We start from the raw sequence: 72,089 nt of genomic DNA, 5'->3' as shown, positions 1-72,089 counted from the left end.
AAAGGGCTGGAAATAGAAGGCAGATAATATTTCTATGCCCAAAACAATAATCTTAGAAAAGATTAAGTGTGCCTAAAATAAATGCAATAGAAAACATGAGGAGAAACTGACTTGAAAGAAATGAACAGTTCTTACATCATGAAAGTTCCCAAATGTAAAAGGAGGACACAGGTTTGAAACTCTGGTATTCAAATACATATGTTTGGATGTGCCCTGAACCCTGTCAAACAAAGCTGGGTGCCTTTACTTTGACATAACCTGTTCTTGTCTGCTTCTAGGAGGAGACTGTAGCAGCGTTCTATGTAGTCATTCTGCAGGTCCTGGTGGGTAGGGAAGTAGTTGGTGGTGGGGGGGCATGTCAGAGCACTGAGAGACTTCTATTCCACTCCAACAGTGCAACAGAAGTCTGACACTCACTACAGGGGGAGCAGACAGTGTCAGAACTTCCTTGTAAACTGGGTTGGGAGGAGTATGTGTGATCACCATGGCAATTTTAGGATAAGAAGGCAAGAGACAGGAAAAGAATGGGAAAAACTGTTCATGGTAAAAAGTGATAAAATTGCCAGGATAGGGAGGGAAAAAAGGAAAATGGTGATGGAGGGAGAAAGAGAAAGAAACAGTGCACAAGCTTCTCCAATCCCATCATGCAAGTAGGATTCACAGCTGATATTTTCATTTTCTGCTGATCATGAACTATAGTCACAATGCCAGTTAGGTTACTGTAGGGCAGGAAGGATTACATGTCCAAGCAAATCAACATTCTGAAAACAGATGAGAGGCTCAGGCCAGAGTCTCTCAAGGGGACTGCAAAGTGGTTGGGTGGGGAAAAAGCTTAGTCTGATTTGAGAGCAAAACAGCACATAGTACCAGAAATAAGAAATACTTTCAGAACTTCAGGACTAAGTAACAGATCTAAAGAGGCAAGAGGAAAATCCGAGGATGGAAAATTATGAGATTGGAGCATTAAGAGACAGAGTTTGACAAAAGAAATGAAAAGTGATCACCAGAGTAGGAGCAACCACATGGGTCTGACTGGAATTGTCTGCTCTTCAGTTAAATAGCATTTCTGAATCTTGGAGATTGCTAACATTTAGAACCAGATAATTCTTGGTGGTGGAGGGCTGTTCTGGACATTGTACAATATTGAGCATCATCACTGTATTCTCTTCACTAGGTGCCAGTGCCTCCCTCTAGTGGCAAAAACCAGAAATGTCTGCAGGTACTGCCATGAAGTCCCCAGAGAGCAAAATTTTACCTAATAAGAATCAGGGGGAGATAGGGAGGGCAGCAGAATACAACTGACACTAGGATTGCTGTATGTATACACATGGATGTATAACCAATGTGATCCTGAAATGTGTACACGTGGAAAAATGAGAATTCATACCTTATTTGAAACAAATGTATGATATATCAAGATCATTGTACTGTCTTGAGCAACTAACAACAACAACAAAAAGAATCACTGAAAGTTATAAAGCAGTGCTATGGTTTGGATGCAATTTTTCCTTCAAGGGTTTGTGTGTTGGGGGTTGGTCCTCAGTGTAGGGAGAGAAGTGTGGAACCTTTAAGAGGTTCCTAATGGGAAGTGATTAGAAAGGATTAGGGTAATTCAGGTGGGACTCTGAGATAGTTCTTGATTAGCTCTTGGTAGTTCTGGCCCCTCCCCATGCTCTGGTTCCTGTCTCTTCACATGATCATCCCTCTCACAGGTTATTTCATTGTTATGCCACCCACTACCATATGATGTATCCAGAGGGCATTCATCAGAGCATTCATCATGCAGCTTGAAATTTCAGCCTTTCAAACTGTGAACGAAATAAACAGCTTTGTTTTAATTGATTTTTAAAAATATATGACAGCGGAATGCATTACGATTCATATTACACATATAGAGCATATTTTTCATATCTCTGGTTGTATATAAAGTATGTTCACACCAATTCGTGTCTTCATACATATACTTTGGATAATGATGTTCATCACATTCCACCATAATTACTAAATAAACATCTTCATAAAGTTATTCCACCTCAGGTACTTCATTTTAATAATGAAAAACAGGCTAATTCAGGCTGCTGTCTATTTAGGCAAGGATTATTTTAACCTTTAAGTATAGATTGCTTTAAATGAAGATTATTTTTAAATCTCTGTAAGAGAAGCAATATGGAACACCATGCCTTTTCCTCTGAGTCCTGAGTGAGGCATGCATACATCTTATATTTGTATAGTGAATACAGCTCACAACCTGGTGTTACCCCTGTTGCCTCATTTGCCCTCATATCACCCTCACAGGGATGAGGAACACCTGTATGTTCTAAGTCACAGTAACCTATCCCAAGAAACACTGGGTTAAGATCACCTTCATGGTCTACACAGGTCTTGTTAACTCATTAATACTTTTGGGAATTCAAAACATAGCACAGAATAGCTAAACTTATTTTTGCTTCCTGGTTGACCCAAGGAAAGAACAAAAAGACCTGACCAAAGCCATAGCAGGGAAGCTAGAAACAGAAGTCCACTATATCTTCATGCCCTTGTAGGTAATGCTGGCCCTCATTAGCCTCCTGAATATTATAAAAATCTGGAGAAATTCTTTTTGCTGGGCATACCCAAGATATTGAGAACTCAAATGTCTGGTCCCAAAATCCCATGATGAGAAAGCCTTCTTTAATTATTTTCTGTCCTGGGAGGAAGAAAACATGGTATCTTGTCTAAACCCAGTACATTCCAGTTCTGAAAAAGAAGGCCTCTGAGGAGCTCTTAGTTCAGAAAAACTAAATAGGTAATAAGACCTAGTGCTGAAATTATAGAAAAACAGGGTCATCTATTCACAGATAGCTCTACCTTCTGGAGAATAATCAATTTGCCTACTACTGCTTACTTTGGAAAATATATTCCAGGTATATGAAAGGAAAGAAGAAATACACTTACTGCCATTCATATACACTATTACTTGAAATCATTATTCAAATCAAGATATGTAATGTGTCTACAGAGCCATTAAAAATCACTAACCATGACCTAAAGAAACAGTGAAAGGATTAAGTTAATCATAAATGGGGACAAAGAGACTCAGTGATGTATCCATTGGTCACAGAAAGTGAAACAAAGTTGATCAGGTGGCAGGATTTTTTTCTATTTTGTGATTGTAGATATTTTAGATGTTCTCTTACTTTGCAGGTATTAAAGAGATAAAAATGGTCAAAATGAGTGTGAACTAGTCAAATATTTTCAACTATAAGTGAGTAATAGATTCCAGGAAAAGCCTATTATTTCTTTCCATTTTTTTTCAGAGATATCATAAGGCATTTAAGGGTTCATACCAACTCTAGACTGGCATGAGAGCCTCTATGGAAATCTCTTCCCATAGGGCTTCCTCTTGCTTCCTTATCCTTTGAGTATCTCATACACCATAGCATCCCCCTCCTACTAGTCAGTTACCCCCTCTTATTTGGATCTGAGGAGGTAGAAAAACTGTCTTCTACAACTTATTCTGAGTCCTAGGATTCATACCTATGGAAAGACCAAAACAAACAAACAAATATACAAAAAAAAAAAAAAAAAAACAAACCCAAAAAACCAGCTTGTCTGAATGAAGGTCATTCTGCAAAAGAGTTCTGACAGGTATGGATGAAAAAACTCCAATTCAAACTAAAAAGATAAATTGGAACCAGTGCCAATTCTAGGCTGAGTATTTCAAATGGCATAAAAGAATCAATCAAAGACAAAATGAACAATTTAAAACTTAGGAATGAATCACAACTTTACTTTGAGGTTATCAATACCGTTATTTCCACAATGAGTCTTTTGGCAAAGTAATCTGCTACTTATTTTAAGAAAATAGACAAATTTCAAAGTTATTTCAACTAATTAGAGCAATCTTTAGCAAATTTAAAATGACCTATTTAAATTTAGTCCACTCATAATTCATCTTTATCTATCAGAATTATTCTTCCCCAAATCATGACTTTCTAGAATATGACATAAGACATCAAAACTCACCATTTTAACAGAATAACAATGACTCTACCTGTAAATGAAAAGAGAAACATTCTTTGAAATGCAACTTACTCACAAAAAGGTAACAGAATTAATTTTGAAATACACACAATAGTACTTTAAATGTCATTCACAAAATATACATATTTACTAGAAAATTATGCCATAAAAAGAACTGCAATGATTCTCAGCAAAATGTCAACAGTGGCTATCTCCAGGAATGAAGCTGGAGAGGGTAGCAAGTAAAAGAAAACTTTGCTTCCACTTCTAATTACACCTGTCATTTGAATCTTTTACATCAATTACAAATATTCACAAATGTCTGTGAAATCTTTGAAAAAACAAGCTATGACTTGGGAGAAAGCAGTTGTAAATCACATTATCTGGCAAAGGACTTGTATCCAGAATATACAAAGAACCCTCAAAACTCAAGATCAAGAAAACTAACAACCCAATGAGTTAAAGGACAAAAGATTTGAACAGACACTTCATCAAACAGATGAAGGTGAATGAGCACATAAAAAGATGCTCAATATCACTAGTCATTAGAGAAACAGCAAATTAAAAGTACAGTGAGATACTTCTACACACCTAAATGAATGATTAAATGACTGATCATAGCAAGTGCTGACAAAGATGTGGAGCAACTGAAATTCTTATGTATTGCTGGTAGGAATGCTAAATGATATATCACTTTAGAAAACTGTTTTTAACATTTAACATTTGGCCTACCATTCCCACTTTTAGGAGTTTACACAAAAGAAATGAAAACTCATGCTCATACAAAAAGTTTGTTGATAAAAAAGTATGTCCATGTTTAAAGCAGCTTTATTCATAGTTGCCAAAATCTGAATACAAATGATCTGGTGAAGGGATAATCTGCAGTAGAGTCACACAATGGAATACTACTGGGTAATAAAAAGTAATGAACCATTGATACACGCACAATTTGGATGAATCTCAAATGTATCAGCTGAGTGAAAGCCAGACTCAAAGGGCTACACACTGTATGATTCCATGTATATGACATGCTGGAAAATATAAAATGAGAGGGACAGAGAGCAGATCTGTAGTTGTTAGGGGATCAGAGAAGGAGTAGATACAAAGAGGCACCAGAAGAGTATTCTGAGTGGTGATGGAGATATTCTGCATTTTGATGTATATTTTTTGTCAGTATATGATTTTATTTAAACTGTCAAACTCATAGAACCATATACTCAGAGTGAAATTAAAATACATAAATTTCTCTAAATTTAAAAAGGTGATATTGCTTGGCCAAAAAAAAAAATTAGACTTTAATTTTTTGGAACTACTTACAGCAGATTTTAAAAAATTACTATGAAAGGTTAAATACTCCTAATCCAAAAATTCAAAATCTGAAATGCTGGGATCCAAAACATTTGGAACTTTGACATCACAGTCAAAAAATTTTGGATTTGGGACCATTTTGGATTTTCAGATTAGGGATGCTCAATTAGTAAGGTTTAGCAAATATTCCAAAATCTGAAACTCTGAAATGTGAAATATTTTTTTTGGTCCTGACCATTTCAGATAAGGGATATTCAATCTATGCCATTGAAGATATATTTACTGTCAGACAAATACAGTATATCATTTCATCAAACACATATCATGGAATCAATAATAAAATATATATTAAATATTTTCTACAGATTAAGAAAATGAAAGCACCTAGTAAAGTAGTACACATCTGTACTGTCAGCTATTCAGGAAGCTGAGGAAGGAGGTTCATTCAAGAACAGACCAGGCAATTTAGTGAGACTTTTTGTCCCCAAATGATCTTTTTTTTTTAAAGGGCCAGGCAAGTCTTTTAGTGGCAGAGCACTTGCCTAGCATGCATAAAGCCCTGAGCTTAATCCTTAGTACTACAGTAAAAAGAAAAAAAACAATTCAGAAAAAGAAAATTAGGTTCAGAGAAGTGAAGTAACTTACCGAAAGTCACACAGTAAGTAGGTGTGACCTGCAGTTTACTCAACTGTACAGATATTCTATTTCATTATTACCATCTGAAACACCAGGCTTTAGCTGCTGAATGTTATAGTGTCTGGCTGAACACATGTAATCCCAGTGACTCAGGAGGCTATGGCAGGAGGATTGCAAGTTCAAGGCCAGTCTCACCAGCACAGTAAGACCCTGTGTCAAAATAAAAAAAATTTAAAAAAGGATGAGAATGTAGTTCAGTGGCAGAGCACTTCTGGGTTCAATCCTCAGTACCACAAAAAAAAAAAAAAAAAAAAAGCTATTTGTTTTTTGTCAAGAGCCAAAAGCCACACAACATCTATTTCCATATAAACATAAAGCATGACTAAACTAAAACAAAGAAGTTTGGCATGGTGGCACACACCTGAAATTCCAGAGACTCAGGAAGCTGAGGCAGAAGGATTCCAAGTTCCAAGCCAGCTTTGGCAACTTAGCAAGACCCTGTCTCAAAAATAAAATAAAAAGAACTGAGGATACAGCTCAGAGGTAGAGTGCTCCCGAGTTCAAGTCCCAGTATCTGCCCCCTATATGTAAAAATAAATAAATAAAAATATAAATAAATAAATAAATAAAGCAGCAGCAGCAATGACGTAGATTTTCTTGTTTGACCTAAGAAATAGTATGGAGGCAATTATAAAATTGGCATTCCCAAAATTCTGGGTAATAAGAAGACTATTAAATAATCAATTGCCAGGTTTGGTTGGTGAATTTGACCATTAGACTATTTCTTTTTTTAAAAAAAATATTTTTCAGTTGTTGATGGACTTTTATTTTGTTCATTTATTTATATGCTGTGCTGAGAATCAAACCCAGTGCCTTACACATGCTCTACCACTGAGCCACAACCCCTGCTCCTAGACCACTTCTTTTTTAAACTTAAGAAAATACAACCACGCTACTTGCATAAGGCAACTGAAATTGTTATACTAATAAATAGTTTAAATGGGTCAGGGGCTGTAGCTTGGTGGAAGAATGCTTGCCTAGCATGTGTGAGGTCCTAGTCAATTCCCAGCACTGTAAATAAATAGAGTTCAATCTATCAGAGCAGCTTTGGCTCCCAGGTCAAAATCTAACTTGTAAAATTAAAAACAATAAAGAGTGAAAAAAAAAAGTTGACCCATGCTATGTTTAATACACACACACACACACACACACACACACACACATACTTAAAAAGGAATTTTTAGAAAAACATATTTTAAGGGCTTCTTGGAAGCTTTACAATTTTCTTGCAGCCTAAGCCCAAGATAATGCTTCTCAAGTTGGCTCTGCTTGTACAGGAAGAACCCCAACAACCTGAGATGTCTTTAAGACATGGTTCAGACACCTCTGCTCCAATTTGACTTTTGAGAATGAAGCCTCACTCTCAAAGTTCAAAGCCAAACAGTTGATGCCGAGAAAAGCCATTTCAGTTCTCTTTTGACATGTGTTCAGAGTTGAGAAGTGTGAACATGTTCTATGAATGTGAACCTCAAGGTCAAAAAGGACAGTCAGTACAGGAACTCTGGTACTGGTTCCAGGCCCAGATCTAGAAGCCAGTGATTGGAGCAAGTCATTTCTATTCTCTGGGATTTAGGGATGGCACTTACTCATAGAAAACATGACTTGGCCTAGATGAATGACTCAGAGGCTCAGTGTGTTATAATCTAATTTTTTTCACTCTTTTAAAAATTTGGTCTTTTTAGATATACATGACACTAGAGTGTTTTGACATATTATATATACATGGAGTATAATGGATTCTAATTAGGATCTTATGACTATATATATTATAGAGTTTCACTGGTTGTGTATTCATGTATGTACAAAGGAAAGTTAGGTCCAATTCATTCTACTGTCTTTCCTATTCCTATCCCCCTTCCTTTCCCTTCATTCCCCTTTGTCTAATCCAATAAATTTCTATTCTTCTCTCATCTCTTCTCCCTTATTGTGTGTTAGCATCCACATATCAGAACATTTGGCCTTTGTTTTTTTGGGGATTGGCTTATTTCATTTAGCATAATAGTCTCTAGTTCCATCCATTTACCAGAAAATACCATAATTTCATCATTCTTTATGGCTAATATTCCATTGTGTATATATACCACATTTTCTTCATCCATTCATCTGTTGAAGGACACCCCCATGTTGGATCCATGGTTTAGCTATTGAAGATTGAGCTGCTATAAACACTGATGTGGCGGTGTCACTGCAGTATGTCGATTTTTAAGTCCTTTGGATATATACCAAGGAGTGGGATAACTGGGTCAAATGGTGGTTCCATCCTAAGTTTTCTGTGTAATCTCTGTACTGCTTTCCATAGGGGTTGCACCAATGTGCAGTGCCACCAGCAATGCAGGAGTGTACCTTTTCCCCCACATCCTTGCCAACACCTGTTGTTCCTTGTATCCTTGATAATTGTCATTCTGACTGGAGTGGGATAGAATCTCAGTGTAGTTTTAATTTTCATTTCTCTAATTGCTAGAGATGTTGAACATTTTTTCATATTTGTTAATTGATTGTATTTCTTCTTCTGTAAAGTACCTGTTTAGTTCCTTTGCCCATTTATTGACTGGGTTATTTGTTTTTGGTGTTAAGTTTCCTATGTTCTTTATATATCCTGGAGATTAATGCTCTGAGGTGCAGGTGGCAAAGATTTTTCTCCCATTCTGTAGGCTCTCTCTTCACATTCTTGATTGTTTCCTTTGTTGTGAAGAAGCTTTTAGTTTGTTACCATCCCATTTATTGATTCTTAATTTTACTTCTTTGCATTAAGAAGTCTTGTTGAGGAAGTTAGTTTTGAAGCCAACATGATGGGGAGCTGGGCCTACATTTTCTTCTAGTAAGTGCAGGGTCTAATGTCTAGGTCCTTTATCCACTTTGAGTTTTATGCAGGGTGAGAGATAGGGATTAAATTTCATTCTGCTACATATGCATTTCCAGCTTTCCCAGCACCATTTGTTGAAGAGATTATTTTTTTCTACAATGTACATCTACTTTTTACTTTAGCTCTTAGGCCAAAGATTGTTGCCCACACCAAATATGCAAAACAAAATACCAAGATGCCAATTCTGAATCCCAACAATATATAGAAAGAAAGCACACCATCATTTATCTTCTTTTCCAAAATTATCCACCTCTAATGAAGGAAATGACCCTAATCAACAAGTCTCCTAACACATTATTTATTTAAAGAAACAAAAGAATAAAAAGCTGCAGGTGTAGCTCAGTGGCAGATATGTGCTTAGCATGTTCAAGGCTGAGTTCAAATCCTAGTGCCAAAAAAACAAAAAGAGAAAAGAATAAAATCTATCTGCCCAGTTAGGAGCATATGCCTGTAATCTCAGCTGAGGCAGGAGGATTGCAAGTTTGAGCTCGACCTCAGTACCTTAGCAAAACTCTATCTTAGAATAAAAAATGAACAGGACTGGGGAGTATAGCTCAGGTTTAGAACACTCCTGGGTCCAATCATGGGTAGTGCAAAAAAAAAAAAAAAAAAAAAAAAAACCAACAACAATGGCAGGAAGGGAAAAGACAGAGGGAGGGAGGAAGGGAAAAGACAGAGGGAGGGAGGGAGGGGGTAAGCACGAGTGTGTGCATGTGAGAGAGAGAGAGAGAGAGAGAGAGAGAGAGAGAGAGAGAGAGAGAGATAGAAAGGGGGGGAGAGAGAAATAAATTGAAAAACAGAGAGAGAAAAATAAATTAAAAAACAGAGAGAGAGAGAGAGAGAGAGAGAGAAATAAATAAATAAATAAATAAATAAATAGAAAACCCCATAAAACTGAAATGCCTAATCCTACCCACCACAACTGCCTGGTCTCTGTTATAGGTAAGTGAAGCTGGGAGCGGTGGTGCATGCCTGTAATCCCAGCAGCTCAGGAGGCTGAGACAGAAGGACTGCAAGTTCAAAGCTAGCCTCAGTAGCAGTGAGGCACTAAGTAATTCAGTGAGACCTTGTCTGTAAATAAAAAATACAAAAAAGGGCTGGGGATGTGGCTCAGTGGTTGAATGCCCCTGAGTTTAATCCCTGATACAAAAAAAAAAAAAAAAAAAGTAAGCGAAGAGCATGGCTCTGAGGTACCCACAGACAATGTTCAAAGGGAAATTCTACAGAGCCAGGAGGGCGATCCAGAGAGACATGACTCATGAATCATGTCTAAATACAGGAGAAAATCTGAGCACCTTGGGATGGTTAAAACTGTCAAGCCTTGGAAGGTGAAGGTAGGGTCACACACGAGGTTTTCCCATGTCTTTTGTGGTTTCTTCTTTTTTAAATGAGTGAAACATTAACTGGTTTTGTGCTCAGACTCCACCTCATCCTCAAACAAGGACTCTATATGACAATTTTGTCCTAAATGAACCCAACCACTTTTGATCCTCATAATAACTGTGGGGTAGAGAGCTGAGAGAGAATCTCTGTGCCCATTACATAGATGAAGAACCTAAGGCTCCCTGTATTGTTAATGGTAGAGTGCTTATCTAACATGCTTGAGGCCTTGGATTTGATCTCCAGCAGAGGAAAGCAAAGCAAAATTAAAAACAAAAACAAAAAGAAGCAGAGGCTCAGGTAATGCTGAAGGCTAAACTCCAAAGGCCAATGGGGAGCAGAGGTAGGACCCAGATTCATGTTGCTTTCATCACAGCATACTCTCCCATCTAACATATCCCAATTTAGCAGAGATCAAACCATACTGCATCACTGGAACCATTCATGGCCTAACTCCCTTCCAGAAGGCTTTCCTTTCATGGCTTATACACTACATGGGAGCTGCTACAAGTAGAATTCCAAAGGAATGAGGAGCCAGAGTTCCCTGATGTCAGGAAAGTTGATGTCTTTAGTTGTTTTTGTTTCTTCTCAGGCCATAGCACAGTGCCTAGAGTTCAATAAACCTTCTGAGAGGGGTAACCATTTAGTGAGTTTGAAGAGGCAAAACATATTCCATGAAGATTGAGGATGGCTTGTAAAGAAAGTCACTTGAAAACCAAATGTGTTAGAAAAAGAGTCCCAAGTCCTTGAAGAAACAAATTCAGTTTAATTGCTCAACAAGGTTATAAGAGAAGAAAAACATCAGAAGAAAAATTACATCATGCGTCAGTTAGAGAAAGCTTACCTAAGAAGGCTTTTAGCATTCATTCAACTATAACTATCTACTTTACCATGTATCTCCTAATTATCTACTGTGTGTCAGAACTGTTTTAAGCTCTGGAGATATAGCCACTTGCAAAACAAAAATCTCTGCCCTCAGGAAACTTGCAATAAGAATGCAAAGGTAAAAAATACAGAATATCAGATGATGCTATGGGGAAAATATTAGGTTAGGGAGGATGCATGGAGAGTGCTGAGGAAGAATGTGCAATTCAGCCAAGACTTGAAAGCATGAGAGAGCAAACGGGAGGTGTCAATTATCATCCAATCCAGGACACCACTGAGATTGAAAGGGGACACTAATAATAATACAGGTCAACAAGTTCAAACCAGGACTGTTCTAAGCAAACTCAGACACATGGACCTTAGCCATAAGGTTCTCTGGAGTAAGAGCATAGTAAGGAGGAGAGCACGAGAAAGGACCAGAGATTCAGAGCGTGTCTGATCTCTTTAGAGAGCCACTAAAGCAAAGTGGGAGTGGAAAGCATAGGATGAGTTCTAGGACTAATCTGGGGAAATGTGACTCCAGGGCTCTGTCAGCTACTATAATGCTTTAGCTGTTATTCCAAGTGAGTTGGAGAGTACTTGGAAAATTTTGTGTTAGATAAGGTTCATGATCTGACTTCTATTTTAGAATGGTCACTCTGAATTGTCATGTTGAAAATAAACTACAAAAAAGGGAAGGGGGAAGTTTAGATCAGTTAGCACTCTACTGCATCCAAGTAAAAGTTGGTGGGATAGGGTTGGATTGGTGGTGGTAAGGTTCTGGATACAGTCTGATAGATCTAATATTAACTGGTTATTGCACATGGCAATGAAAATTAGGATGATTGTACCTAAATGCTTTCTTTAACATAATTGATCAGCTATATTAGGGTCAAAGATGAGAAAGAATTCAATTCCACATGGCCAGAGCCCACCCCCTAATGAAGACCCCTTGGCACTTTTGAAAACATGCTATGGGTCATGAGGGAACTAGACCAAGGTAAGGGTGACCCCACTTAATTACATCATCCTGACTAGAAAAACAATGAAAGGGAGCTCACAACTTCCATAACAAGTTAAACATTCTAGAACACAAAAATATATAATCAAATACTCTAATATCAAGCAATTCTGTGGATTGTTCAAGTGCTTCTCAGATAATGACAGCTCAGTTTTAGAAGTATACGTTTATTTGCAATAAATGTGCTAAACACTATGGGAAGAAGATAAGCAAAGATAAGCTCTTTCAGTTTATTGGGGAACACAGAGGGATCATGATGTCTCAACTTGTACAACTGGGAGCACATAGACTTAGTGGATGTTTTTCAGGTAGAATCAGGGGCTGAAGACAGGGAAGAAGCATATTCTATACAAAGGGACTATACTATGCAAAGAAATATGAGGACATATTCTTTTGAGAAGTCTTAAGCAATTGATAGAATATAAAATATGCTCATATAGTAAAACAATAATAGCGCCTGTTTGTTGAACACACACCATGTGTTCCTGGCACTGTCATAAGCAGTTATGTGGATTTCCACTTAAATATTTATGAGTCTCCTCCTCATACTGAAGAAACTGAAAATACAGAGGTTAAGTAACTAACACGAGAGTCACTGCTCATTAGAGGTAGAGTTGGGCCTCCTGTCCTAAGATTTTAGGGCGTGCACTTGTTCCGCATTCAATGCTATGTGGAAATGGAGTTAGTGAAGATACAAATATAGGCAAAAGCAAGGTGACGTCTAGCATTATAAGCCATGAAGAATCATGGAAGTGGTGGAGATATAGCTTGGTGGTAGAGAACTTGACTAGCATGAGGGCCTGGGTCCAATCCTCAGCACCAACAAAACAAACTAAGAAATAACAACAATAAAATAACACTGAGTAGGAAAGAGAAGCTAATCAAATCTGCATTTAGAAATACCTTATTGGTAACAGTATGGAAGATGAATCAGAAGGGACAAGAACTTAGAAGGAAGATTCACTTAGAAGACTACTGCAATAATCTGGGCCAGAAACCGAAGGATCTGAACAAAAGCAGTGAGAATGGAGGTGAGGAGGCAACATCAGAAGAGGGAACAGAGGAGGAAGAATAGATTGGAGGATGGCTAGATCTGAGTTCTGTTGGTAACATATTAAGGATGATATTGGGGGCCGCCCTGCACAGCTAAGCACACCTCTTGATCCTTGAATAATAAGGGTATTGAACTGGCATCGCACACTGTGCAAAGCAAGTGGGCCTTACCTTTGCTCAGCAAGGAAGTGCCTCAGCTCTGGGCTTGGGCGTCATCCAATGGGATTGTGCTAATCCCCTGTTTCTTGTAATATTACCCCTTGCCTTATTTGGGTGGAATATTCTATTGAATATCTTTTCCCCAACAAATAGAGGAAATTTGATGAAACAAGTCTGGCAACATGTTAATAGATGTTCAGGGAAATCCTCTCTCTAATTGAGCATATTTAAACATTTCCTTAATTAAAGTTTTAATAATAATGTATTTTTATTAAAACATACATTTCCCTAGGGTAGAAAATCTCAAGAAGCAATCAGAGGAAAGAGCAAAAGAGAAGTACAATGAGGAGGTGAACCCTCAGAATCAAAGAGCTACTCTACCAACAGGGCTGCCCTTCTGGAATCAGAACTGTTTCTTCCAAGAAGGATTTTCTGTTAATTCAGAGCTTTAACAAAGCCTAAAAGTACATTCCAAGTGCTCACTTACATATTTGCTGTTTCAAAAGTAAATATTTGAGCACCAGCATATGTGTAGCCAAGTACAAGGGATAGAGAACCAATTAAGATGCAGTGTGGGTAACTGGACATGGTGAGGCACACCTGTAGACCACAATAAGGAGGAGGCTGAGGCAGGAAGATAACTTGAGTCTAGGGCTTGAGATAGGCTCGGGGAACATAGCAAGATCCCCATATTGAAAAGTAAAAATTAAGACTGAGACCTGTAAGTTGCCCTCCTTGGCCAACTTGGTAAGACACTGTCTCAAAACATAATAAAAAAATGTTGTGGATATAACTCAGGGGTGAATCACTTGCCCAGCAGGCACGAAGTCCTGGGTTTGATTCCTCAGTGCTACCAAACCAACCAACCAAACAAACAAAAATTAAAAAAAGCAAAACCCCCCAAACAGGAGGAAAGAACCTGGAAAATGGACTCATTATTTGGTGAACTGAGGAACCAAAACACAAACCAAAAAAAAAAAAAAAAAAAAAGCTAAATTTCTATTATACACATTAATTTTAAAAATATAAAGAACTAAGCACAAAAGCCCAGATTACCAAGTATTTGAAGAAAATTATCTATAATTTGGGGTAGAATGAACATGTTGGTATATCTAACTCTATCACAGTAGAAATTACTGCATGACCAGAACATCACAGAACAAATTTAATAAGCAGAAATTAAATAAAAGAAAGATCGTGAGCTTTTGCAATAACAAACTGAAAAGAAATTTTGGGTCTGAGGATCTATATTAGTGCCATCCCAGTTAGAGAAAATTATGAAATTTGTAAACTGCTTCTCTTAGAAAAAGCCTAAGAACTCTCTCTCTATTTTAAGATATTACTTTATGGCAAACAAAATGTCTGGGGCAAAACCCAAGAAAATAGGATTCTTAATTTTCTACATGGCATGGCTTCCATTTGGCTAATCTTAATTTAAAACATTTTTAAGGTTCAGCTCATAAAGATCCTTATTGGACCTCAGGTTTTGTAAACAATTCTTATATGCACCCCTAAGTAAATCAGGTGAAAACAAGCAGGTGGCAAAGGGCTGATCCCAGGATGAGCTGGGCAGCCTGAACACTTACTTGAACATCATAGGCATCATAATTTACTTGGATGGGAAAGGTGTTCTCAGATTCTTTTGGAGTTTCAAGAGCTGAAATACACAAATAGTACAAACTGTCACCCAAATACATTTCATATAGATGCTTACGATCATCATCTACCCCGAAAAAATGGGATAATAATCCATTCATCAGTTTGTTAAACCTTCCACAGCTGGTTCAAAGGGAACTAGGTGTCTCAAGTGTTTGGTGAACATTCTTTTTTTTTTTTTTTTTTTAAAAAAAAAGAGTGAGAGAAAGAGAGAGAATTTTTTAATATTTATTTTTTGGTTCTCGGCAGACACAACATCTTTGTTTGTATGTGGTGCTGAGGATCGAACCCGGGCCACACGCATGCCAGGCTTGAGCCACACCCCCAGCCCTGGTGAACATTCTTAATCAACTTCACATAATTTTGTTGTCGTGAGTTAGCTGGATCTTTCTAAAAATGATAAAAGATCTCAAAAAAATACATTTATCATGGCCATTTTTTACTTTATCAGAGGCAGACTATAAAATTAAATGGATATTTAATAATTTTCTCCTTTGCCATAGTTCATCTCACCATGTACAGTATGCATACGGCTGCTCCCTAGGGTAGGGATCATGTCTTAACCCTCTCTATAACTGATGGGAAGGCAGGAGATAACAGCTGATGCTCATTTTCCAGTGTCAGGCCCTGCGAGGTCCTTTACATCCCACCTCACATCTTATTTATTCTCACCATCCCATCCAATGGAGGCATGAACACTATTTCATAGAAAAGGATATTCGATGCTATAGAGAACAAGGAACTTGCCCAAAGTCACACAGTTCACAGCTGGCAAAGGCAAAACCCATGCTCAGATTTTCAGATTCTTATGTCAACCTACTGCTAGATTTTTTTTCTACTATGAATTAAGCCCCACCTGACTTGGACCCTGTATGCTTCCCCCTTCACCATGGTACCACCACTTGTCTACTTACACCCAGAGCTGAGAATTCAATAGATCGTCCAGTTTGCCTAAATGAAGTACAATGATAGAAGAAAAAGCTGCTAGACTTTTTTTTTAACCCTTTCAGTACTGGTAATTGAACCCAAGCCCTGTCTCATATATTTATATATGATAAAAAATTGTAAAGCTCCTCTACTGCCCTCCCCCCCCCCGCCCTCCCTCCCCCCTCCTGTACTGGGGTTTGAACCCAGGGCCTCACACATGGCAGATAAATGCTCTATCATTTGGGTCCTTTTTGAAATTTTATTTTGAGACCAGTCTTGCTAAATTGTCAAGGCTGGCCTCGAACTTGCAATTCACCTGCCTTAACTTCCCGAGTAGCTGGGATTACAGGTGTGCATCACCACACTCAGACAAAAATTGTAAAGTTTTTATAGGAATTTCTTAAATCATATTTATAACCCTGTGGGGGCGATGAGTATAACTCAGAACCATAAGAATTATATGGATCTGTGCCATTCTGTGAAAGTTCTATGGGTTAGTGGCATCTACTTTCTTTCCTGCCTGTTTTATTTGTGGGGTGAAACTATTTTGGTTATGTGAAAACCATGTAAAGAAATAAACATGGTCATTAAGTTAAACCTTAAGACACAGTTACAATCCTAAGCATGGATCTGCACTCCTGTGATGGTTGTTTTAGGCTTCACTGATCTGCCAAATTCTAACTTCTTCTGCAATTACTACAAAACAATTATTACATTGTTAGTTGTTCTGTTCTTTTTTTTTTTTTTTCCCTAGAAGTTGTTTCATGTGCTAGTTCTAAATCCTAAGTAGATCAGAATCTCTTCCTGGTAGCAGGAATTAAATCTACTTACCTGACTGCCATGATGCTGGGCCTAAGGGAGGTTCTTCTCACTTACTGATTAATCAGCACTTAGTAAACTAGAATAACCCAAGCAAGAAAGGAAAAAGGTTAGTACTCAAGAAAAGATGACAGAAATCATTAACTTCCAATTCCTCTGAAAATAATCTTAATATAGTCATGTCAGGCACACAAGAAAACTGGAGACTAACTTTGCCCTAAGTATGTTGAATAAATGAATGAATGAATGCTACCCAAACTTTTCTATTTTTCTGGCACCTCTCATATTCTTTTATCTATCATTAACCTGTAGGTAAGATTTGGAATTATGACTAATATCCCTCTCCACATTTCATCAAATCTCTGACCATAAGCAAAAATAAAAACATTAAAAGGTGCAATCTTAGTGGCATAGTAAGTATACAAGAACTTGAGAATGCCACCTGCTGTCAGACTTAAAGGTCAACCAACCATTGGAATTGGCCTGTCCCAGTGGTATCAAGGAAAGTACCAAGTGCAGGCTGCTACTCTCCTTAGACACTAACTGTACAAGATATGAGTGATAAAGTAATATCAGAAGAATGGGTTTCTATTAAATGAAACTAGTAGGTAAGAAACAGCTATTTTTGAGGGTATCATGATTTCAAACGACTGAAACTAATAGCTGCAGCTTTGTCACGGACACCATGTTCAACCCCAGGCAAGCCACTACCCCTCTCTGGAACACAGTTTTCTCCATTGTACAGTGTGACAGAGTGGTCTATACAATCTCCAAGATAGGTCCTGGTTATATTCTCTCATATCCCATACATCCACTATTATAATTCTTATATATCTGATATTAATTTGTCAGTGATTTTCATCATCAGTCAATAAATACTTCTAGGAATACTAAGGTCTTACTGAACACAATTTTTTATGCTTACTAAGGTCTTTGGCCTTACTCTAGTGAGAACATGTTGCCCAATTCTGAAGAGGCTTTGCTGACAGGAGGAGAACAATGGCTCCTGGGGACAGCTGCCATCTTTATCCCTTTGTTCCCATAACCAAAGGACTTGGGCAAGCAGTGCTCACAATGAAATGTAAAAAGCAGGCCTAGGGGTCCCCTAGTTGTTAGATTCAGAAGGCTGCCACACATGGTTCAATCCTGCATAATTAACTAGCACCAGAGGAACCAATTTAGAATGAAAAATAAATAATTCGGAAAACTTCAAAATTTTAGAAAACTGTAAAATTCTAATTCATATATAATTTTATGTATTCAGTAGTTACTTTTACCTTATTTCCTAAACTAAACTAAAAAACCATAAAATATAATGTATAATTGAACAGTAGCTATATTTTAATTGAGAAATGAATCTGAATGGCTAAGTTACAGAAACTGGTGGTGTAGCTAAGTGGCAGACTGCTTGCCTAGCCTGCAAAAAGCCCTGTGTTTGAACCCCAAACTGTAAACAAATAAAGTATATAAAACCCAACGATGTGAGCACATCATCCTTACAGAGCTAGCCAACCAACTAATCCATGCTCATTCGTAGTTCCTCATTGATAAGTAATTACAGCTGACCAGCAGCAACTACTACAGTGATGGCAACACAGCCTATAATAAAGATAATGGATACATTATGAGGCTAAAATCGACATTTATGATGAGTTTTCAAGCTGGTCTCCAGTTAACGTTTGCAACTAAATAGAAGCCAAAACGGAAGAGCTTTAGAAGGTAAGTCAAATGGTATGGTCCTCATCAGTCTCAGCATAAGACAGACAAAGGGTAGAATGCTCTGGAAGCTGAAAAAAAAGCAACTACTTGTTATTAGGGGCAGTACAGGAAGGACTCACAGAAGAGGTATGTTGGAGGTGGGTTTCAGAGGAAAAACAGACATTTGCAAAGGAAAGGCAGGTAGAAAGGCCATGTAGATAGAAAGACTCAGATGAAAATGAGATGTGGGTATCTGCTATGTTAAAAAAAGAAAAAAAAAAAAAAAAGAGGAGGGCAAATTGTAGGACAGGAGGCCACAGATGTCAAGTGCTTTAGTCTTTGTCAAGCCAGCATGAGGAGTCAGAGAAAAAGGCAACAGAATTTGGTTTTCACAAAAATGACCAACATCGAACTAAGGCATTTGTTGGCAGACAGTTGTGCCCAGAACTCTGGGGTTCCTTGGTGCTATATCAGGGCCTAATCTGTGAGAGCAGAGAGGACACTAATACTTTCTTGTTTTTAGATATTGGGATTTCAAGTAAGACTTTGGCAGAAGAATTGAGAGAAGCCATCCTGAGCTGGAATCAGCAAAGAGCACTGAGACAGTGTCCCACGTAGACAAGAGGCATGGGAACTTTTCTACAAATGAAGGGAGCCAAAAAAGGGAGGTAGGTCTATTAGGTCTGTGGGAGTTGGGAATAGGACTTGGGAATAGTGATGGAAATAAGGCCTTCAAGATGTTTTTATTTTTTCACCATAGACTGAAAATTACGGCAAGTGCTGTACATTTAGAGAAACTTCCAAGTATATATCAAAACTTTCTCTTCACTCCACCCCCCCTCCCAGTTCTGGGGCTCAGATGCAAGGGCATTGCATATGTTAGGCAAGTGCTCTACCACTGAGCCACATCTCCAGCCCACATTCTCTGGACAAAAAGTTTAGTGACATAAAAAGAACTTGACAGATTAAAGAGAAAAAAGCAAGGAAACTATTCAAATCATTATCATCTGCTGTTAATCAAGATCACATAAACCCATGATTTACTTAGTGAGAAATATTATAGTCATCACCCAGGAAAGGATTCTAAGGAGTGCTCTGTGATGTAGCTGAGAAAAGGCTAGCACAGAGATAAGCTAGAAAACAAGTAGGACATGGAATGGCTCCAACTTTTCTGTTTTCAAACTATTCTCCAACTGGCTTTTAGGAAGCAAATCAAAAAATCTAATTACTTTAAATAAAAGGATACGTTAATATTAATCCTTTTTTAAATAAATATTTCCATAGACTGACTCATTCTTGGAGTGTTTCCCATAGTTGGCCTCTGTTGTAATTAAAAGTCATCCATGAGGGTTTATTTATGTGTTATGATGAACAATAATTGGATTTGACCAGAAAATGTATATAAGTATACTGGAGAATATTATCATTGGAATGAATGATTTCTATTGAGATGAAAGATCAGGATGGAACTTGGGCTGAGTCAAAACACTGCCAAAATATAGTCACCCCATTGTGGTTCTGTCAGCTTAGCGGCATTATAAAATCACCTACCCTCTGTGCCTGAGTTTCCTCAGTAGTGAAATACAGGTGATACTGGACCTTTTTTAGAATTATTGAAAAGATGAGTTTCCAAATGCAAACCTTTAGTATGGTTCCTGCAGTATGTGGTAAGCATGCACTTATTGTTAACCACCATCATCACTAGGACTGTTAACATCATTCCAGTTTGACATAGTAGTACATATGCTCGAAAGCAACTATTTATGACCTTGAGTACATGTGCTGAACAGAGTGTTTCTGACCTTGACTACACACTGACTAAAGTGCTCAAGGTGGAATTAGAATCTAGCTCTGGCTCACTTCTAATCTAGACTTTTCCCACTATTCTGCCTGAATTCTTATGGTTGTTCCTCTAGTTTAGAGATCATAATAAAAAGTATACTGTAAAGGATAAATTAACTTTTATTGCTGATTTTATCAGCCTGACTATAAATGGATTTCCTAAATAAAGTGGATGAGAAACTTTAAAATATGAGGAGAAACTTTTTTTATAGCTACAAGATATATTATTCGACATTAAATGCCTACTACCACCTCTATAACAAACTGGAATCTCTGCTGAAAACTGTGGAACACCAGTTTGGTGCTCTAGGTATAAATTGAAGGCACATGCTTTCAGCACAGTTAAATGAAAAGAATCAACTTATGTGGGCTTGTGATGGCACTTACTGGATCCTGGTTAGGCCATTCTATTTGAAAAAGTTTACAGAGAACTCCTAATTTGGAATTTGAAGTATTCTTTTGGATAATTAAATGAGTGAGTCTATGAAAATAAAGATTTTTTTCCTGCAGGGGTAAGATATAGAAAACAGGTATTTTCTCTTTCGCATCCACTATGAACTAGAGCCCTCTCTATGAACACAGTACTTAAAAAGGACTAATGACTTCATGTACTGTAACAGAGCACCTTAAAAAACATTTTCTTACTTGGTATCCATAATAACTACATGCAGTTGGTACAAAGGATGTCACTGAAGTTCAAAAAAATGAAATTTCTTTTCCAGTATCAAAGTTAGACAATGATAGTCTTTCACATCTCACATACTTTCAAATACTTTTTTTTCTCTTCCTTTTCTGTTATCTGGAGATAAAACTGCAAAGGAGAACAGAGAAACATTTTTATATAGGGAAACTGTCACACTGAGGATGAGGCTCAGGGATTTGATGGTTGAAAGCTAGAAAGCATGGTGGGAATATTGGTCATCCTTTATTAGGAGGTGGCAAAAACCCCTAGTCAGCTATCCCCAACACCCCGCCTTCCCCAATCCATTTCCATAGGTCATTTTTTATATCCAGGCCAAACAAAGAAAGCACAGGTTACATAAGTGGGCATATGCTCGCAAGCAACTGTTTATGACCTTGAGTACATGTGCTGAACAGAGTGTTTCTGACCTTGACTACACACTGACCAAAACAGCACGAATTCATGGCATTGATTATACACTAAAAACATAACACATCCTTCCAGAAGCCCCAGATAAGGAGCCTAACTATAGCCATTTTGGGCCTGCCTCCACAAAAACCCATTAGATTTGCTGTATAGTTGGGTAATATCTTTTAAGACTTGCTTATGCCATGTAGTAATTTAATTTTAAAAAGTCAGTGACTAGGACACAAGAGAGCAGCCACCCCAAGCTCAGGAGTAAAAGTCCCTTGCAATTTCCAACTGCTGAAAGAACTCAAAGAAGGGCAAAAAGGAGTAGGAGATGGCACAGTTAACTGGGGTCTAGATGATGAAGATATGATACAAGATGGACAGGGATGATAATTGGGCCTCCAAGAACAATTTATGAAAACTGAATATGCAGACTTAAAATAAAATGTGGACCTAAATACCCAGAAGCACTCTCCTTTGTAAGATTTGTAACAAAAATTAATATGAATGGAGTTAATAGTTCTAATGGAGTGGTGGACCTAAGAGCCACATCAATGCTAGCAAAATGGCAGAATTCAAATGGCATCAAATTTGTTTTGCAAGAGTTGCAGTGCTTAATGATGTTTAAAGAAAATATGAAACTCTCTCAGCCACTAGGACAGTGGTTACAGCAATTAATCAAAAAGAAAAAATTAATCATAAATCACAAGTCCCACCCCATTGGATTTAAGCTGTCATTTTCCAATGTAGTAACTTTTCTAGATACATCTTATAGACTTCAAACTACTGGAAAGGAAGCTCCCATTCAAAGGCAATTTATCTTAAGATACTGTAAATGACACTAATTTTTTTGTCCATTTGAAATATATAAGTTATGTTATAACAAATTGTTTTGTCAAGTGTAACCACTATTCATATAGTTGAACTTCTGGGATCAAGAAAATCTATTTAAATTGATTCCCATCATGACAGGTGGGGCACATTTAACTCAACTGTGAAGTCATAATCACCTTGCTGCTGATTACTTGGTCTGGAGGCTCCACCCTTCTGGGGACAGCCCTCTCCTGGGAGGCTTGCTACAGTAAAGTTTTCATATCACAAACCTGGGGACTACTGTTGACAGTGGGGAGTGCTTTGCCTGCACCCTGGTTTCTTTTTTAAGTCTTAAATGATGTTCCATCCAAGCCATCATCCTGCCCCACTCTCCTTCACTCTCATCCTTGGCCAAAGCACATTGTAACCCTCTGCCTCCTCAGAAATTGGCCTCCAATGAGTAATTCATGGCTTTCCCTATCTCTCCCCTCCCCCACCTTTATTGAGGGTGCTGATTTTTCCCTCCTCCTCAACTCCTTTGTCGCACTGTCACCACCCAACACTTTCAACTACCCTTCCTTGCTTTGGCCAGATGCCATCAGGTAAGGATGGAAAGTCTCTGAGCTCCCTCCTTTAGTTTTGAAAACATGTTAATTCACTGAGAAATAAGTATTGGGTCCTGGGCCCTGTCCCCCTCAACTGATGCATCTTTGGTTCACATTTTTATAAGGTGAACAGGGCAGTTACCAGAGTTACACAGACCTTCTAGCACTCATAGCCCCTACTGCTTAGACCTGAAGAAAGGCCACATAAAGACACTTGTAAGCACACAGGGTTCTTTTGGATTATTTCCTTTTCCTGTAATGACTTTGCTTTTAGACGGTAAAGAAGGTATGAACAGGGCTCTTGTTGGGTCGCCCTGCCATCCATGTGGGTCTAGTGTGGAATCTAACAACTGGAACCAGAGAAACCTGGACCTGACACAAACCCTGCTTTTGGTGCTCAGCAAGGACTGAGGAGGAACCCATGGTACATATAAAGCAGATCCCAAATTGGTGGGGCTAGCCTCGTGGCACATCACTGTATCTTCATACTTCCTTTTCAGGACCACTAAATGCTGAAATGTGGATCATACAAAATAAAGCCAATTCATGGTGTTAGAAAAAAAAAAGTCAGTGACTAGAATCTCCCAGTGCATAGTTGATTAATATATCCTATATCCACCTCAGAGATCCAGTGCCATATCATTTGGCACCTCTATCATTTGGCACTTCTGACTCCTGAGTTCTGCCTCAGCAGGACCTCATCAGAGTATGCCATTGCAAACAACCTCATGGCCAGTAAGCCTGAAAAGCATTTTAATGAAGACTTTGACCTGAAAGACAGGGACTGAAAGGCCAAAGGAGCTGACAATTAGTATACAAAAGTAAGAGCAATTCTGACGGTATTTTCAATCCAGGAATTGTCTCAGAAGTTGTGTGATTTATGTTGCTAGCTTTGGCCATTCCTCTGCTCCTTCCCTTTAAAAATAATTTTTAAATTACCTTATCTGATGAAAGTTGACAGTAGATTCCTCTCTGATTAGTCCTTTTCCAAGAGTACAGAATTCTTCCTGTTGGGCATCTGTGATCCCAGTTATTGGGAGGCTGAGGCACGAGGATCATAAGTTTGAGGCCATGTGGGGCAACATAGTGAGACTGTATCAAAATAAAAAAATAAAAAGGGCTAGGAATGTAGCTCAGTGGTAAAGTGCCCCGGGGCTTGAGCCCCACTAACATACACATACACACACACTAAAAAAAAAAAAAAAAAAAAAAATTTTTAACCCCAAACAAATCTTGACCAAGTGAATGAAATTATTTCCACGAGCTATCAATTTCTTCATACTTGGCACCAATTAAGGCTGTTGCAGGCCATTTTTCCCATTACCAGATTTCAGGAAGATATGAATTCCTTATGGTTCCAGTCCTTAGTAGTTCTGAATTAAGAGACAACAGGGAAAAGTGTAGAATAATGAGGCTGGTGTTAACCTGCTGTATGGTAGTAATCTGTTCTTCCCATGTGGTGGAGATGGCTTCAAGTCTTTTCTTCATTGAATCCTATAGGTTAAAGTTATACTTCAGATGTGTGAAGTTTCCCACCTCCCTGGTGGAGCAGGTCATTCCCATCATTGACCTCCTGACTTGAACTAAAGAGAGTGAGAGATTTGTCAAGCTGTAATTTCCATCTGACTTTTCTGTCAAAATAGGTACCATTAAATAAAACTAAGGAGCACTTGTAAGTTCTACTCAGTTTTGTGGGTAACAGAATGTGCTTCCCAGAATTGGAGCACATTAGGTACAACAAATTAGGTATACATACAACAAACATATGGAGGAGTTTGAATTTTTCTCTGGTTTGATCTGATATAAAGAAATGCCATGGTTCAAGGTTCATTTTGTATATCAAAAGGAGGAGTCTTCAACCATCCGTTCTATTATCGATGGTGCTGACAGATGTAAAAAGGCATCAAAATGTGACACGTTCATTGTTTTAATGTCAAACTGTGACTTAAGTGAAACTTCAGATACTACCATATTTTTCCTAAAATATTATGTATAAGTAAGGAGAGGAATTTTTGGTTTTCATTTTGTAGTCTTCTGTATTTTTTTAATGACTATGCATTAATCTTTTCCCCTAAAATATCAAGGTACAAAGAAAAAAGTACTTTTTGTTATCGTTCCTCAAAATCTCTTACATAATAGCAAATCTTGATTATTACCATTTTGATCCTTTCTTTTTTTTTTAATTTAAGAATAATTTTAAGCTGGCATAGTGGTTTGCACCTATAGTCTCAGCTACTCTAGAGGCTTATGTTTATGTTGTATTCCTGCAGTCCAGGTGCTTCTGATCAGTGTGGGCAACATAGTGATACACAGACTCAAACACAAAACAAACAAAAGAGCTGCTTTTTGGGGGTGTAGGGGGCACCAGGAATTGAACTCAGGGGCACTCAGCCACTGAGCCACATTCCCAGCCCTCTTTTGTATTTTATTTTGAGAGAGGAACTCACTGAGTTGCTTAGTGCCTTGCTTTTGCTGATGCTGGCTTTGAACTCATGATCCTCCTGCATCAGCCTCCAGAGCTGCTGAGATAACTAGGATTACAGGTATATGTCACCACACATGGCTTTTTTTTTTTTTTTTTTTTTTTTTTTTGAGTTGAACTAGAAATTTATTATGATTAATCCAGACACTAGATGGTTGCCTTTTGGGCTTTAGTCTCCCAAGTCACAAACTTTGAGGCTGAATCTGTTTGAAATTACTGAATCTTATTGCATTGAAGATAATGGCAGAAATGTGCATTTCCAAGATGGAGATTATGAGGTAATGCAATCTGTCATGCACCAGAGCCTTTCAGAGTCCAGCAGGAGTCATGTGCTTTTGTCAGGATAACTGGCAAGGCTTCAGAAATGTTACCCTCTGGTTTGAACTTCAGAACTTATCCTAAATATCAAGTTTGGCATATTCGTGGTATTTACATAGATCATTTTGTATTTAATGTATCCAGTCTTTTACAAAAGTTCATTATGTGAGACATCATCAAAGCATACATAACTCCAGTCAGCATTATTCATAAGATGTCTCAAGACAAACTTTCATTTTCCTGTTATGTTCAACCATGTAGCTAATAATTATGTAGTTTTCAGGGTATGCTTTATAATTTTTTAGTACTGAAGCAGTAATTTCAGGGTAATTTATACTACCATATTTTTCCTGAAATATTATGTATGGGTAAGTAGTCTTAGATGAAGGTGGTGATGGGATTTTAATCCCAATTTCTTTCCCAAGGATGCATTGGTGTGGTAGTTGCTAAGTATGTGGTGGAAATGGTTGTTGATTCTGTATACAAATTCTTTCACTCAAATATTGCATTCCATCCCCCATTTAAGGGGATGATGCATCTCTAGCAAAAAGTACAGCTAAGCACAGAATAGACCTGGGTTAAGAATAGAGGCCTTTTGGCATCTTATGTGGGGGTACCTTCAGACGTCACCCGAGTGTGACAATCCAAGGCTTAACATTCTCCTCTCTCATCATCAGCTCCTTCTGTCCTCTTCTTTCTATGGCTTTCTGCTCTACTACATGGATTGAGTCTGCTTTCCATACTCTCATGTGTCCTGGGCTCCTGGCTATCCTTTTGTCTGGCCACTGCTTTCTTCTTTCTTTCCATAGTTTACTCAGTAGGTATTTGCAGAATACTGGGAATTCTTTGGTGAAGTAGCCCCTGCCCCTATCCTCATGGGGGCTGCTAAGCTTTGAGAATAGTACCCATTTTCCAGCATCTAAACTTACTCAGGCTTTTGGTTTTCTGGTTTTATCCTCAAGTCTGAGAACCTGAGTAATGTGAATCCCCTCCTTCGTTTTCTTGTGCCACCATCACAGACCGATTTATAGGCCCATTTAATTTTCTAAGCTGCTGGGCTAACAGTCAGACTCCAGAGCAGGCATGTTCCCCCTTGGGAAGCTCCTAAAAGATCCAGGCCCTAGACTTCTCTGTCAAATGGTCTCCCATTTTGTGATACTTTGAAACTACAGTTGGTGATTAATAGATTAAGCTGATGAAGTCCATACAAAACCTACTAATATAAAAGCAAAGCAAAAGAATATAAATAAGTTTGATCCATTATATACATATAGAATACATATTCATATACATTTTAATATGGAATATTAAAATTGGTTTTCCAAAACTGACAATAGAGACCACAAAACTAAGTCAAATTATTTTTTAAGAAATTGGTAATCCTCAGGGCTAGGGATATAGCTCAGTAGGTAGAGTGCTTGCCTTACATGCACAAGGCCTGGGTTCAATCCCCAGCAACACCAAAAAAAAAAAAAAAAAAAGAAATTAGTAATATTATTCAGATCATATTTTCTGATAACAGAGTTGTTAGAGTTTGAATTCAATTATAAATGATTCCTACGATAAATGCATACCTTTGAACATTAAAATTCCTTTTAAATATCTGCAGAGTCAAAGTAGAAGTCAAAATTTAAAAGATGGGAATTGTTAACAAGATTTTTTTCTTTTTTGGTACCAGGGATTGAACTCAGGAGTGCTTAGCCACTAAGCCACAACCCCAGTCCTTTTTTATATTTTATTTAGAGTCAGGGTCTCACTAAGTGGCTTTAGGGCCTCTCTAAATTGCTGAGACTGGCTTTGAACTCATCTCCTCCTGCCTCAGCCTTCAGAGCTGCTGGGATTACAGGCATGTGCCATCCTTCCCAACTGTTAAAGAAGTCTTGAACCTAATACATACGGCTCTGTTTTCTGATACATTCAATACCTTGCTTAATGGTAATAGTGTTATTTCACATATGAATTTAGAATTCTCCTTCACAGTGCTTTAAAAATTTAGATCAGATTTAAATACACATATACCTACATTGTAAACAGGTGGGAAATAATTACCAAGCATAAAATAGAACATAGGGGTTGACTTTAGTTTTAACTGAGAGTTTCCTCAAAAGCACAGAACAATGAACATTTTAATGGCTCAATGTTATGAGACTACAAACAAAATACTTAGATCAAATAGTTGCAGTATTCCTCATTGCTTATTTCACATAAATGAAGGTTTTTAAAAAAGAAAAAGAGCCAAGCATGGTGGCACATGCCTGTAATCCCAGCGGCTTGGGAGGCTGAGACAGGAGGATTGTGAGTTCAAAGCCAGCCTCAGCAATGGTGAGTCACTAAGCAACTCAGTGAGACCCTGTCTCTAAATACAAAAAAAGGTCTGGGGATGTGGCTCAGTAGTCGAGTGCCCCTGAGTTCAATCCCTGGTACCAAAAAAAGAAAAAAGGAAAAAAAAAGTCAAGTGATGAACTTCAGTGAGACCCAAGATAAGCATTTCAATTTCAAAACAAAACTGAAATACTAATAATCACTTTATTAAGTACAAAAGTATTTCAATACAAGTAAAAAGTCCAGTTCACCAGCAGGGAAAACTAACAGCATTTCCAAACCTGAGGTTAAATTTGTGTAAATATGTACAGTACCACATGGTGAAATGCACTTCTTGGTTGAGCCCTCTATATCCAAGGCTGACAAGGGGTTCCTGCTGAATTCTCTTAGATTCCCAATCTAAAAAGCTACCATAAGTTTTAGGCCATGGGCTGGAAAGACTGAAGTCTGTAAAAATGTTTGAGCAGGATGGAGTTCTTTTTCTGATGGGCAAACTAGTAACATTTCCAGCCTATCCCTGAGCTTTCCATGCTAAGGGTGCACATGGTTATAACAAGCTTACCTGATGTGCCTTTGATTTCACTGGGGACAGCATGCAGAGCTGGATACAGAGGAGAAGTGATGGGACTAAGTTCCCCACAGTGGATGCTGCTTTGCAACCAGGGCATTCTAAGTCAACTCTGTATAACAAAAAACATATATGTGATTCTTAATCCACTGTGACCAGATGGCTTTAAATCAGGGAATGTCTATTTGCTAAGCCTTCCTCTTATTCCTATTTCAAGCATTAGTGGTTAGTTCTTTCCTATGTGGTTCTTACAGGCACTTATAGGGTTACCATGTTTTCTTTCTTTCACACATACCATATTTACACTGAACCTTGGAACTTCAGGTCTTTTAACAAGTACAGCCAGACCAAAAGAAGAAACATTGAGAAGCAGACTCAGTAGCCAATTATTTGCATTATGATGTTAGGAAAAAAAAAATTCACTGCTAGTAGATGATTTTTTTTCTAAATCATTTAGCATTTATCAAATGTCCAGACCAAAGATCATTTCCAAGTAGGAAAGTTCTAATTCTAACTTCTCTATTGGCCCATATGCAACACAACATATTCTGTTCCTAAAAATTTGTGGCAGGATTTGCTTCCCTGGCTATCTATGATGCTGCTACTAAATGGGCTTACAGATGCAAAATACCTCAAAATAGCCTTTGTTAACTAATTTACCTGCCCTAATTTTCAAGTCTTGAATTCCAAGTTTCTAAATTTTGAAAGTAATTGGATTGAAAATTGTCTTATTCTATTTCATCCATTTTCTTGCATTTCAGAAGGGAACTGTAAAAATTAAAACTGCCAAAACAGAAATTCTGAGGGCTGGAATTAGGGGATAGAAATCTACTTAAGTAAAAAGCAGCTTAAAAATCATGTTGTTAGGTATAAAATATCCATTGGGATAGCTAGCTATCCATTTGATGCTTAATAACATCTCCTGCTCTTTATCTTTCTATCTCTCCCTGCTCTTCGCATGTATTATCAGTTCTCCAACTGGTAGGCTCATTTTCTACATTTAGGAAACAGGACAAATGAAACTCACTTAAAAAGAATTACTTGAGGCCTAAACACGGTTACTTTCAAAAAATGCTCAACAAAATGCTAGGTATATCATAAGCACAATAAAAATAGGCACTGTTACTATGGTCAAGACAGAGAGCATGGCACAGTGGTCAAGAGTTCAGGGTTTGGGGTCAGCCAACCTGGGCTTCCATGTACATTTATAACCTGTGTAACCTTACACAAGTCACCAACCTCTCTATTTCTTTTTCCTTGTCTTGTAAAAAGAGATAAAAATACCCATGGCATGAGATTATCTAGAACCATGTTTCTTGAACTAGTAAAGGACTAGTTTTTATCATTTCTGTCTCTGACCACTACCTAGCTCTACTATGCATGACTATGAAGTAGTTCCCTTCACCTACAAAGCATCAGGTCACCAATACCTAGAGCTGGTCTCCACTTGCTTGGTGTTGCAACATCATCACACTGTAAAGTTTTGAGACCACCTTCCAAGTAGCACAATTCCACAGCACTGGTCTCAACAATGGCAATTTTCAATCAGAGGACACTGACAATAGGTGAAAACATTTTGATTCACTCAACTGAGAGTGCTGTTAAACCTCCTACAGTACTCAGGGTAGCCTCCCTCTGCCTAAGAATCATTTGATCATATATCTCAGTAATATACAGACTGAGAAACCCTTTTCTAAATGGTTAAAGAGGATAACTTGTGGAAACTACTTAGCAGAGTGCTAGATACACAGTAATTGGTCAATACACAAAGGATAGAAGGATATCCAGTTGATGTAGAGTCAAAACAATCAAAAAATGATACTTTGTGGCCTCTTTGTACATACAAAGGCCTGTAACAGAGGAAAGGGTGGACTTCGGCAGGACAAGAGGCATATTCACGGTGAAGTCTGCCAAGCTTTAAACTTCAGGGCTCCTTCCATAGTCATGCACACTTCTATGTACGGATGTGACTTAAGAGTCTTTAAAAGGTTTCACAGCCCACAAAACCCAGGTTCTAGTACTGGCCCCACTACTTTCAGTGTAACCCTGGGTTTAAAAAAAGAAAAAAAATCACCTCTCTGAGCTTCATTTTATTTCTCTGTAACAGGGCTGAAACGCTACTGTTCCTCATTAGTTACTGTGAGGCAAAAATAAATTCATACATACAAAGTGCTTAGCAATAATAGATGGTATACAGGACATGCTCAATAACTCTCAGTTACCATTATTACTATAAGTACTGGCTTCTTGAGGAAAAAAAAAAAAAAGAGGGGATGAGGTACATGAAGCACCTTGTTGCCTAGCCTAAGCCCATGCCACTACACAGGAGAGGATCAAGGCTGGGATGCAGGTTGTCTGATTCCAGTTCACTTAGGCACAACCAACATTCAAGGAGGGCAAATTGACTACCCTGCCTTTGTGCTGAGCAGTAAAATTTAGGCCTTCCGAGAGGGGGTCGCGGGGCTCCCAGAAAGGCCCCTCACTCAGTCTCACGTTCCCTCATTCAGTCTCCCGGTCCACCGGCGCACGCCAGGATGCCGCGCTGGTGCAGGCTTGACCCCACCTTCGATCCTGCTCACCCAGGTTCCGTCGGCAGCACTACAAACCGCAGGTTCCGCTCAACCAGGCTTGGTGCCTCCGCCGGCCGCACCAGAAGGCTCCACAGGCCCAGGTACTGCCACAGTCATTCAGAACACAGACTCCTCCCAGTTCGCTCACGTAAAGCTCCTGGCTCGCTAAGGGTAAGGGGCCACTTCCCTCGCAAACTCCGCCCAGCTGCACCTGCGCGCGCCACTATCAGCCGCATCCACCCACTGGGCTTCGGTCGTTGCTGGGGTAACCGTCCGCCCCACCAAAATTCCGGCCTGGGCAAAGGTTGCTCCAGGATTAATGTTCCTTTCAGGCTAACTTTCTGCTTTCATCAACCTGCCGTCCCTGGCAGTGTTCCACCGCCATTACTGATTCCCTGTGACCAACATGGCCCCATCCTTTAATCCTTTGTGCTCTAGGATCTTTGTGGATTAGACAGGAGGTGTCTCCCAAAGGCTCACGTGTGAGAGAATGCAAGAAAGTTTAGAGGTGAAATAATTGGGTTATGAGAGCCTTAATCCAATTGGTGAATTAATCCAGTGCATTAACTGGGTAGTAACTGGAGGCAGGTGGGGTGTGGCTGGAGGAGGAAGGTCATTGGAAGTATATCTTTAGGGTTTATATTTTGTCCCTGGTAAGGGAGCTTTTTCTGTGCTTCCTGGGGCAATGACCTGAGCTGTTTTCCTCCACCATGCCCTTCTGCCTCACCTCAGGCCCAGAGCTGTGGAGTCCGACTGTTGACTAAACCTCAGAAACCCTGAGCCAAAATAAACTTTTCCTCCTCTTATTATTCTTGTCAAGTCTTTTGGTCACAGGGACCCAAAAGTTGACAGTTGACTAAAACAATGCCTCATTCCAAAAAGATCTAAGTTTTCTCTCCTCCTCCTCCTCCTTCTTTTTTCTTTTCTTTTTTTTTCTTTCTTTCTTTCTTTTTTTTTTTTTTTACTAAATCTTCACCACACACACACACACAAATCTTCACCACAGGCCCAAGACATTATATTCCCATTTTACAAATGCCACCTCAGGAACTCTCACCTGAACATACTTTTGTAAAACTGCAGCCCTTCTGCTCCTTCAAAATACACACTCACCCCTTTGTTCTTTAATTCCCAGTGCCCTTAAAATACATTTTGTAATCTTAGTGCCTGCCATCCTCAGAGTACCTTTTGAGTACTCTATAAAGTATAGGAGGTGGCAATTGTGTTCTTGCTGGCTGCTTTATTGCAGAGTAGCATATTATATTCAATGGATGTTTGCTGAATAAATGAGGAGGCAGCTTAGTTGAGTGTTTGGCCCAATGCTACATATAGTAAGTGGCAGACCTAGAACTTGACTCCTGCATAATTCATTCTCAGTCTGGAGCTTTACTGCATCACATACTGAGTCACTTAATCGTTCAGGCTTAATTTGTAATAGGATTGGTAATATCTACCTCACAATGAACAAACCATGCAAAGAAGATATAACAAGCATCCTGTATACTTGAGATATACATGAGATTCCCAAAGAGGAGTGTCTTTATTTGTTTAAAAATTTTGGGCTGGGAACATAGCTCAGAGATAGAGCATTTACCCAACACGCAGCAATGCCCCAGCACTGGGTTCAATCTCCAGCATTGTAAAAACAAACAAAACCGAAAAAGGTTTAAGTGCCTACTATGCCCCTGTCCTCATGTAACTTCCAGTCATTAGCCAGATAATCAAAAATCACCAAGAGAGAATTATATAATTCAAAATTGTGATAGATGCTATAAAGAAAAAATAACAATGTGATACAGAGTTTAGACATCAGAGAGGAATATTCTCATTAGGTTTGTAGATTTCCTTCCTGGAGATCTAGCCCTTGGAACTGTTGGAATGTAGGGCATGAAAAGAACCTCCATTTGAAAGGAGGAGAATGTTTCTCTTTAGATAAGCTGAGGACCCTGACTCATTAACTTCTCTTGGACATTTTTCCTGATGGGTCGATCAGTTCATGCTAATATCCCTGTGTTTTTGATGTGTTTACAAGTACAAGTAGGCAGTGGAGCACAGGGACAAGGCTTCCAATCCCATTCGTTTTTTGCCCCTCAGTATCACCACTCTGAGTCTCAGCGCCTGCATCTAGAAAATGGGGATGATAAAGAGAGTTGACTTCTGAGTTGTCACAGGATTGAATAAGAAGAGCTGACATCAGACATTGTAAGTGATCTATACATTAGCTATGTTATTGTTCTGGGAGATATGTCCTAAAGAGTGGGTTTGGAAAAGACCTTATAAATCTTATATTCAAATAGTTTGTGGTTTGTTAAGATGCCTGGATTTCTCTGCTTTCCTGTACTGCCCATCATTCACTTATTCCCATTTAAATCTCTTCAATAAAAGGAAGTGCAAGAGAGACAAAAGAAGGGTATGCAATTATTTAAAGACAACGTGTTGTGTGGAAACACACTGTGGGCATTATGACTTTTCTGTTTCTGTTTTAGGGTTTTTGCTGTCTCCTTTACTTACAGTGCTCTTCCTTGGGAATTGTACAGGGCAGGCCTCTGCACACTACTGAGGCTCAGCCTGAATGTCTACTCCTCAAAGTACCCATTTCTCATACCTCAAAGCACCCCCTGAAATCATTCCTATTCATAGTCCTTGTCTTTCCTCATGAATAGTTTTTATCATTGTTTGCATTGTGTTATTTCATTTTTTTCTGTTGTTGTTTGTCTTCCTGGCTGAACTGGGAACTCTGTGAAGGCAGAGACAATGTCTGGTTCACTCTTTTGTTCTTGATGCCAGAACAACATCTAGAACAGAATAGTGTCCTCACTGTTGATTGGATGTAAAGCAATAATGCAGAAGAAGTAAAAAAGAAACATGTTTGTCAAAAAGGACTGAAGGAGAAAGAAAAAAAACAATAAAAATATTGAAAATAGACTGTTTTCTCCACTTAATAACTCCACATACATTTCTCCATTCCTAACATATTTAATTCAGAATTAAATATCATAATCTCTGCCACAAAGTTCTCACAGCTCCTGATCTTTTGATGCTTGGTTCATAATACCTTGCATTGCATCTTGGTGATTTCTGAACTTCTCTTATCTCCCTAACTGGACTCTAAACTTCTTCTATCAGGGTTGCAGGACACCAAGATTTGAATTTCAGATAAATAATAAGTAATATTTAGTAAAGGTACATCCCAAATTTTTCATGGGCTATCATATTCTTGTTTATTTAAAATTGAAATATAACTTGGTATCTGTATTTTTTATTTGATAAATTTGGCACCCTTATATCCAGAGCACAATCTAAAACTCAATCACCTTTATAACTTTCTTTTGCCAGGTTTTAGCATGGTGTGTTCTTGACATACACTAGGTGCTCAATAAATGCTTGTATAGCGAATATTTCATGATTACAGAGTGAGGAACTTATTTGTGCATATCTAGGTCACAAAATTTCAGGTGAAAAACTCATATTCATAGTTTTTTTTTCATAGAAACAGCAACAAAGGAAAAAATGAAATTGAGAATCCCCATTGATTACTTAATTAGGTTTATGGTAAAATACATGTATAATATAACATTTATAATTTTTAATCGTTTTTATCATTTGTTAGTGTACAATTCACTGGCATTAAATTCACAAATGCTGTGTAACTGTCACTGCTATATATGCTCAAAACGCTTTCATATCCCTAAGAAAAATTCTGTACTTAGTAAACAAGAACTCTCCTTCCTCCTCACCTGCAAACTCTAATTACTTCTATTCTGTTTCTATGAATTTGACTATTCTAAGAATTGTATTTATAGTGGAATTATATAATATTTACCCTTCTATTCCTGGCTTATTTCACTAAGCCCCAGGTTTTCAAATTCCATTCAAGTTACTTTTGTGTCTAAATAATATCCCATTTTGAGTTCATACATGCTTTGGCTATCCAGTCATCTTCAGATGGTCACTTATGTTGTTTTCATCTTTTGGTTACTGTCAATAATGCTGCTAGGATCATTGGTGTATATCTGTTTGAGTTCTTGTTTTCAAGAACTATTCCTAGGAGTGTAATTGTTGAGTCACACAGTAGTTCTGTGTTTAACCTTTGGAGAAACCACCACACTGTTTTTCCACAGAGGCCATATCATTTTACACTCATTCCAGCAACACATGAATGTTCTAATTTCTCCACATCCTTGTCAACACTTATTTTCTGGTATATTTTTTAAATTATAGCTATCCTCATGGATATGAAGTGGTATTTCATTGTGGTTTTGATATGCTTTGGGAGGCACAATTTTAACTTAGGCAAGATGTGGTTTGTTACTGTGGTTTAAGAAAATATTTTAGCAACCCTTTCGGTTATGAAGCAAAGCATGGAGCACAGTCTGGAATAGGAGGTTGAAGACAAAGAGCTAAATTGCTCTATATAAAATTGACATAATTCTGCTTTTTACTTGGTACCTGAAAGACAGATGGTAGGATGATACCAGTGGTGGGAGAAAGGGCTGCCAGCGTTATAGTATCAAGAGGCTCACAAGATAGTCAGTCAGTGATGCCTACTATTTGGATTTCTGTGGCTTCCTATGCTGTGCTATTGATTCCAAAACCATCCTACCCCCAACATTTCAGTAAAGAGATTATGCACAACAACACCTTAAATTAAGAGTGCTTTAGGGAATAAAGGGGGGAATTGTGTCTGTGTCTGGGGTGACTGAGCTTCAGAGCAAACTTCAGCCTTAAAGAATGTTGAGGAATATTGAGGGCTGCAGACAAGTCAAGATGGCACCTGGCACTTTGCCAGGAGGAGTGGTTTGAGAAGTAACGCCAGCGAGCCATTAAGATGATGGAGATTCCTTAATGACTGACTGCTGTGTCTAGATTATGTCAATTAAGTTAAGCTGTGTATAATTATTAAGATAATGAGGATTCCTTAATGACTGATTGCTGTAACTAGATGATGCTAAATTGAGTCAAGCTGTGTATTCAGTTATGTATATATACCTCTGCTGTCCTACAATAAAGCAGCTCCCGCTGTTTCAACCTTCACAAGTTGCTTGTCACCCCCCGGTTATTTTGCCCAGCCAGACTGCAGCAGAGGAAACCACCAGGTAGCCAAGAAAAGATATGGGACAATTTTTAGGCATGAAGTGACTATCAGGAGAATCTTTGGCGATGCTGGTGAGAGCTATGGATATCCCGTGATGATGACAGAGTAGACATTGTCTGGTTTTTGCTACTCAAGATCTGTTCCCTTCTCTTCCAGTTATAACTGGTGATAAATGGAAAAGCACCCCTCCCTCTCAGACTATGGGGTCCTCATGCCACTGCTTCAGGAGTGTGAACAAGATCTGAATTGGTCAGCCAACATCTTCCATGCCTCTGACAGCAGTGTTGGTTCAGTATGGATGGAGCATATGACTTGAGTTGGACCAATGAAAGCTCCACCCAGGCCTTTTGTCACAGCTCTTGGCGAGGATACTTCTCCTCTCTGTATTGTGAAGGGCCACCTTTTCCACCCGTTGAGATGAAGCCAAGGAGGTTCAAGGGATCAGAAAGATGGAAATGATACAAAGTCTGATGGCACTGAGCATATAGACTCACACTCCTGGGCTAGTCTTTACAGTCACTTAAGCCAATCAATTTCAGTTTTACTTTTGCTTATGAGTTGATTTGGGTGGCTATGATTATCACCCTGAAAGATCCTGATATGAGAGATCTGTAGAAACTTGAACAAGAGGGACCCCAACTATCTCAGCAAAGAAATTGAATGTTTCAATGATTGTGCTTTCTCTTCAGCTGAAACAAGACACTTTCATTTTAAACATTTCCCTCCTCATGTCCTTAATTTTTCACTGCATTTGGATTTTCCTTCTACCACCATGCTGATATGAGACAGGAATTTTACATTCAGTCTTTATAGTCCATTTGTCTTACTTGAGCATTTGAGATCGCATTTTAAAAATGTTAATATCTCAGGAGAGGGTCAAATGACAGAGACTGGCTTCTAAACAAGTTCTATATTTAAAATATTATATTTAAATATACTATATTTAAAATATAGCTGCAAAATTTATATTTTCACCTACATGTAGAATAGAAAAGCAGCTATCCTTTCCTGTACCATTTGTCCCCTTTGTGGATAACAAAGATTGTCTTTTTCATTATTCTCAAACAGAATCATGCTTATTTTCTTTTGGTCTGAGATGGTCAAATTTAGTTACATCAACATTCTAATTTTAAATCATCAACCCAACAACTTTTACCCTAACTCAACTTGAGCACATCTACTTTGAGCACTTCAAAAGTTGCATATTTTGTTGGGTTGCTTGTCTATACCAAGCCACAATTCTACTCCAGAACAGGTGTCCCTGCTCAGAGTTTTCTGTGTAAATATACTTCCTTTTATGCATTGAAGATTTTTCAAAGTTCATGTTAAAACTAAAGGACTAACTCCTAACAACAAGTAAGCATTTGGAATCTGTCTTTATAAACACTAATTTCTAATTAACAGGAAACAGATATGTGTACATCTGTCCCATTCTTTATTTTGCAAAGAGAGTTATCTTTGTTTTGCAAGAAAAGGCTTTTGCTGGTGGAGATAGCAGGGCAAAAGGAAGAGGTATTTAAAGAAACTACCATGATTGTGCTCTTGCTGGGTGTTCAGTATTTCTTTTCTTTTCCACCCCCCCCCCCGTTTTGTACTGGGGATTGAACCCAGGGGTGTCTTACTACTGATCTAGATCTCCTGTCTTTTTTATTTTTAAATTTTTATTTTGAGACAAGTTCTCACTAAGTTGCTGAGTTTCTTACTAAGTTGCCCAGGCTGGCCTCAAACTTGTGATCCTCCTGCCTCAGCCTCCTGCATCACTGGGATGACAGGCATGTGCCACCAGGCCTGGCTCTTCCTTAGAGGATGCACCAGGTTCTTGCCTTTGCCTCAATAACATGATGAATATATTTACTCTTTCACTGAACTAGTGACTAAAAGACACATCAAATCCCACATTTGAAGGAGTTTTAAAATAACTTTTTTAGGCTTAAGTGATAATCTTTCCTCAGCTTCCAAGTAGCTAAGACACAGATACATGCCATCATGCCCAGCTAGAGCATCCTCTTATTTTTAACCTCTCTGAGCCTCCTTTAGGTAAATCTCTTATATAACCTCAAATCATATTTATCTGATAACCTCTATTATTTGTTACTATGGTAAAACATCCACAACATAAAATTTACTATTTAAACTATGTGTAAATGTACAATTCAGGGGCACTAAGTGCATTCACAAAATTGTATGACCATAACCACTACTCCAGAACTTTTTCATAATCCCAAACAGAAATTCCATTAAATAATAAATCATTATCATCCCTGTGCCCAACCACCAGATCACCAGTGACTTCTGTTCTAACTTTTACCTCTATAAAGCAGCCCATTTCAGGTACCTCATATAAGTGGAACATACCATTTTTTCTTGTTTGTCCTAACATTCTTTCAAACAACTATTTTCATGGTTTGTAGCAATCATTTAAAATTACCAGATGTAATATAAACACTTGAATGTGATCACAAAACAACAATTTTCTGTGACCACTTACCATAACATCAATAACTATTAAAATATAAAACAATGCCTACACTTTCTTGAATGTTAATATTGCATAAATGAACTTCTCCAGGATGAGATTTCCATTTGCCCGACTCTATCTTGATTTCATTCTTGTCAAATTCCTCAAGTCAAATACACAGGAAATTTTGAAAAGTACCAAATAGATGTGCTTGAGCTCTAAAATGAAGCAAAAGATATTGGAAAAAAGGGTTTGACAGCAGATTAACCACATAGAAAGAGAATTCACAACCTGGAAACCAAGACAGCAAAAATAATAACCATAGTGAAGCAAGTGAGAAAAAGAGGAAAAGTAAAGAAGACAGACCAAGAAACAAAAATATAGCAAATACATGTAATATAAGCAAGGCTGTGTCTATGATATATGGCATTGCCAGCAAACATTTTTGAGAAGACCTTGTATACATAAGCAAATTGATTAAATATGTAATAATAATTGATGATCCACAAGGATAGAATGAATTACTAATAAATATTAGGATAATGGGTACAAAATAGGCACTTATGGGCAAGTGTATCATTCAGTCAAGGTACATGAAGCTGCTTTGTTCATCCAGAAGCTGTCTCTTCCTAGTAAGGACTTGAGAATCATTCCTTAATGTTTGTTTGTCAAATGTGTGATTCTTAGCTATCTTGATATTTACTACAATGAGAAAAAAAATAACTGTTATGCTCCAAATATCCTACCTCTTTAGAAAATGTTTGTGTGCAAACAACACAAACTTTCATCCCTCTGATTTTCCCCAATTCCATTTACTAAAGTGCTGGTTTCATCATTGAAAAAAGAAAAGGTTCCTAAACACATGAAATCTTTGGGGCTCCAGGAGTCACTCCAGTAATACCTGTCCTGGTATTCCTCTGGGGCCAGGCCTGGAGCCACTGGACTACACTGAGTACAAACCTTCACCTCCTCCAAGAAAGATTTGGGATAGGATTCTTTCTATCCAGTCAGGCCGGTATCAAAGGACCAAACACCTGAAGAAACTTTTATCCCTCAGTTTACACAACTACGACTATGCCTCCAAGCAATCAACAATAGTGTCGCTCAGGTTCACCAGACTGAGAGTGTCTCAGACAAATACTGCAAGTTGTTGGCCCCGCCCTTGTTGTCGCCCCTGTCCCCCCCAGGCCCTGCCTAGCCCAACTGGAGCCAGAGGGCTGAGTGATTGGAGCAGGCAGTGCCCAAAGGCAGGCACCACTGCTACTGGTGGAAAGGTCATATACAAAGGGACCAGAACCATGCCCAGTCCTGCTTATAACCTAAGCCATCCTTGACTCTGCCCCCTGAACCACTAGGCTTTGTGGTGCTGTTCACTTCCTCTAGCTACACAAACATTTCCCCAGTACCTCAACATTAGTTTCTCTGAGTCCCACCCTCAGCCGCTCCAAACTCTGGTTTTGGAGCGTCCTGAATCCATAAACTTCCCAGCTCTTGCTTAAAACTTGTCCATTAGCACCACAAAACCCTTCCCCCTATTTCAAGGAAGTGAAATCCCATTCTGAGTTTCTCAGAGCCCACTTATTTCCCATATAAAAGCTTCAAATCTCAAAATATGAACCCTGCCCCTGACTTCTGAAGCCTTGCTCCCTTCACATTCTCCCACCACCAATCCTCTGGCCTCCTTTTTCTCTCAGTCACATTCCTCCTACTGGACAAGATGCTGGAGCCTGGGCTTGGCCAGGTCAAAGAAGAAATATTCTTTTTTTTTCTTAATTTTTAAGGTTATAAAAATAAGGGGAAAAACCCCACATTAGAATTGATGAAATACAGCCACAGCATATGTAAGAGGGAAGCTTACATTGCATTAGCAAAACAGAAAGATCTCAAATAACAAACTACAGCTCAAGGAATTAAGGAAAAACAAGCTAAACCCAAAGTTAGCAAAGGAAAGAAATAATAAAGATTAGAGCAGAAATACATGAAATAGAGACTTAAAGAATAATAGAAAAGATCAGTGAAACTAAAAGCCAGATCTTTATAAAATGAGAAAGAAATGAATAACCCTTTAGACTAAGATGAGAGAAACTGTTAGGTGCAGGACAGGCTGAACTAAGTTGTGTGCAGGGCAGGCTGAACGAATGTTAGTTGCAGGATAATCCATGCACTCAAACCCCACACTGTCTGGTCCTTTATCACATGTTTGCATCAAGTCTGAACACTCAACCCCACTCAAGGCTGAACACTCGACCCCCACTGGTCTGGTGCAACAGAAACCCACATCTGACCCCTTCCCCATCTGCCTAAAGGCAGAAGATGACACCCTTAGCAACTACTGTGTGATCCAATCATATGGTACGCCAACAAGGCAGCTTGCAGACCCTTCTGTGCACTGGCATCTTCACAACTTAGTTTACAAATTTAGAATGAGTTGAATATAATCTTATTATTTTCCCTTCTTCATAATGGATCACATATTAAATCAATTTTGTCTTTTTATATACCTTTTTGTAATAGCTTAAAACAGTTTTGATTGGGATGAGATAACAGGGAAAGTGAGGTGTTGATTTGTCATCAAGGGTCATGGAAGAGGCAAGGTTAATTCAAGTGATTACATTAATTTGTACTGAGCTTAGAAAACAGATTAATTTTCAAAAAAGTAGTCCTAATATTTTCCCCCTCAAAAAATGTGTCACGTTGAATGATGCTTCTTTGCATATATTGATATATATTGCATATATTGAAGAAACCTAGAACATTTATCTAGAAATGTTTGAAGATTCAGGAATAGTGGGAAGTGGGTAGGGTTGGTATTTCAAAAGAGGAAAGGAATCTCTTTTGATTCCCAACATGTTAACTTCAGCTCCTTTTCACCCTATGAGCTTTTATGATAAATTAAAATATTTGGGGGCAGGTCAATTTTTGCTAATTTGTTTTCATAAACAGAATAATAATGTGTGGTTTTAGGAAATAAAAATGGTTGAGATAAAACATACTCTTAAGCAATACCCTTGGACATGTAAAATATACTAGCTTAGATAGACAACACAGTACCCCATAATGTGGCCTGTGCTCACTCTGAAAATTCTACAATGAACTGTTGCCATAGTAACAGGGGGATGCACATTCCAACTGTCAGTCTGTGAGCTGAGAGGTTCCAATTTGAGAGCAGTTGTGACATTCTCAGGTTCTTACCTAGAGTCCTCAGTTGAAAAATCTGAATTGCTGCTGTGAAATTATATTCACATTGATCTTCTGAAGACTGTTTCTTCAAAGGGCAGCTAACTTTTACTTAACATATTTTCCTCTTGATTCTTTTTACCTCTGTCACCACTCTAACTGTTCTGCTAGGTTTCATGATTTTGTTTTATCACTCAGATTGTATTATTTTTTATTCTGTCCAGCCATGAAGATTTCCCTAAATTTAGTAAAATGTGCATTTCCTAATGTCAATTTTACCTACACACTCCATGAGTGAATAAATAGGAATGTGGGAGGATACCCACATTTATTTTCATCCCATCTGAAGAAGCCTATACTAAATATGGCAATAGGCATTCCATGAAAGGGGAATCAGAGGCCAAACTTTTCTGAATATAGGTGTTAACATCCAAAACCAACCTTGGAGCAGTCCAATTACAGAATTTTTTCTTGCCAGGAGGGAAAACTGCTGCTGAGGGCAAAGCTTACTACCATATAATGTGTGTAGCTGATGCTGGTACTTATTAATGTTGCCTTCAATGAGGTCTCAGTTGGCAACAGACTCTTGCCTGAGATGACCCCACTGAGGACATTGGATATGTTATCTCTAAAATATTCAGGTTATAATATACAATAGAAAAGGAGAGAAACCAAAGAGTAATACTTATAATTCAGAAAAAGATACACAAACTTACCAGGGCATTTGATGGATCCTCCTGATCTACTCTTCCATAAGAAAGTGATTCTATCAAGTCCTTTGGGGAAACTAGGAGGGCATAGAGTGACTGTCAGTATACTGATCGTAGTGCTTATGAATTATTAAGGATATTTCTTGGTGTGGACTGTGGTGAGAACGTATCCCAAAGCAAGGAAAAGGAAGGAAACAAGAAGCAGAGCTTTCGGCTTTCCAATTTGAATAGAACAATTTGGGCTATGTATGTTTTACATTTTGTACTCCTGGGAGGATTGTATTCTACAGAAAAGAGCACTGAGGCCACCTTACAAGTACAAACATCATTTCACATCTCTGTAGGCTACAATCCTCCAGGAAAACATAAGTATACTGGAGCGACATGGCATGGTGATACATGGCTAAATGATGAATACAGTTCTCTTGCCAAGGGCATTAACCCTGGGGCCCATTTCTGAATTTTAACCTCTTCCATTTACAAAGTCCAGAACCTGGATAATCCGCATCATCTCTATATACAATAGGCATGGTACACTAATCTTCGGATTTGGTTGTGATGAAATTTGGTTGAAGAAATTGATTCATTCAAAGTATGCATTGTTATGGGGTTTTGTTTTTAGAAAATTGACACTTGTGCTGTGTGTTTGAACACATTTTTCTGAATAAGTACCCACACCCTCATAAACACATAAATAACCATTACATGTGGACATCCTCACAGATACTCTCCCACCCTCATGCACACAAACCACACCATCAGAATGACAGTTGTGTCAGGACCATGGTAGATGGTCATAATTATTCACTGGGTTATGATTGTCTGTCACCACACCTCAATCCTGGTTTCCAACAGGAATCTGAAGTCTGGATAACTTTCCATATAAAAACATGCAAGAAAGTCCAACCTTTCTCGGTACTAAGGTTTTTCCTCAGCATGTGAGGGAGCTGAGAGTATGTACAGTTTTCATTTGCTGCAGTGTCCACCTGCAGGTATAGAAAGAACAACACTATGAACATGAGATCATGCTGAGTTTTGTTTTCACAAGTCTACTGTTGGCTATGGTGACATCAGATAACTTGATGGGAAACAACAATTGAGGTAATAGCCACAAAATAAGACCTAGAGGGCACTTGGCAGAAAATACATGGGCTTTGTATGGAATATTTCTCAGGTACATTTTCATGGCACATACAAATATTTTTTTCAACCAAGGAAAAGTGCTACTGAGGACAATGCTCACTACCATCAGTTGACAACTGTTGCTGTCATACATTAATGCCATCTTGAATCAGTCATCAGTGGTAATAGACTTATAATTATTATTCCTCCACAAAAGATATTGTATACATTATCTATAATGAACATGGTCAGATTTGTACACATCAAACAAAAGAAGAATTGGAACTCTGAATAAACTAGAATCATTATTGTAAGAATGAACACAATGACTGAATTTCCTCAGTACCTTTGTCAGATTGTTCTGCAGGGAGCATGCCGTTGGGTGGCTAGAGACGATTCCTCTGGACCAAAGATTGTGGAAGTCATTAGGATGCCTTGACTTCTGAAGAACCCAATCTGGGCGGTAAGAGCCTGGAAAGTGTGTTACAAAAGTGGCAGCTGTTGACATCTTGCTGGCAGAAGGTTATAGGATCACTAGTACTAATTGATAGACATTTTAAACTATTTTGATTGACACCTGATATTTGTAAATATTTAGGTGTTTAATATGATATTTAAATTCATGTACACATTATGCAATGATAGCCTACCCAGCATCTTAAATATTTTTATTTCACTGTGGTGAGAAGAGTTATGTCATTTGCAACAACATGGATGGTCCCAGAGGACACTATGTCAGGTGAAATAGGTTAGATACAGAAAAAATACTGTACAATCTTACTCATAGGTGGGAGTTGAAAAAGTTGATCTGCTAGAACTGCTCAAGGGTCTGTGAAATCAAATCTCTCAGTCAGCTCACAGCCACTCTCCAAGTCAGCACATTCTGACATCTTCACAATCTGCATCTACTGCATTGACCTGGAATGATGCCCACCCCGGAGAGGAACTGCTTGGTTGGGAATGAGTTTGGAGACAGAGGCTGTAAGTGGAGCTTTATTAGCTTCTGATAAGTACAGGTATATACCATTGATGTGAGTCTGTGTTATATTATTTCACTTAATTCTGTTCATACTGTATACACTCCTTGACATGAAGCCACAGATTCTGCTCTTATTCCATAATACTTGAGAAAAAGGACACCTTGGAGAACATTCCTTCTTCAAGGATATCCATAGAAGCTGCCTGTATTCTTTCTCAGACACTGAAGCCCTCCCACAGAAAATCTGTGCTTCCCATCTGCTCTGGGTATTTGTGGACAGGACCTGGGTAGTGGTAGTAACAGCAGCTGCTTCCCAAGTCTTTTTCCTGAGTAGAAGAATAGAATACGTGTGGGAGGGCCAAAAAGAAGCAGTGGTCCCTTCTCACCACAGAGGCAAATTGATACCTGATGCTCAGAATCTGACTAGAATCCCCTGCCCCCAGCGTGTGCACAATCTTGAGCCTGGTACAACCTGGCTTCATGGGTGCTAGTGTGCATCTTCTCCAGGTAACTCATCCACAACATGACCAACTGGTGACTCAGTTGATACAGAAGTCTGTAGACTCCTTCAGCAGCCTGTCAGCCAACTTCTCATCCCCTGTGGTGTTAGAGTGTTAGGAAATAGCTAGCAATGAGCAGTGAAATGCATGGCAAGGTCACAAATCTTCTTTAAATTTGTTTAGGGTCTTTCAACTACTTTCAAAGTGGCTGAGAAAGTAAAGGGTGGTAGTTAATTTGTATAAAATAAACAGAAGCAAAGGACCTAATGGAAAAATAAGTCAAAATAAAAGAATTAATGGGACTAACCCTTGCCAGGGTCCATTGAGGTTACTGTGAAGCTAGGAATTATGGCTAAAGGTGTCTCTGTCTGGGAAGGAAGATTCCTTTAGTAGCACAGGTACACTAAGGCATCTTCTGACTGGCTACTGACCCCAGTGCCCACATTTACATGGGATTGACTTGTAGATGAAGCCCCCTAAATAGGATGGCCACCATGACAGTTGAGAGAGAAACAACTAAGGTCAAAAACTCCACTGCCCCATGTGACGGAGGAGTTGAATATCTGATTGGTGAACGTTGCTGAAAGAGGACCCCAGTTCTCCTGGTAAATGTCAAAGAGTAGTAAATTTAGAGACAGAGTTGTCTCCTTTGTCATTATCTGCTCAGAGATGGCCTACTTTCTCTCTCTCTGGAGAGTGCTTCCTGCTTGAGCCTTACTTTGCTTTCACTTTACTTTCATCTTATTTTCACTTGTAATAAAGTTATCTTGCATGGCTTTTGGTGTCTGACTTTAAATTTTCTTTCTTCAGAATGTAAGATCCAAGGTTTGGAGTTTTAGCTCCCTGCTTTCCTGTGACAAGGGCACATCTTGGTGAGCATGATGTTGTAGGTTCAGTTGTAGTTGATCTTTTCTCACATCACATGTTCTGGTTGGTGCAGATGGTGAAGTCCCACCACTGTGGCTGACCCAGGAAACCTACACTTGGAGTAGGGCAGCTGCAGAAACAGTGCTCCTGAAGGGAAAGGGCAGGACTGTGTGGAAGCCACCAGGAGGGCACCTGGAGATGGCTGAGGTGCTTCTTCCACCACAGGCTTGATGCAGGAAAAGAGACTTCTGTGAAGAGGCCCAGGTACTCCAGGGCTCATGCACCTGCCACAGGGTCCCACATAATCAACTTTTTGCTGAAAGCTTCTTTCCTGTAATGTGGATGTCCTGAGGCTTGTTTGCAGCATTAAAGTTAAAAGCAGAGGCAGAATATTTATCTTGTAAAAATCCAATCCTAAGGAAAGGACAGGAGGGCACACTGGTTAGGCTAGTAAGACTCTCTGCCTGAGATGAAGAACCGAGAATGATCTCATTAAAGTGACTCTGCAGACTGCTTATTTTTGTTCTCTACCCTCCCCAACCTTCACTTCTTCTGACACTGTGATTCTCCTGCGGTCCTGTGCCCCACCACTTTTTATCTCCCAGGTCAACCATGTCACTTCAGTCAACAAAAGCCCTCTTACCTGTTGTATTCTTCATCCAGCCAACTCTCTCCTGCCACATCCCCCAGATGCCCCAGCAGCACTCCCTACTGTGCATTCTCCCTCAAGTCACCCCAGGCCTTCTCTCTGCCTCTTGCTGGAATCTCTCAACCCACATACATTCCTCATATTAATTTACCTTAACTACACCTCTCTCCCTTTTCACAATGTCTCAGGCTAACATATAGAAATTTCTCAATAAGGTCCTTGAATTTAAATAGAATTAAGTATCTTAATTGAAATCCTTTTCTTAAAAGTGAGGAACACCAGTCTGGGACTCTCTGATTTCCTGCATACTGGAAATTGGCAGCAGTAGCCATTATTTATCTATGACTTGTTCTGTTTCCCCTTCTCATCAATAGTTTATTTTATTTCTGTTTCTTAATTTCCATCAAACACATTTATTATAGCCCTACCTGCTAAGAGCTACCAAGGACCTGCCAACAGATGTGGCTCTTGCCCTCAAAGTCTGAGGAGTTTATGTAAGGAAGGCAGTGATATAGAAGAGCTAAATAGGTAAACTGCCTGTTTTGGGCTGAGCTCCCCAGGAGGGGATGTGTTGTAGCCTCTATCTAAGCTGCTGGCATTACTCTGGTACTCCATAAGAATTTATTAAAGAGTACATGAAGTCAAATGTGCAAATTAAATGTGTTGGGCCAGCAGCCTTCCCTTCTCCCTCCCCTTCCATGGCAGCTATGGGCAGGTTGTTCTACCTGGTTGAGGAGAACAGAAATGGCCAATCAGAAAATGACATGTGGACCCCAACCACCACAGGTTCCTGCCAGCTGAAGCAATTGCCCTGAAAACTCATATCAGTCCTGACCAACCAGCAACAGGACAGATACAATGCCCCTAAACTCAGCTTGGCCAACATGCTATCAGCAGCTGCAATTTAGATGGCCTAGGCCCTCCTACCTCCAGCTTCCCTTATTAGCATTGTTCTTGCCTTTCCCACCCATGACTTCCCGGCCCTCACCCTTTGGCTGACCCATAAACCTCCCCAGGGACTGCCCCCCAATGAGCCTTCTTTTGGTGACTCATTCTTGTTCCATGGTTCCTGATCTCACCCACCCCTTTCTGCTTTACAAAATGGATATGCAAATGTTCACTGCAAACTTCTTTATCTGTAGTTTGCTTCAATCCTGTATAGGAATAGTCTGGACTTTAACCCTGCTGTTTTTTTCTCTACTTTGTAGACAAACCTACTGAATTACTCAGTATGATCAACCTGACCACACTATTCTTGCCTCATTTCTTTGTTAGGTCACCAGGAAAATCTTTTTTTTTTTTGTAATTTTTTAAGTTGTAGGCGAACACAATACCTTTCTTGAAATTTAATTTTATGTGGGCCTGAAGATCCAACCCAGTGCTTCACACATACTAGGCAAGCACTCTACCACTGAGCTACAGCCCCAGCCCACCAGGAAAATATTTTATTAAAAAAAAAAAAAAACAGGGCTGGGGTTTTGGCTCAGTGGTAAAGTGCTTGCCTAGCATCTGTCAGGCACTGGATTTGATTCTCAGCAGAACATAAAAATAAATAAATAAATAAACTAAAGATATTGTGTCCATCTACAATTAAAATAAAAATTTAATAAAAACAAACAAACAACAACTGAAGGATATAGAAAATAAGCCCAAGGACATTTTCCCTAAGCTTTGTCATTTAAAATCCCAGGCCTCAGGCAGAACAAAAGAACAGAAAAGGAATTTGCTCCTGACTGGTACCTGGTCCCTCACCCTAATGCCAACCCAATAAGCCTCAGGAAATTCCATATTCACATTCCTGTCTTACTCTAGTGGGTGAGGAGGACCTCAAAATAGTGGACACCAGGAATTGCCTTCCTGTCTTACCCTAAATGAAGCCTATATAACCTAGACCCTTGCTTCAGCCTGCCACCATTATCTGCCCTGAAAATGAGTTGTGCTAGGATTCCATTAATTGACTCCTTTACTAAATACTGAATAAGGAAAAGCCTGCTGATCTGAGGTTTGCTTCCCATCTCCTGCCTTTGTCATTTTTCCTAATAACATAAAGACAACAACAACAAATAACCTCACAATTTTAATCATGTGGTCCCTGGCTGTCTCCCTTTCCAATTCCAATGAAGGGCAGTTCTGCAGTGAAGGCCAGAGGCTCCTGCCAGGGAAGGGGCTGTCCCAATCTCTCACAACTACCCAGATGAAGATGAAGGAGCTGGGAGTCACAGCAGAGGGGATCCAGGGAAGATGGACACTTCTACTTTGTCTGAGGTGGACCTGTGTATGAGGAGCTTTTGTAAGGAAGTCAGTGATGTAGGCAGCCTCCATCCTCAGATCTGTGGATGGGCTAATGAGTCATTTCAGAGCCACATTCCCACTAAGAGTTCCACTCCATGCAAAACTGGCAAGAAAAACAGCTACTCTGGGCAAGGCACTGTGCTAAGCATTGTAGAATGAAACAAAAAATGAGAAAAATGTATTTCTTTGCTCTCTAGGGGCCCCAAATCAGTGTAATAGATTGACAGAATGTTCAGGAGAAATGGAAGGAGGAATTCAGAGGGGAGGAACCTGGTGAGGGAAGATACTGACAGGTGTTGAGGGAACAGGGGCTCAGGTTACAAGGTGCAAGGTGACACCTAGTAGAGTGGTACAGTGATACAAGAACTTGGAAGACACATGGGGAAATCAGAGGTGGGACAATGAAGATGAAGAGTAAAGGGCAACAACTTAGAGAAAATATGACTAGAATCTGGGCTGAGGGATGTAGTGAGCCGTTTCTGCGGACTGCGGTCGCCATTACAAGATGGCGCTGGCTCGACTGTGGTTTGTGACAAACAACTCCTTAATTGGGAGAGTTGGTGCGTGGTTTTCTAACACCCTATGAGAAAGCTCCACGTGGCAGCTTCGCATTGGGGCTTGAGATGCTTTATTAAGGCTGGTAGGAGCATTCGAGGAAGAAGAGAAAGAGAGAAGGAGAGATGAAGAAGAGAGTAGAGTGGGAGAGATCTCGAGAACCTGAATAAACGACTGGAAGAAGATTCCCGGTGTTGCGTCTTCCTTGCGGGCAAGGGGGTCGCGACAAATGGTGCCGAAACCCGGGAAAATCAGAACTTTCAGTCGTCAGGAGTGGTGCACCCCTCGTCCGTGAGTGGACCCCTCGTCCCGTGAGTGGACCCCTCGTCCGTGAGTGGACCCCTCGTCCGTGAGCGGACCCCTCGTCCGTGAGCGGACCCCTCGTCCGTGAGCGGACCCCTCGTCCCTGAGCGGACCCCTCGTCCCTGAGCGGACCCCTCGTCCGTGAGCGGACCCCTCGTCCCTGAGCGGACCCCTCGTCCCTGAGCGGACCCCTCGTCCCTGAGCGGAGCGGACTCCTCGTCCCCGAGAGCGGGACCCCGTAGGCCTCATATTTTATTGCAGCTGCTATGTGTACTTTCACTTTTGTTTTCTGTGTTTTTTTGTCGTCTGTGTCTTTCGTTTTCTGTGTTCCTTCTGTTGCTGTGCCATGGGTGCCGCAGCAGCAAATTAATTATGACCCTGGGATCTATGCCCAGGGACGCCCACTGCAGCCGGGAAAAGGGAACAGGAGCCCGCCCCGGCCCGGAAGCCGGAGTGTGCGGGGATGGTCCAGAAACAGAGCAGGCTACTGCCGCAGTAAGAGCTTGGCCAGGCGGGGAAAAATGCAAACAAAATCAGGCAAGGTGCGGTCGGCTAGGAAATCTTGGGGAACTTTTGCCCTGAGGGTGAGCGACGGACTCCGTGTTGCTTGCATCACCATGGTAACCATGGGCTGCCTGGCGGAAGAGCGACTTCCTGGTCCCACCTCCCACACTCTTGGGGGCTACCGATTGGTTCTTCCACAGTCACTCAGACAGGACTTCTAGTCCCGCCTTCCAGCTACTAACCTGTACTGCTGCGTTTCAGATTTCTACCGGAGCTACTCAGAAACTGTATTTTTAAAAAAAAAAATGCCTACCTGTAAATGCTAACGGAAGATATCTTTTTCAGACAAAATTTGATTCCACAGGTTTCTATGTTAAACTCATAAGATGATAAATTGAAGACCCTGGCGGAGTCTGTGCGCACTTATGGAGTGGATGCCGCCTTCACACTAACTCAGGTGGAAAGCATTTTTAATCAATCTCAAGTTAATCTCACAGGAGTTTCTTGTTTTGGCTTCGGGAACGTTCATTGTATTAGCCTTAAGACCAAGAATTTGACTAACTGGAAGGACCCATTGCGGTCCAGTCAGGTCTCAGGGAGCATTCTCAGTGCTGTATTGAGCTAAGTAGCCTCAGGGGAACAATCAGGCTCAGGAACCCCCGTAAATAGCTCTGCTTTAAACATAACTACCTTGGCTATTATCTCCGAAGTACTAATCCCAGTGCCTCCTTCTTCTAATAGTCTTTATAATGCCACTCATTTTAAGGCCTCTCCTTACTGTACCCCTAATCTTGGTTTCCCCCCAACATTTACGCCTTGTCAGGATCATTCTTGGGAGAAACGTCAAGTTGCTAAAGGTTTCTCCCTTTCCCCCTCTTTTAAGAGGTATGTTTATAACTTTAACAACAGTGCCAACTCCTCTCTTTCCAGGAACTTAAGCCTCTGTATGATCTCCTCCAAGGAGACCCTTCCCCCAGCTCAGCCAGGAATCCCACACCTGAGGCTCTACAATCATTAAGACTGATAGAGAAGGCCCTACAAGAGAATCCCACACCTGAGGCTCTACAATCATTAAGACTGATAGAGAAGGCCCTACAAGAGAATCCCACACCTGAGGCTCTACAATCATTAAGACTAATAGAGAAGGCCCTACAAGACACGCAGGTTACCCAGATAAACTACTCTATGCCCCTATCATTTATAATCCTGCCATCAAAATTAACTCCTACTACAGTGTTTTGACAAATAGGTCCCATCTATTGGGTCCATTTACCTGCTTCTAACTCTCGGGTGATAACTCCCTTTTATGAACTAGTGACAAATTTGATCTGGAAAGCCAAATATTTGGGTGATGCACTGTTTGGAAAGACTTTTGACATTCTCATTCAACCTTATACCCAGGATATGATTTTAAATTTCCAACAAGAACATGATCTTTGGTGTCTCTTCCCTTGTAATTTCAAAGGTCAAATTGATAATCACTCTCCCCGACATAAACTTCTAGAAGACCTTAAAAAATGTCCTATTATTTCTCCTAAAATTATTAAAGGGGAATCTATCCCGAGAGCTCAGACTGTTTATACAGACGGAGCAAGAGGGGGGTTTGCTGTTGTTTTTTGATGGATCTCAAGTAATTCGACACCCTGTTCCTAGACTGTCTGCCCAAATATCAGAAGTTGAGGCTCTAATTATGGCCCTTAAACTATACAATTCCATCCCACTTAATGTGTATACTGATAGTCTCTATGTTGCTAATTTAGCCTCAGTTATTGAAGCAGCCCCTTATATTGGCAGACAATTTACTATCATGGAACAATTACAAACGGATCAGCTCTTTAGCTCCATGCTAAATTCCATCTAAATGCACAATCCTTACGCTTCCGTACGGGGTGCTCACGTGATCAGACTCTACAAATTGTTTTCTTATGCCCAGTGTGTGCTCCATTCATTCATTCCCCTAGTCTAAGTGTTAATCCTAGAGGCTTACACACCAATGATGTCTGGCAAACTGATGTTACCCACTTCTGGCAAACAATAGAGGGAGAATCAGATATTACTATTCAGTTTACTTCCAATGGAAAACAGCAGCCAGATTGGACTTAAGGATATCTCTGGGGGCTGCGTATTTACACCCCCGGACAGTACAATCCTGGCCTGCTTTTTCGGCTTAAATTGACCACAGAACAGCCTACTGGAAGTTTAATAGGACCCAATCAGGTGCTCGGAGATCAAAAGGCCCCATCTGGACCCAAACAGCCCATAGCCCCAGCAGTAATATCTTCCCCCAGCGGTCAAACAATAACTGTGGGCTATCAAACCTTTGATTGTGCCCCTGGGCCCATACACCCTGGAACTGGAGATCGTCTTTTTGATTTGATCCAAGGAGCCTTTTTCGCTCTCAATGCCACTAGTCCTAACAGGACCCAAGATTGCTGGCTATGCTTGACCTCCAGGCCGCCCTATTATGAAGGGGTAGCAATACTGTCTAAATTATCCTCTAATACCACTGTAGATCCTAAATGTTAATCTCTACCCAGCTATAAGATTTGACAGCCATGGCCAAGTCAATTACTGCTTTGGAAAAGTCCCTCACCTCCCTCTCAGAAGTTGTGTTACAAAATAGGAGGGGACTAGATTTATTATTCCTAAGGGAAGGAGGACTATGTGTAGCCTTAAAGGAACAGTGTTGTTTTTATGAAGATCATACTGGGGTAATCCGTGAAACTATGGAAAAGGTCACGGAAAGATTGGCTAAAAGACAAAAGGAGTTTGAAGCACAACAAGGATGGTTTGAACAGTGGTTTAAAAATACCCCATGGTTAAGTCCTTTGATATCCACTGTAATGGGACCGCTTTTCGGTCTCCTCCTTATAGCTGCTGTAGGCCCCTGCCTAGGTAAGAGAATGACACAATTTATTAAAGACCAAATTAACATTCTGACTTCTAAGCCAATACAGATCCATTATCAACGCCTGCAGACCAAGGATGATCTTGCTGAAGTTTGTCTCCGACCAATTCGAAGATGATTTTTCTACAATGATCCCTGCTTCATGCCTTCCTCCTTTTGCCCCCTTTTTCTTCTTTATTTTTACTCTATGCCTTGTTGAACCGGAACCAATTAAAGACCCAATAATGACTGGCTGAATAGATACCACTGAACGCCTTGGCAACAACAAGCTGATCTTGTAGTACCCAGAGACGGGCAACTTTCACGCTTGCACTGCAACCTAAGACAGGGGAATGGGGCCTCCCCAAAGACGGGTAAGCAGTGTAGGGGCAGTGAACGACCTAAGACAGGGGCTACTTGATTCCCTTTGACGTGCAACAAACAAAAAGGGGGGAACTGCTGGCACGGATTCCCCCCGGCCCCCAGGGCTTGGATCCAGCCCTGATTTTTGTGCATGTCAAAGAGGCCAGCTCACAAGACCTTGAAGGAGCTCACAAGGCCTTGAAAGATTTGTGGTGTCTGTTTTCATATTCAGCCAATAACGGTCATGTGGGAACGTCCTGACCTGTTTGGGTCTGATAAGGTTCCTGGTTGAAGGCTTAGTATGAGTAATGGCATTTCACCTCAAGTCTGGCTTGCACAGATTACCCGTGCCTTTCTTGTAGGGTGTTACCAACTTGTTTGTCGTTGTGTTTCTAAACAGCCACAGTTCAGCCTCGGCTATCCCCCTTCGTCCATCACGATACAGGATGCGAGGCAAGGCACTGCACTTGAGTGATCCTTGAAGTGGACCTCAAGGAGAGCATGTCCTATTGCATGCGGGTTAGACGCGTCCACGCCCCGTCCCACGAGAAAAGCGTCGGCTGATATGGTCTCAGATCTGGGGAAGGGCCCTCCTTGGGGCTGAGCCATACTATGCAGCCACTTCTGCACAGTGGGATAGGACCTCTACTCTCGCCTGTATTGTTTTTAGAAAACAAAAGGGGGAACTGTAGTGAGCCGTTTCTGCGGACTGCGGTCGCCATTACAAGATGGCGCTGGCTCGACTGTGGTTTGTGACAAACAACTCCTTAATTGGGAGAGTTGGTGCGTGGTTTTCTAACACCCTATGAGAAAGCTCCACGTGGCAGCTTCGCATTGGGGCTTGAGATGCTTTATTAAGGCTGGTAGGAGCATTCGAGGAAGAAGAGAAAGAGAGAAGGAGAGATGAAGAAGAGAGTAGAGTGGGAGAGATCTCGAGAACCTGAATAAACGACTGGAAGAAGATTCCCGGTGTTGCGTCTTCCTTGCGGGCAAGGGGGTCGCGACAGAGGGAGACCCAGAAGAGAATACTGTGAAGGGGGGGGAGGCAGATTTGGCACACAGAGGTCACATCTCAGAGATATCATCAGTGTAGTGCAAGGCACCAGGCAAGCCGTGTCAAGTTGCTTACAAACTCTTCAATGAGCTGGGGTCTTCCTAATGACTAACGTTCTCTGTGGACTCACAGGTGAGCCCAATAATTTTGTTCAGGGAGTGAAAATGAAGGCTCTGCAGTTCCAGGACTTGCTGTGGAACTTCCACAGCTCAAGCAGATGCTGGTGGAAAGGAGGATGGGCCAGGCCTGTCTGCTTCCCAATTCAAGGCCCTTTTCCACTGACCTCTGTGCTCCTTATGCTCTGCCCCAAATCTATATCCTCTCTTATGGGAAGGAGGAAGTCAGGGAAACATTCATCTCACAGCACTTTCTAAGCACCTGAACTAGGTCTAGACACTGTAGTCAGCATAAGGTCTAAAGCATGGCAGAGCCAAGGTTTAGACTGAGGCTGAGGCTGAAGAATCTGGATTTCATTGAGTGGCTGTGTGAGTGCGGGGGTGTGGGTAAGGGGTGACAACAGTTGAAGATATCTGAACAAGATGATATGACATTGATGAAGTTATAGCAAGAAGGCTACTGAAGCAAGAATAGGAGGCTTTGTTTTCACCATGATTAATATGAAGTAGCAACTGGATACTGACTTGGTGAAACCTGGAGACAGTGTGGTTTGCTGGTCTGGTCTGTGGGAGACAGCTGAGTTTAGGGAAGGCTTTCCCTGGGACACACATTAGGTGTCAAGAAGTAACTTCAAGTTCATCTATTGCTTTTTAACCATTCATTGTCTTTTCAACATGGTAGAGGGTCTCATCACAAAATTTACAAATTTCCATTTCACATTATCTTCTGGATAGTTTGGCTCAGACTCTTGTTGGAGTTTAAGGAGAAAGCTCTAAAATCATCCCTCAACTGGAAGAAGGCCATGAAGTCTGAAAAACAACAACTACAGAAACTGACAGGGTAGTACTTATCTCAGAACCAAGGCAAAGAATCCTGTTGGAGATAAGCAGCTAATTTGTCATCAGTGGAAGAGATCCCTTCCCCCAGGAACAAAACAAACTGGGTTTCACTTTGTTAACTTCTTTTGGAGATAAACAATCATTCCTTCCTAGTATTTCCTCTTGCTAAGGGACAAACCAGTGTGCAATGGCTTCCTGAAAAAGGTTTCTGGTCAACATCTGAAAGGAGAGGATTCAGTGCTGAGTTTTGATCACAAAGTTTGTATTTCTGCCTGCATCTGGGCTTCTACACCCCTAAGTCCTCACTACTCTTTGCAATTCTTGCTCATTGAGCCTAGGTTCTACTTTTCCACTCTATCTGCTTGTGGAAAGGCTAGCTTCCATCCTAAGGTCAAAGAAAGGATAGCTGTGTGTTCACCTCCTCTTCCATAAGGTATAACAGGGTCTGGAGAGGTGACGAGTCCTCAGGAGCCAGTGTAAGCTGCCAATGACATCCTTCACCAAAAGCTTATAGGAACATATTACAATACAAAATAGGCAAACCTTAAATGTAGGTTAGCTGCTTCTAAGGAATAGCAACAATAACAAGAAAACCTCATGTTTTTATCTTTCCAATTCTTCATTTTACTATAAAGAAAATATTGCAAATCTACAAATAGGAAAATTTAAGCAAGTAAATATAAAAATGAAATTTTGACAAGTACATTATTTGGGGGAGGGGACAGAGTATGCAGTTTCCCTCATGTATCACCAGTTCATTTTCTTATCTTGCTCTTTTTGCAAGGCTGCTTCTGTGGACCAAGAGCTGAGTGAGGTTGGGAGGGCTGAGCATGCTGTCACATAGCAACAGGCAGCACAGCCGGGGTTGCTCTTGGTGGTTGAGGTGCTGAGGGCTGGGTAGCTATTGTAAAGACATCCAAAGACTAGGAGTGCCTGCAGTGGCTTAGTTACTCTTCCACATTTGGAACTTTTTAAGGTAGATTTTAGAATTCTGTATAATTACAAAACAAAAAATAAAAAGGATTTTGGCTTTAATGGGAAAACATGCATACACATAGGGAACTTGCCTGTCATAGTTTTAAGATTCTGAACTCACTCTTACAGGAAGCAGAGATAACAGGAAGGAACACAGATGCAGGAAGTCCAATTTTTAGATTCCAGTCCTTATTCCTTTAAACTAGGCCTATTTTCTTTAGCTGTAACCATGGAAATCAACAAAGGATGTTGGTCTTGAAGATGGTGTTACAACTGGCAGGGAAAACCATCAACTCACATAAAAATGCCCTCTAATGCAGTTCTGTGAGCAATCCTGTGCTGTTACAGTGAAGGTAGAAAGCTTTAGGGTTGTAGTCAGTATGAAGTAAGATTTCTTGTCCCTTAACATATTAATAACAATACTATAAAGAGCTTGAAATTGTCTTATAGAAACACAGTCATCCTGCATTTTAGGACTCTCTCAGTCAAACTGTAAGTTTAAGTGAGAATTTTTTTTTGTGAAGGGGCATTTGTAAACTCTATACATCTCAAAGTTCATGGCCTCCGGCATGAAGGGATTTTCTGTGAATCTCACCTAGAACACAAAGATGTCTTCTAGGCAATAAAGAAAAAATACACAAATATACCCTGTTTTTTTATTGGTTCTTTTTAGTTATACATGACAATAGGTTTTGTTTTGACATAATTACAAAAGCATGGGATATAATTTCTTCTAATTCAGTCTCCAGCACTTCCCCTTCCTCTTTTTTTTGCTCCACTGATCTTTCTGCTATTTACTTATAGTTTTTTTTTTTTTAGTTAGTGTCTTGTGGAGCTGGGCTTTCTGAAGTAAAGCTGTTTGTTCGCATAGGGCAGCCTGACTCATGAAAAGTACAGGAATGCTGAACTTAGACAGCTCCACCTGGTAAAATGTCCTCATCCTCTGGTCTGGTTTTTTGCTACTGACCATGACACAGACTTATGAGGGCACAGGAAAGAGAATATCCCTTCATTTACATCTTTCACATTCATAATCTTTGTATCCAACGGCTCTTGACTTTGTATCCAAAGACATCAACTTTGGATTTTCATTTTTAGAAAAAATCATCTGTGAACTCAGGGGAGATTTTTAGGATTTATGTATGTGTTCAACTGCAATGAATGCATGGTGATAAACAGTGGTGTGCTGTGTAGAGCTCCTTCTTTGATATGTCTTAAACCTGGAGGACTAGTGCCAAGTAGCAGGTTGGGATGGGCCCCATGTGCTCACTTTCTGATGGACAACCCTGTTCTAGAGGGAAGGGCTGAACTGGGTCCTGCTATCCTCTGAGCTTCTGCCCCACTCTTCTTTGTCTTCTTTGAGATGTAGGATTTGAGCCACATGCAGCATCCCAGGGGCTGACATATTGCAGCTCTGCACAATAAGATACTGTTTCCTGTTTTGCTTTCAATACCCCCCTTTCAGGTATTTTTGCACAGAATAGCAGATGCAAGTTTCCCATGAGGTTCAAATCCCTGCAGCCCAAACTGGTTAGGCTGGAGCACAAAAAAGAATGACCTGAGATGACAGCAGTGCAGCTAGAGTTACAGTGCATGATGCCCACTCCCATCTATGGCTTTAGGCCTTAAGATCACCTTCTCGAGTTACCGTAGAAGCTTTAGCCAATCCTGTTGTAGGAATAAAGAATTCAAGGTTCAGAGATATTAAGGGTTATATATTCACCAAGTGAAGAACTAGTGTGGAAACTCAGATGCTTTGGGGCCATAGTAGAAAGGCTCTCTCCTTTCACTAGTATATGTTGATTAGATGCCCACAGAGCTGTTGTTAGGGGGAGTTGCCTTATTCATTGAGACGGAACCTCCAAAGGGATGTAGCTCTTACCATCAGGCAGATGCTATTGACCTCTTTAAGTATGCAGTTGATGTTGAGCAGGATGAAGAGCTGGGCTTGAAGGAGGTCACCATGCAGGTAACTAGGCAGCACAAAAGTCCCTCTGAAATTGAGACCAACAAAAATCACAGGAGGTGGCTATTGATGCCAACCTTTGACTTGGTGGAAAATACAGAAACAATGTCATGTCCAATTTCTTTTAGAAAAACGAAGTACTTTCAAAGGAGCAAATCTGCCCGAGCTGTGGCATGCATAGTAATTGGCACATTCCTTCATTCATGCACACTGGCTACAGTTTCATTTTCTGATGAATACTTACAAAAAAAAAATAGAGGTAAGAACAAGCTCCTCTTCATGGCTCACACTTCTGCAACTTCAGTGTTTCTTTTGTGAAGGATGAACCCCAAAGGAGTACACTATTCAGCCAAGTGGTTGTATGCATAAGATATCACTATTTTCATACTTCAGGGGTTAGATTTGACAGTACAGATGTATGCAGCAGGTTTACAGTGTTGACAAGGTATGAGGCACTTGAGATGCAGCTTTCAGTGAAGTCATTCCTCAAGCTCCATGGAAACCAATGTATTCATCTTGGGTATGTAGATATGTGGAATCTGATAAATACAAGCCCAGAGGAAGAGCAAACTAAGCATCTTTCACCCAGATAAGAGATAGGGTGCTATTAAAGGGATCTGTCATTGGAGGAGAATGAATATAATCCCAAGAAGGGGACTGAAACTCAGTGTAACTACTAAAGCCACCAAACATTGAAGATATGTTGAACCCTGATGCAAAGAAAAGACCATCAACTTCAAATTTAAATCAAATTAAAGTAAGCTTGTATTTGTGTACACAAAGGCTTGCCAGTGACTATCACACTTAAAATTCCCTGGCTAGAGATGAGCACCCTAGTTTTCCAGGAACACGATTTTATAGCACAAAAAATTGCAAAGGAGGGTGTCTTGAGAACTTACAGATAACAGGATTTTGACAAGCATAATACAAAGGCAGATAACAGATTAATGATCTACATGGCATGATATTTTAAGGTTGGGAGTAAATTCAAATCCCAACATCAGAATTTATTATGTGCCGCTGAGTTTTCAGAGAGAGTTGTTATCTGGTCAGGGGGAGCCAGGATTTATCAGGCACCACTAAGTTTTAGAGAGAGTTGTTATCTGGTCAGGGAAGGCCAGGCATGGGTGAGTTCAAGGCACAGGCAGGAATTCCAAACAAGTTTAGAAATCACAGTAATTTATAGTAAAACAGAAATTTACTTTTCATGACTTTGTGATGAGATGGCTCTCAATCTTAAAATGGAATTAGGCTGGGTTCATCAGATAACTCAATTTAAAGACAAAGATTGGTGTTTTTGTTACTATTGCTCTGTAGTATAGTTTGAAGTCTGGTATTGCTATACCTCCTGATTCACACTTCCTGCTTAGCATTGTTTTTGCTATTCTGGGTCTTTTGTTTTTCCATATGAATTTCATGATTGCTTTATCTATTTCTACAAGAAATGCCGTTGGGATTTTGATTGGCATTGCATTAAACCTATAGAGAACTTTTGGTAATATCGCCATTTTGATGATGTTAGTTATGCCTATCCATGAACAGGGTATATTTTTCCATCTTCTAAGATCTTCTTCTATTTCTCTCTTTAGGGTTCTGTAGTTTTCATTGTATAAGTCTTTCACCTCTTTTGTTAAGTTGATTCCCAAGTATTTTATTATTTTTGAGGATATTGTGAATGGAGTGTTTTTCCTCATTTCCATTTCAGAGGATTTGTCGCTGATATACAGGAATGCCTTCGATTTATGCATGTTGATTTTATATCCTGCCACTTTGCTAAATTCATTTATTAGCTCTAATAGTTTCTTTGTAGACCCTTTTGGGTCTGCTAGGTATAGAATTATGTCATCTGCAAATAGTGATAATTTAAGTTCTTCTTTTCCTATTTTTATGCCTTTAATTTCTTTCGTCTGTCTAATTGCTCTGGCCAGTGTTTCGAGAACTATGTTGAACAGAAGTGGTGAGAGAGGGCATCCTTGTCTTGTTCCAGATTTTAGAGGGAATGCCTTCAATTTTTCTCCATTCAGAATGATGCTAGCCTGAGGCTTAGCATAGATTGCTTTTACAATGTTGAGGTATGATCCTGTTATCCCTAATTTTTCTAGAGTTTTGAACATAAAGGGATGCTGTACTTTGTCGAATGCTTTTTCTGCATCTATCGAGATGATCATATGGTTCTTAATTTTAAGTCTATTGATGTGGTGAATAACATTTATTGATTTCCGTATATTGAACCAGCCTTGCATCCCAGGGATGAATCCTAGTTGATCATGATGCACAATTTTTTTGATATGTTCTTGAATCCGATTCACCAGAATTTTATTGAGGATTTTTGCATCTAGGTTCATTAGAGATATTGGTCTGTATTTTTCTTTCTTTGAAGTGTCTTTGTCTGGTTTAGGAATCAGGGTGATGTTGGCCTCGTAGAATGAATTTGGAAGTTCTCCCTCTTTTTCTATTTCCTGAAATAGCTTGAAAAGTATTGGTATTAGTTCCTCTTTAAAGGTTTTGTAAAACTCCGCTGTATACCCATCCGGTCCTGGGCTTTTCTTAGTTGGTAGTCTTTTGATGGTTTCTTCTATTTCTTCAATTGATATTGGTCTGTTTAGGTTGTCTATATCCTCCTGACTCAATGTGGACAGATCATATGACTTAAGAAATTTATCGATGCCTTCACTATCTTCTATTTTATTGGAGCATAAGGATTCAAAATAATTTCTGATTATCTTCTGTATTTCTGAAGTGTCTGTTGTGATGTTGCCTTTTTCATCCCGTATGCTAGTAATTTGAGTTCTCTCTCTTCTTCTCTTTGTTAGCATGGCTAACAGGCGGGTGGACCAATGGTACAGAATAGAGGACACAGAAACCAATCCACAAAACTACAACTATCTTATATTTGATAAAGGGGCTAAAAGCATGCAATGGAGGAAGGATAGCATCTTCAACAAATGGTGCTGGGAAAACTTTAAATCCATATGCATCAAAATGAAACTGAATCCCTTTCTCTTGCCATGCACAAAAGTTAACTCAAAATGGATCAAGGAGCTTGATATCAAATCAGAGACACAGCGTCTGATAGAAGAAAAAGTTGGCTACGATCTACATACTGTGGGGTCGGGCCCCAAATTCCTCAGTAGGACACCCATAGCACAAGAGTTAATAACTAGAATCAACAAATGGGACTTCCTCAAACTAAAAAGTTTTTTCTCAGCAAAAGAAACAATAAGAGAGGTAAATAGGGAGCCTACGTCCTGGGAACAAATCTTTACTCCTCACACTTCAGATAGAGCCCTAATATCCAGAGTATACAAAGAACTCAAAAAATTAGACAATAAGATAACAAATAACCCAATCAACAGATGGGCCAAGGACCTGAACAGACAATTCTCAGAGGAGGACATACTATCAATAAACAAGCACATGAAAAAATGCTCAGCATTGCTAGCAGTCAGAGAAATGCAAATCAAAACCACCCTAAGATACCATCTCACTCCAGTAAGATTGGCAGCCATTAGGAAGTCAAACAACAACAAGTGCTGGCGAGGATGTGGGGAAAAGGGTACACTTGCTCATTGTTGGTGGGACTGCAAATTGGTGCAGCCAATTTGGAAAGCAGTATGGAGATTTCTTGGAAAGCTGGGAATGGAACCACCATTTGACCCAGCTATTCCCCTTCTTGGTCTATTTCCTAAAGACCTAAAAAGAGCATGCTACGGGGACACTGCTACATCGATGTTCATAGCAGCACAATTCACAATAGCATGACTGTGGAACCAACCTAGATGCCCTTCAATAGATAAATGGATAAAAAAATGTGGCATCTATACACAATGGAGTATTACTCTGCATTAAAAAAATGACAAAATCATAGAATTTGGAGGGAAATGGATGGCATTAGAGCAGATTATGCTAAGTGAAGCCAGTCAATCCCTAAAAAACAAATGCCAAATGTCTTCTTTGATATAAGGAGAGTAACTAAGAACAGAGTAGGGACGAAGAGCATGAGAAGAAGATTAGCATTAAACAGGGATGAGAGGTGGGAGGGAAAGCGAGAGGGAAGTGAAATTGCATGGAAATGGAAGGAGACCCTCAGGGTATACAAAATTACATACAAGAGGAAGTGAGGGGAAAGGGAAAAATAATACAAGGGGGAGAAATGAATTACAGTAGAGGGGGTAGAGAGAGAAGAGGGGAGGGGAGGGGAGGGGGGATAGTAGAGGATAGGAAAGGCAGCAGAATACAACAGACACTAGTATGGCAATATGTAAATCAATGGAAGTGTAACTGATGTGATTCTGCAATCTGTATACGGGGTAAAAATGGGAATTCATAACCCACTTGAATCAAAATGTGAAATATGATATGTGAAGAACTATGTAATGTTTTGAAAACCAACAATAATAATAATAATAATAAAAGAATTTCCATCCTCATAGAATATTGTATTTGGGTGTCATGGGGTTGAGAGAATATAAAGTTGACTTTTTTTAATTGGCTTCCAGTGATCATGGCTTGTGCTTTTTTTTTTTTTTTTTCTTTTTGGTCCCTTGGCTTATGGAAGATAGGAAACACAAATAAGCCAACTGCTGCCTGGAGAGTATGCTTTTTCAATGAAATGATACTTTTCTTATTTTTGAAGATGATATTTTTTTCTCAATACATGGGACTCCATGTATTGAGAAAGGTGATAATGGTCCTTCTCTATTGGTATAAAATACTGGAGTCCAAAGATAAATCACACATTGCAAATTTCATTGGTTGATGTTGGGGGATAGGGAAATTGTCTATTTTCCCTTTAGGTATATCATCATTTTCACTAAAATTAATAAAAATAATGTTAAAACTGAAAAAAAAGACAATAGATTGGGGTGGGGATATAGCTCAGTGGGAGAAAACTTGCCTAGAACATTCAAGTTACTTAGTTTCATGTCCAGCATCACAATAAATAAACATAATAGATTTTTCTCTCTTAAATAAATGGCACAGTAAAAGTCTATATTATAACTGGGGAAAAAACTGAGGGGAAACTTTCAAGATCCTAACATAAAGTTCTGAGAGCTGTTACTGGACAGAATTATTAGCTGTAATAAGGTCATATCAGGTTTAAAAGGAAAATAAACTCACTTCATGCAGAAGGAGTGATGGATAAGGAGGCTGATGAAATGAAATTTGTCTGTAACAACCATAGAAGGTGTTGAAAAGCTAATAATAAAAGAATGTTGCCTCAGAAACATACACACAAGCAAAATTCTGTCTAGATTAAGATTTACTAAAGCCCATACACAGACCTCGGGTAGCAAACACCAGTCTAATCAACTACCTGCCCTGGTTATAAATCCTTTACTCCTCTCTACTCCCCTTCATTTTTGGACACATGACTTATTTTTCTTTCACTCACATCCCAGAGAAGTAGAGTCATGGAGCTTTGAGAAGAGACACTTCTCACAAATCCATCATCTTATCTCACCAACCCCAACCTTACATTTTTTGATTTCTAATGATGTTGAGACTTTTTCACAAATTTCTTGGCCACTTGTACTTCTTTTGAGAAATGTCTATTTAATTATTTGTCCATTTATTGTTTGGAGTGTGTGTGTGTGTGTGTGTGTGTGTGTGTGTGTGTGTGTGTGAGAGAGAGAGAGAGAGAGAGGAGAGAGAGAGAGAGAGAGAGAGAGAGAGAGAGAGAGAGAGAGAGAGAGAGAGGAGAGAGAGAGAGAGAGAGAGAGAGAGAGAGAAAGTGTTTAGATTTGGAGTTCCTTCTACCAGTTTACTTTTCACGATTACTAAAAAAACCCCAAAAACCCAAAACCCAAAAACAAAAACAAAACCTTGCTTGAGTCCACCAAACTTAAATTATTATAAATTTTTCCCAGTTCCAATTAGTTTTCATCTTGAAAGCCCCTCTTAATCCTAATTTAACCTGGATTAAATATATGAATTCATTTCCCTAACAACTTTCATAAGTTGTTACAAGATGATGATGCTCTTGGTTGCAATGTTTAATAAATCAATTTTGCTTGATTAAAAAAAGATTTAGAGTTCATATTTTCTGGATATTAGTCCTCTGTCAGGGGAACAAAGATTTCTCCAATTGTGTAGGTGCACTTTTCATGCTATCAATTGCTTCCTTTGCCATACAGGAGCTTTTTAATTCAATGCCACCCCTTTTATTAATTATTTCCTGAGCTTCAGGAGTCTTATTGGGGAAGTTGCCTGTGACTATAAGTTGGAGTGTTGAGCCTAAGTTTTCTTCCAGGAGTTCCAAAATTTCTCAGGTAGTTCCTACATCTTCAATCCATTTTGAGTTGCCTTTTTGTTCAGGGTAAGAGATAAGGATCTTGTTTCATTCTTCTACACATGGCTATACAGTGTCCCAGCACCATTTGTTTTAAGGGCATCTTTTTCAAGATTGGAATGACTGTATATCTGTGGGTTTGTCTCTGTTTCTTCTATTCTATTATACTGTTCTACGTGTATGTTTTTATGCCAGTACCATGGTATTTTAGTTACCATAACTCCATAGTATAATTTGATATCAGGTATTGTGATGCCTCCAGCATGGCTCTTTTTTGATTTAAATTGCTTTGGCTATTATAGGTTAGGTCTTCTGTTCATCCATACAAATTTTAGAACTTTTTTTCCTAAATTGGTGAAGAATGTCTTTGGTATTTTCATTGGAATTGCATTGAATCCATAGGTTGTTTTTAATAATATGGAAAATTTTAATGATATTCTGCCTATCCATGAACATGGGAGGACTTCTCATCTTCTATTTCTTTTTGCAGTGTTCTGTAACTTTCATTGTGGAAAATATTTTACTTCCTAGATTAGATTTATTCCTAGGCATTTTATTTTATTCATCAAAGCTATTGTGAATGGAATTGCTTTCCTGATTTCTTTCTCAACAGATTAACTATTTCTATAGAGAACAGCTATTGATTTTGTATGTTGATTTTTGTATCATGCTACTTTGATAAATTTGTTTATCAGCTCTAAGAGTCTTCTGGTGGAGTTTTGGGTGATTGATATTTTGACCATACTTGTCATTTTTAATAGAAAAAGATCTATTGGAACACTATTTATATTGATGTCATCCCTATAGGACACTAGATGTAGCTGTGGGTTGGTCTTTGGAAATGAAAAAAAAATTAATGCAGTTCTTATTGTACTAAAATGTTACTCTGAGTTCCACTAACATGTGGTCACTGATGTGTAATAACTCAATGTCTGTGACATAGCCAGCTGAATACCCCCGCTCCAGACAAAAGCTCATTTGCATGAATGTCCTGCCCTCCTGAGTATTAGGAATTATGATAGCTATGGGGTTTCCATGTGAGAATTATTGAAAAGCACAGTGTTAGCCTTTTGGTACCATGGCCTGGACTCCTCTTCTCTTCACACTTCAGGCTACTTCTGAACTTTGGGTGAGGAGGGCAACACTGACCTCTCATGCCCCATCTCCTTTTCTAATCATTAGGTGTCTCACCTGTTTTTAGGAGTCACTTCCAAGGCTGTGGTGACTCAGGAATATTTGCTGTCCACCACTTCTTGAAGTCTTGTCTTCAGTGCTGGGAAAGTGTCCTCTGCTTACTATTTCAGCAGGTTCAGCAGAAGACCTGTCATTCCCTACTATCTATTGGGTGACACCAGAAGTCAGGTCCTAGAATGTCTGCATAATTCTCTGATACCTGGTATTAAGACAAAGTCAATTAAGAATAAATCTGCTCAAGGTATTCAGTGGCATATAAGCCATCACCACCACCAGGTGACATCCTTGGTTCAAGCCTTAGTGCTTTGCATCTAAATAAAAATTTCTTCTTGTTTGGAGGTTGATTTCTGTCCAGTGTAGACTCAGGTCATTTGGTCCCAAGGGTCCAGATGGGATGATCACAAACACTTTTCCTCTCAACTCAGTAGTCACTTCAGATCAAAAGTGCCTTTTACTTCCTCAAGGTATCATCAACACTGAGGCACATTTGGCCAACTTAGAATAGGAATATTGAGAGAGAGAGAGAGAGAGAGAGAGAGAGAGAGAGAGAGAGAGAGAGAGAGAGGAAGGATAAGATAGTTGTGAAACTTCAGGAGCATTTTATCAGATGGATAGCAGATGACAGATGACTTATATTTGACAGGCTTTGCTTGCAAAATCTGAAACTAAGTACTTTCAGATGAAGGTGTATCCTGCATCTCCCGAGAAAGACAAAATGAAAATTAATAAAGAAAACCAGGGAAATCAAATGGGTGCTATCTCAGATCTATTGACAAACCAAGGGAGAATCCCATAATATAATATCCCAAATGACTTAAGAAACAAGTTAAGAATCACTTTTACCAAGCACCAGAAAAATCTCAACCTGAATGAATAAATACAACCTATAGACACCCATAACAACTCAAGTGCTGAAATTATGTGGCAGAAATTTTAAAGCAACAATCATAGAATTACTTTAATAAGTAATATAAGGCATTCTTGAAACAAAGAAAAAGCAAAGCTAGGAAAAAAACTCATAAAAGTAATGGAAACAATCAATTGTGAATTATATAACTGTAAAATACATCAGCTTAAATTTAAAGCAAATTCATAGAGGAAGTAAGGAAAAGATAACAGTGCAATAAAAATTCAGATATTAACAGAACTAGAGGGAAGTACACATAATTATTACTGCATAGCAGGTGGCACTGCAGGTCAGAGGTTGGCAAGGCCTGAAACAGACACTTGTGGCTTATGTTTAATGACCTAGTGGTTCTCACTGGACTGAGTTAGAGATTTTAGCAGGTGTTTCTTCCCATGGGCAAACTCAGAGATCATAACAGTATAAACTCCCTGACAGTGGAGCTGCTCCCTGGGCTTAGCAACCAGAATCGGATAATGCTGGTGGTGTTGGTAAAGGGCTCATGTTTATATAAGGCAACAACCAAGATGTGTTAGTACACCAGCAACAGCAAGATTTAAAACTGCACACTATGGCCTGGGTATCTCTACTTCTCTTTGAAAGAACAATCAAGGCTCATCATCGGAGAAAATGCCTATTTACTGAGGAACAGCTCTGCATATTTATAGAGCCGGGGGGTGGTTTGACAGTTATGATAGTTTAATGGTTGAACGGTTTGACAGTTGGCATGGGGTACTTTCTGATTGGTGGGTAAGGATCATGTGAGCCAGAAGGGTTCACCATTGGATGGCTCTTCTAGGGGGATGGGGAAGTTAGTATTTGGAACCGGGCAACTCCCAACACAGTAGTCTCTTCATATTATTAATCCACCAAATGGATTAATCCACTGATGAATTTAGAGCTCTCATAATCTAATTATTTCACCTTTGAATGTTCCTATATTGGGGAACAGGCTTTCCAAACATAAACTTTTGGGGGGATATGTCTAAATCCAAACCATAGCACACAGCGATCCAGGCATATAGAGAAATAGGACAAAAATGCCTTTCTTTATTCAACTACCAAGACTACCACAGAGCTCTCAGAAAGTTTCTAGTGTTCTTAATATTAAAAAAATGTTGATTAAAAAATTACAAGGAGAGATTGAGATGCATTCTGATTTCCTGTCAATAGCTCCCCAGAAACTAGGTTGCTAGGCTGGGCTCCTATGAAATGATATGTAGGTTTCTAGTAATGATGAAAATGCTACAATAGATCATATTTCCCCTTGTTGATCTGTTGAATTGTTAGTACATGGGGTACAAGGACATTCTCCTTTCAGATTTAAGCACTGAGACTTAGGACACATCTCATTATAATATTCTGAATTTATTTTGAATGACCATGCTTACAAGATAGTTTAACTTCCAACTTAAGAATTTGGAATTTTGTCAACATGCTAGAGATGATTTCAGATAATTAATGATAGAGGTGATGAAAATTTTTAGATAGTGGGAGGAGAAACTTTAAACAATTTGGTTGTTTATAAATATTTTTCTCAGATATTTAGTGCTTGGATTTTGGCAGTAAGGAACAAGGAAGAGGATTTAATGCCACCACAGGAAGGTGAAAACTGATATGCAATAATCTACAAAAGAGGGGGGTAGAAGGATGAGCCAATAGGGCCAACATTTTTGGTAAATCTACATTAGTTGTTTGTAGTAGAAACTTACTCTCCAGAGTATATGTGCCAGTTCAATAGGTTACACCATATAGCCTGAGTGTGTGGTGGGCTATACAATCTATGTTTGTACACTATGTAATGTTTGTGCATCAATGAGGCATTGATCAGCATGCATTTCAGCCATTAAGTGACACATGGTTTTGGTTATAAAGGTCAATTTTATGGTAAGATAAAGTTAATTTCTTCTGCTTGTGAAAGCTCTACTATGTTTTACTTCCTCCACAGAGGGTAAGTTCTTGATATCAAAATTTATAACTATTTATACTATAGATATATTAATATCATTTAGCTATAATTATTTTTAAGTTTACCAAAGATGCAGTTTTATCCACATTTTCTTTTTAAAGTCATTTTGTTGAGATACAAATTCCCATGGCATATATGTGAAGTATACATTTAATTTTTTTTCTAATTAGTTATACATGACAGCAGAATGCATTTTCGTTCATTGTACAAAAATGAAGCACAGCTTTTAATTTTTTTGGTAGTACACAATATAGAGTTGCAATTTATTCTCATATGTGCGGTTATACATGTACTTAGGTTAATGATGTCTGTCTCAGTCCACCATGTTTCCTACCCCTATGTTCCTTCCCCTCCTCTCCCTCACCTTGCCCAAAGTTCCTTCATTCTTCCCTTTCTCCCTGCCCACCTCCCATTATGGATCAACATCCACTTATTCAGCCTTTGATTTTTTGGGGATTGGCTTACTTCACTTAGCATGATATTATACAACTCCAACCATTTACCTGAAAATTCCATAATTTTATTATCTTTTAATGCTAATTAATATTCTATTGTGTATATATACTACAGTTTCTTTATTCATTCATCTATTAAAGGGCATCTAGGATGGTTTCACAGTTTAGCTATTGTGAATGGAGCTGCTATAAACACTGATGTGACTGCATTACTGTAGTATGCTTCTTTTAAGTGCTGAGGAGGGGGATAGCTGGGTCAAATGGTGGTTCCATTCCAATTTTTTAAAGGAATCTCCATACTTCTTTCCAGAGTGATAACACCAATTTGCAGTGCCATTAGCAATGTATGAGTGTACCTTTCCCCCCACATCCTTGCCAACACTTATTGTTGCTTGTATTCTTGATAATTACCATTCTGACTAGAGTGAGATGGAATCTTAGAGTAGTTTTTATTTCCATTTCTCTAATTACTAGTGAAGTTGAACATTTTTAAATATATTTGTTGATTGATTGTATATCTTCTTCTGTGAAATGTCTGTTCATTTTCTTAGCTCATTTATTGATTAGGTTATTTATTCTTTTGGTGTTGAGTTTTTTTTTTGAGTTCTTTCTATATCCTGGAAATTAGTGTTCTATCTGATGTTTGTGCGTAGTAAAGATTTTCCCCATTCTGTGGGCTCTCTATTCACATTATTGATTGTTTCTTTTGCTGAGAAAAAGCTTTTTAGTTTAAATCCATCCCATTTATTGATCAATTTATGGAACATATAAAAGAACAACCATTTAATAATTAGGTGGATAATATTTGCTTTGCGTCATTGAAAGGTCATAATAAAATTGGATCTATGCAATACTTCTGACTGACTTCAGTATCTGAGCTCCAGAAGTCCTTGAGTTTCTCAGCTAGAAGGCTTTGTAGCTGCCTAGGTGTATCACAGTCCTGCCTTCCAAGTAAAATACACATTGCTCTGCAGGATGGAGTGACTCTCTTAAGACTCTTCCTATAGCACATGTGCAACTACTTCAGCTCTGCCTTTTGAAACGCATCCTCATACTCTACTATTTCTTTGCTTACAAGTTTCCTTAGTAAATTTTGCTTTATTATACTTGATGTTGTGTTTTACACACTGAATGATAAAGTTCTGTTTCTTTTCACTTCATCTTTTGTATTCAACCTAAAAACCCAGAAGAATTTAGAATAGGTAAATATATAAAGGAGTTATTTTAAATTCTATCATGTAAAAGGTAAAATAAATAAATAAATAAATAAATAAATAAAGCTTTGAAATGTTGTAGAATTGAAAGAGAGGCTGAGAAATTTGTTGACTTTTTATTCTTTTAATGAATGAGCTCAATGCAATGAACTTTCTTCTTAGCACTGCCTTCCTGGTGTCCCAGAGATTTTGGTATGTTGTATTGGAGTTCTCATTCACCTTTATTTCCAGATATGGAAAACACATCCTAAAATTCTTATAAAATTTTATCTCAAAGAGACAAAAGAATTGAATTATTCTTATTGAAGAATAATTGAATATTAAGAATAATTGAATAATTGAATTATTCTTATTGAAGAATAAGAAAGCTTGAGTTAATACCCTTTGTAATTGTAAAACATATTGCAAAACAGCTGTATTCAAAACAATGTAGCCCTGGTTAAAAACAGAGTTACAGAGAGAGAGAGAGAGAGAGAGAGAGAGAGAGAGAGAGAGAGAGAGAGAGAAGTAGGATAGAATAGAAAGCCTGAAACTAAGTTTTGCCACATATGGTAAAATTCAACAAGCAGGCTAAAAACAATCAATGGGGAGAAAAAGCAGTCTCCCGTATAAAAGATTCAGGGAAAATTGGATATTCACATGCAAAAGAATGAAGCTGGGCTCTTAACTTACACCATTCATTACAAAAATGACTCAAAAGGAGTTAAATACTAATTTAAGAGCTAAAATTATAATACATGCATAAAATCTTCATAACACTGAATTTTGCAATCATTTCTTGAATATAGTACTAAAAGTACAAGTAATTTCAATAAAAAATAGACAAATAAGACTACATTGAACCTACAAACTTTTGTGCATCACAGAATCTAATGAACAGAATGAAAAAGGAACTTAAAGAATGTGAGAAAATAATTGAAAATCACACACATTTTGGGCCGGGGCTGTAGTTCAGTGGCAAAGTGCTTGCCTAGCACATGTGAGGCACTGGGTTCAATCCTTTGCACCACATAAAAATAAACAAATAAAAGAAAGGCATACTATCCATCTACAACTAAAAAAAATTAAAAAAAATATATCTCAAAAATAAGAGCACCAAGAAGAAAAACACAAATAAACTTATTTGAAAATTGACAAAGGACTTGAATAGACATTTCTCTAAAGATTATATGTAAATGCCCAAATGCACATAAAAATATGCTCAGCACACTTATCATTAGATTACTAAATCAAAGCCAAAACAACATATCATCTAATATTCAGTAAAATGGCTAGTATAAAAAAACAGAAAATAACAAATGTTGGCAAGGTGCAGAAAAATTGAAACCTGTATGCTGGATAAGAATACAAAATGGTGCAGCATCTATGGAAAACGGTACAATGGTTCCTCAAACAATTAAAAATTGAATTACTATATGATTTAGTAATCTCATATCTAGGTGTATATCCAAGAGAATTAAAGCCATGATATTGAAAACATATTTATATACAAATGTTCATTACAGCATTATTCACAATAACCAACATGTGGAAGTACTCTGAACGTCCAAAAATTTAGACTGAATGAATAGATTAAAAAAGGTAGTAAGT

This window comes from Spermophilus citellus, assembly GCF_964194105.1.
Source record: "Spermophilus citellus genome assembly, chromosome: 3".
Lineage (NCBI taxonomy): Eukaryota > Metazoa > Chordata > Mammalia > Rodentia > Sciuridae > Spermophilus > Spermophilus citellus.
This window is presented reverse-complemented; position numbering follows the sequence as displayed.